The sequence below is a fragment of the Aristolochia californica genome, unplaced genomic scaffold (assembly GCF_029961685.1).
Source record: "Aristolochia californica isolate CCGP_79_NKW_82.1479 unplaced genomic scaffold, dmAriCali1.0.hap1 SCAF_7, whole genome shotgun sequence".
Lineage (NCBI taxonomy): Eukaryota > Viridiplantae > Streptophyta > Magnoliopsida > Piperales > Aristolochiaceae > Aristolochia > Aristolochia californica.
Window position 1 is genome coordinate 5,986,897 of NW_027182268.1, and position 59,472 is coordinate 6,046,368.

General features: G+C 38.6%; 7 protein-coding genes and 1 non-coding gene across 15 annotated transcripts; 5 read left to right on the forward strand and 3 right to left on the reverse strand.

Moving 5' to 3' along the window:
* Nucleotides 1–1,084: 1,084 nt before the first annotated feature.
* On the reverse strand, nucleotides 1,085–9,015 carry LOC137936509 (chaperone protein dnaJ A7A, chloroplastic-like). 2 transcript variants are annotated; one of them, XM_068781230.1, is made up of 8 exons: nucleotides 8,898–9,015; nucleotides 8,056–8,186; nucleotides 5,515–5,656; nucleotides 5,303–5,360; nucleotides 3,640–3,682; nucleotides 2,513–2,561; nucleotides 2,318–2,401; nucleotides 1,085–2,173 (listed from the first exon to the last, which is right to left on the reverse strand). In XM_068781230.1, exons 2-8 carry the CDS (start codon nucleotides 8,184–8,186, stop codon nucleotides 1,328–1,330), a joined length of 1,353 nt encoding a protein of 450 aa, XP_068637331.1. In that variant the 5' UTR covers nucleotides 8,898–9,015; the 3' UTR covers nucleotides 1,085–1,327. The 2 variants fall into 2 exon arrangements, with proteins under 2 accessions (XP_068637331.1, XP_068637332.1); XM_068781231.1 differs by lacking the exon at nucleotides 8,898–9,015 and adding an exon at nucleotides 8,338–8,367.
* A 512-nt stretch (nucleotides 9,016–9,527) lies between these two features.
* On the forward strand, nucleotides 9,528–12,336 carry LOC137936406 (lysine-specific histone demethylase 1 homolog 1-like). Its single transcript, XM_068781053.1, has one exon. The coding sequence runs from the start codon at nucleotides 9,563–9,565 to the stop codon at nucleotides 11,927–11,929; it is 2,367 nt and encodes a 788-aa protein (XP_068637154.1). The 5' UTR covers nucleotides 9,528–9,562; the 3' UTR covers nucleotides 11,930–12,336.
* A 1,570-nt stretch (nucleotides 12,337–13,906) lies between these two features.
* On the reverse strand, nucleotides 13,907–14,311 carry LOC137937175 (uncharacterized mitochondrial protein AtMg00810-like). Its single transcript, XM_068782272.1, has one exon. The coding sequence runs from the start codon at nucleotides 14,309–14,311 to the stop codon at nucleotides 13,907–13,909; it is 405 nt and encodes a 134-aa protein (XP_068638373.1).
* An 11,117-nt stretch (nucleotides 14,312–25,428) lies between these two features.
* On the forward strand, nucleotides 25,429–33,045 carry LOC137937779 (probable pectin methyltransferase QUA2). 5 transcript variants are annotated; one of them, XM_068782952.1, is made up of 12 exons: nucleotides 25,429–25,661; nucleotides 25,776–25,812; nucleotides 26,711–26,808; nucleotides 26,883–27,433; nucleotides 27,544–28,261; nucleotides 28,362–28,494; nucleotides 29,751–29,991; nucleotides 30,590–30,815; nucleotides 30,935–31,104; nucleotides 31,210–31,513; nucleotides 31,964–32,102; nucleotides 32,384–33,045. In XM_068782952.1, the coding sequence occupies exons 5-12, from the start codon at nucleotides 27,552–27,554 to the stop codon at nucleotides 32,540–32,542; spliced, it is 2,082 nt and encodes a 693-aa protein (XP_068639053.1). In that variant the 5' UTR covers nucleotides 25,429–25,661; nucleotides 25,776–25,812; nucleotides 26,711–26,808; nucleotides 26,883–27,433; nucleotides 27,544–27,551; the 3' UTR covers nucleotides 32,543–33,045. The 5 variants fall into 5 exon arrangements, with proteins under 5 accessions (XP_068639053.1, XP_068639054.1, XP_068639052.1 ...); XM_068782953.1 differs by lacking the exon at nucleotides 26,711–26,808 and having other exon boundaries at nucleotides 26,883–27,436; XM_068782951.1 differs by lacking the exon at nucleotides 26,711–26,808.
* Nucleotides 33,046–33,553: 508 nt separating this feature from the next.
* Nucleotides 33,554–33,640, forward strand: TRNAY-GUA (transfer RNA tyrosine (anticodon GUA)). Its single transcript is given in 2 exon segments — nucleotides 33,554–33,590; nucleotides 33,605–33,640. It is a non-coding gene; the product is annotated as a tRNA-Tyr (tRNA).
* A 1,302-nt stretch (nucleotides 33,641–34,942) lies between these two features.
* Nucleotides 34,943–38,644, reverse strand: LOC137937780 (uncharacterized). 2 transcript variants are annotated; one of them, XM_068782955.1, is made up of 5 exons: nucleotides 38,478–38,644; nucleotides 37,660–38,098; nucleotides 36,244–37,549; nucleotides 36,007–36,153; nucleotides 34,943–35,839 (listed from the first exon to the last, which is right to left on the reverse strand). In XM_068782955.1, exons 2-5 carry the CDS (start codon nucleotides 37,708–37,710, stop codon nucleotides 35,358–35,360), a joined length of 1,986 nt encoding a protein of 661 aa, XP_068639056.1. In that variant the 5' UTR covers nucleotides 37,711–38,098; nucleotides 38,478–38,644; the 3' UTR covers nucleotides 34,943–35,357. The 2 variants fall into 2 exon arrangements, with proteins under 2 accessions (XP_068639056.1, XP_068639057.1); XM_068782956.1 differs by having other exon boundaries at nucleotides 37,660–38,253.
* Nucleotides 38,645–41,180: 2,536 nt separating this feature from the next.
* Nucleotides 41,181–49,904, forward strand: LOC137937778 (uncharacterized). 2 transcript variants are annotated; one of them, XM_068782947.1, is made up of 4 exons: nucleotides 41,181–42,062; nucleotides 44,628–44,769; nucleotides 44,849–46,669; nucleotides 49,404–49,904. In XM_068782947.1, exons 1-4 carry the CDS (start codon nucleotides 41,257–41,259, stop codon nucleotides 49,764–49,766), a joined length of 3,132 nt encoding a protein of 1,043 aa, XP_068639048.1. In that variant the 5' UTR covers nucleotides 41,181–41,256; the 3' UTR covers nucleotides 49,767–49,904. The 2 variants fall into 2 exon arrangements, with proteins under 2 accessions (XP_068639048.1, XP_068639049.1); XM_068782948.1 differs by having other exon boundaries at nucleotides 44,852–46,669.
* A 920-nt stretch (nucleotides 49,905–50,824) lies between these two features.
* LOC137937786 (5'-adenylylsulfate reductase-like 3) lies at nucleotides 50,825–53,753 on the forward strand. Its single transcript, XM_068782966.1, has 4 exons — nucleotides 50,825–51,311; nucleotides 52,379–52,563; nucleotides 52,645–52,769; nucleotides 52,860–53,753. Exons 1-4 carry the CDS (start codon nucleotides 51,099–51,101, stop codon nucleotides 53,306–53,308), a joined length of 972 nt encoding a protein of 323 aa, XP_068639067.1. The 5' UTR covers nucleotides 50,825–51,098; the 3' UTR covers nucleotides 53,309–53,753.
* The last annotated feature ends 5,719 nt before the right edge of the window (nucleotides 53,754–59,472 follow it).

A 59,472-nucleotide genomic window follows, 5' to 3' on the forward strand; every position in this document is an offset into this window, starting at 1 on the left:
TCTTGAGCCCGCTTAGTCAAAAGATTTCTTATTTGAAAAGACCTTGTTGATCACCTTATCAAATCTACTCCAACACTAGATGAGGAAGATGATCGAGTATAAAAGGTGGCTCAAAAAATATATAAATTGGCTAATTAATAGCATGAAAGAAAGTGTGGTCAATAATGTTGTACATCTTGTTACGACCAAAATTATTTGGGATACATGTGCTAAGATATATTCAAGTATTGATAATTTTTAAAGACTTTTTGATATTTTTCAAACCATCTACACTACAAAATAAGAAGGCAATTTCAATGAATTTTGTGTCAAATTCAGAGGTTACTTACAAGAGTGAAAGTTGGCTCAGCTATACTCATGATGTGGTTATTCAAGAAAAACAATGAAAATAGTTAGTCGAAGCAATTTGCTTAGCCAATATGAAACTATATCTCTAGAAGTGGCAAAATCTCAAATCCTCGATTCCAAAGTTAAACCTTCATTTGATGATATATGCGTTGTCATCCATTGTGTTCCAAAGATAGAAGAATGAAGAACTCGAGATCAAAATCAAACAAAAACCTCTGTCATGTTCTCTCAAGGTAGAGGATCTTCTAATACTTCAAGAAAATGAGGAAGAAGTACCGGTAATTCTAACAAAGGACGATATGTTTGATTCCTCATATTCCCCTTCTTGGATCTATTGTGGTTTGTCTAATCATGAATGAGACAAGTATTCAAAACTTCATGATCGATCGATAAACAAGTTAGTGAACTAAAAGACGTCAATTCTCAAAAAAACAAAACCCTTGTTGATAAGGATTATGAAGTCTTTCAAATATTGAAAAATATGCTCATCATCACTCTTAGCACCTCTTAGGCACCATGGCCACCACAGGTAAGTCATCTACTCTTCTTCTTCTTCCGGGATTATTGATCCGAATTGAAAGGGCAACACAGCATAGGAACCCCATTACTGAAGTTGGCCAAGTAGAAAAATCATAGCTAAGATACAGAGTACGGCAACCAGTCCAGAAACAAGGTCGAAGATCAGGGCAAGTAGTGAGAGGAACATCATCAAGCTTACGCTTACATAGAAAACACATCACTGAAAACTCATCCATTCCTTTTCTTTTTTCTTGAATAACTGTGACATTCTTTCCTGAATAGCTATCCGGATAATCAAAAAAAAAATTGTGGCAAATATATTTTACTTTCGGCTCACTAACAAATCTAGTTTTCGAGCTATAAAATTTAACACCCCACCTAGGTGACTCCCGTTTCATGCATTTTACAAATACTCGTTGCCCACCGGACAGGGAAGAATAGACGCCAAAATCAGTGCCCACTACCTTCTGCTGTTGGCAGTCTTGTTCTTGCTTAAGCCGGCAAGCTCTTCGATAAGCTTGCGTTCTTCCGTACTTAATCTCTTTGGAATCTCGACCTGGACACGCACCAACTGGTCTCCCCTTGGATATCTCTTATCAAGAGACGGCACCCCTTTTTTTGCCATAACCAATGTGGTCCCTGGCTGTGTCCCTGCAGGGATTTTAAGATCCACAGTCCCATCTACAGTCGGAACCTTGATTGTTGTCCCTAGGATTGCATCCACATATGAAACCTTGCAAGTGTAGAGAATATTTGTCCCATCACGTTTCAAAACAGAATCTGGCAGGACATCGATAACAACAAACAGGTCCCCTGCCGGACCTCCTCTTCGACCTGCATTCCCTTCTGACCGAACCCTTAATTGGCTACGTGAGTCCACACCTGCAGGAACCTTCAGACTTATCCTCTTTGTTTTTGTAACACGCCCATCCCCTCCACATGTTTTGCAAGGGGTGGATGATTCACCAGTTCCAGCACAGGTGGAGCAGGTCATAACCTGTTGGAAGATGCCCAATGGGGTGCGAGTAGCTGACATGACTTCGCCTTGGCCTCCACAAGTGTTGCATTTGGTTGGCTGAGTCCCAGGCTTAGCACCTGAACCTCCACAGGTCCCACAACTCTCAAGCCTGGTTACTTCTATCTCTTTTTCTGCCCCAAACACTGCTTCTTTGAAATTTAAGACTAGATTGTACCGTTCATCATCACCTCGAACTGGTCGATTTGCAGCCCTTCTACCACCCATTCCGCTCATCCCACCCATTCCTTCAAAGAAGGTTTCAAAGAGATCAAAGGGATTGCTGAAATCCTGCAATTTACATTAAAATCTCCATATTATTAGCTAAACATTAAGAATTGATTAAGTTAAATCAAGAATAAGTTTTACGAAGTTTTTTTTTTTTAAGTTTCAGCTTTTCAGCAAAAATAGGTTTGACTTGGAGAAGAAACTCACCCCCATGCCTCCCATTCCAGCTCCTTTAAGACCAGCTTCTCCGTACTTATCATATAACGATCGCTTCTCATCATCTGACAAGACCTACAGAACAACACCTTTTCTTATCAGAGATCAGAGGTTACATAATATGAAATACTAGCTGAGCATGATGGTTCATATTACTGTAACAGAAAATAATGACATAGGACTAACCTCATATGCATTACTAATCTCCTTAAATTTTTCCTCCGCTCCAGGTTCTCTGAAATGACATATTAGAATTATGCAGATTCAATGAGCAAAAAGTTAAATAATTATGATGACATCGAGAGGAGCCAGTATAAAAAAATTTAGTAAGAAACAGTTAAAATTGAAGGCAAAACGAAAAAATGCAAATATTATAAGGAAATAGATAGACAATGACTCTTCATCAAAAAGGCCAGCAGGCAATTGCTCTTCATTTTGGCCTAACAGGATAAATGCTAAAAGAGAAGGGCAAGTTATGGATACTCTCTGTTGTTAATATCAGCATAGAGTAAGCAGAAGTTTCTTTTTCTCCCCATAGAAAATCTAATAAACAACAGCAACAGAAGTATGATCCATGCCAACACATGTTATTGGATATAAAGTGAAGAGTTCCTCATTCAAAGGTATCAAAAGAAAGGTAAATACATTCATCCCTGAGATAAGAGCCTCCATGTAGGATGCATAAGTTTGAATGATGTTTGTTTTTTAAATATAGTATGTAAAATAAGACATAGCAACAAAACCTAATTTTTTTTATGAGAAACCAAATTTGAAATTTTCAAAAAATCAAAAAAAAAAAAAAAACCTGAATCAGAACAATTTCAAAAGTTGAAAGAATTTGAATATGTATTAAGACCATTTTTCGAATATAAAATTTGTTCATGTACAATCCAAAACATAAAGTCTTTAAATTAGGTTTATATAAAGAACAAGTTTTTACATGTTTAATTAAGCATATAAACAAATGTCACTTGAAAACATGCTCTCTAAATGTTGTGAATTTATTTTCTGTGGATGCATAACTTCAAGCACACCTCAAAAAAGGCCTTCAAAAAAATCGGATTCACTGAGACTATTGACAAGAAAGCATAAAAAAGAAACAAGCAGGTAGCAAAAGAGCTATCATACCAGTTGAAACAAAAAAATATAAAATAATAACACACTCCCATAATACTTACTACGCATTGCCACTGAGACCAGAAAAAAGAAATGGACAGAGAAGAGAGAAGTTTTCATGCTAAAGCATTATCCAAGATCATCAGCAAAAAAAAGGCAAAGCATGTAACAGATAAAAATAACAAGATACAACTCACTTGTTGACATCTGGATGGTAATTCCTAGCAAGCTTCCGATATGCTGGAGATCACAGAAAAATATCAGTAAGTAATCAGGACAATGTATCTCCCATATAGGTAAATAGCAGTGTAGAGTGTGTGTGTGTGTGTGTGTGTGTGTGTGTAGTAGTGTAGAATGTGTGTGTGTGTGTATGTATAGCAGTATAGAGTGTGTGTGTGTGAGAGAGAGAGAGAGAGAGCTAATAATAGCAGATAAACACTGCATCTAAACTACTGCACACAATTTCCATTGGCCCATAAAGAATGTAAGAAAAATCCAATTAGTGTCTCAGATAACATTAAAATAAAAGTAATACACTAATCAACTAATCGCTGGGAACAAGATGTTAGACACCGAATGGATTGAATTGAGTCTTCATCAATATGCAAAAACAATCTATGTTGAAGTTCTGGTTTAAGTTTGTGTATAAGCTTACTACAGGTCCCCTAAATAGGTTCATCATTATCATCATCATGCACCACTAAGAGCCGTCCGGGTGATGCGACTCAGAGGACAGAAGAAAACAGAGAAAGGTCAAAAATACATGAATGGCAATGGTAAGGAAAATCTTGAAAAATAGTGATATGATAATGAAGGAGGACTCTTGTAGCTAAACCAATATAATTATGATGATGCTCTAACATAGATGATAACAACCGTAATTGGGAAGGTTTTGAGATAAGACATTGTCCAACCATGTTAGGGTCAGCCACAAATTGGAGGTAGAAACGCAATCCGACAACAGACAGAAGTGATGGAACATAATGAATGTAGATTTCAGTACCAACCCCAAATTAGTTAGGACAAAGCTCAAACAATGATGACAATGAGCATATCTGGGATAAGGGTGTCTCACCCATGTTGAGGATGAATATAAATTGAAGGTAGAGAGTTAGACTGAAGTAACTTAAACTTTTTATTTGCTTTGAAAGGCATAACAGTCTTTTCCAAAAAAATCACAGCAGTACCTTTAATTCTCAGGGACAACTATACTTCTTTTAAAATTGACAGCAATATTTGCCAGAAGAGATTGATCTAACATGGGGAAAAACAAAAAATGAACACAAGACACCTTGGATCCAAAATAAAAAGGAACAAGAGAAAGTACTCATTATCAATTCCTCACTTAAAATAAAAAAATAAATATTTTTTTTCCTTTGAATGACTTAATATTAAAAAAAATCAACGTAATAAGTGCTTCACATAATCCTAAAAAATACTGAATTCATCTTCTTATGGTCACAACTTGGTCCCAACAAATTCAACCATAAATTCATCCTAATCGAGGCCTTTTAGAGGACTCAAATTGGACTCAAATCTATAAAAAGTAAAAATAAAAATGACACCTGAATTATGTCTAAATTTTTTCAGCCTCTATTGACACAGATAAATATCCTTTCATGATTCATTTTAAAAAGGACCTGCAGGGTGTACCTGAACTAAGTTATAATATTTTTCTATAACATCAAAACCAAAATCCACTAACAAAATTTATTTTTTAAAAGAAAACACAAGAAAGCAGAACAACTGAAAATGACAGTTAAGAGTTGAGTAATAATATGACCAAAGAAAGGAGTTCTATCAAAAGAATTAAAGCACAGAATGTGTGACAACACGAAGGGGCAAGAAGCTAGTACATACCACTTTTTATGTCAGATTTACTAGCATTTTGTGACACTCCAAGGACAGAATAGTAGTCCTGTTGGTGATAAAACAAAACGAATTTTGAGAATAGCAGAGAAATATCATGACAATAAAATCATTTCTAGAAAATCAGCATAAAGACAATAATTAAAAGGTGTTACCCTTCAAAAGAAAAAAAAACTGTTAAAAATAAGAATGTCTGTGCTCACACTGTCAGCTCTGACAATGAGCCGTGATCCCCTGTGTCGATGAGAGTTCACAGATGATCCAGTATTAAATAGTGCACATATGGAATCTTGTGTAAGTAAGCTCGAATATGACGATGCCACAAACTTTTCTTTGCCTGAATTCCTGCATGTTCAATATCATGATACGATTATCACAATGACCATGAAATTCATACAGCAGCTAAACCTATAAACTTAAACAAACACAGTAGTAGTTTAATAGTCACAGAAACGCAAGAGAAAAAGCGAACAGAGAAACTGTAGACGGCACTTAGAAGCATTCACTACTAAAAAAAGCACTCCTAGAGAAACCACGGAACCAAGAATTTTGAACTTGTAACCTGGGATGAACAGTTAAGTATACGCAACAATAACTAAAACTACAATTAGCCTTGGTCTGAGGCTGGAGAACTTGATCAGAACAGCCCATTCACAAACACTTTGTCAGGGATCATGAGCAAGAGTTCATTATCTGGGATTAAAATTCTTTCTACCATTATTTGTTCCTCAGAGATACTTCCTCATTGATCTTCGTTAGGTCGAATTATTGGCAAATGCTATATTCCAGAATCAAGTTTTTTTTTATAGAATTATGTCTTACTATATGGATATAAATCGCCGTAGTATAAGAATGATTGAAAATATAGTTGTTGCTGCCAATTAACTAAAAAGTAGAACTTCTCATCTTTGGTTTCCTTACTTTACAAACAAGCAAAATGTAAATGCTACTATCTGCATTTCAACATTTCAAAAAATAAATATAAATGCTGTTATCTGCTGCAATATATATGCTTGCTGATAAGGCCAGGGGAAATTCATTCCCCTTAGTTTTAGGGTGTTAGCCTTCTTCTCTAGCTGAGTTCCTGTTCACTTGGTTTCATTCCACTCCAAAATAAATGAGAGCCTTTGTGGTCTCTCAGTATCCGTGCTCAAATTTTCAGGATCTAGGAGGAGATCAGTAAAAGAATCATGAAAAGGAATTGTGGCTCACGAATATTAAGGTGGTAGGGAGAGACTTAATCACCGGAGGGCAATAGGCATAACAACACTACATAACATGCATCAAGCAATACATATTGGATTTTTCGTGACATTACATTACAAACCTCTTAGCATCTGTCACACTGTAATGTTGATATTAATACATAATATTTGATACATCTATAACTCATACATTACAAGGGGGTGCCTCACAGATTACCTAATGTGAAAAATCCAAGACATATCCAGTTTTTTACAACCTGAAACATTTTTTGAATCCAAACCACCCTGGACTTTATGGACAACCTAAACCGTATTGCTTTATTTTCTAACAGCCAGCTTCCTATTTCCCCAAACTGAAATTGCCTAAACACGAGTACTTAAAGCTGAACTCTGATGATTACTCCCAACATAATCTAGGCCTCGGAAGCACAGGGTCAACAAAAAACTCTGAGAAGTCCACTTTTCTGCCCCTATGGATGGCTGACCGCTTTGGTGCTGGTAAATTGAGAAAATCTTCTCATGTAAGTCTTTTGAAAAAAGATGCAGCCCAGTTCATCTATTACTCTGAAACGAACTATCTGAGACATGCAGGTATGCCAAGTTAATTAAATAAGAGTTACAGATTAAGAATGAACAACCATGTGATCCAGCTCCAGGGCCTCATTACATAAGCAAGTGAGATTGTGCCCTTAATTAGGTAGAGCTAGTAGTTCATGCACTAACACTAAGTTCCCTTTCTTCCTGGAAAGACCTAGCAAGTACAAGCAGGAGAAAAGTGTCAATCACGAATTGTCAAGATCCAACCCTTAAAATCCATTTTTACTTGTCAAGGCTACTTTACCATGCAGCATGCATTGTTCAAATGCAACAAATATGCCGTGCTCCCAAACCCTTCAAAATTGTGTTGTAACCAACTTGGTTTTTTTAGGAGTGACTTCTATTAGAACGGAATTTACTGGTACCTCCTTTAGTACTGAACCCTACCCTAAACTGAAGACCTAGTCCACCTATGCAAGATCAAAGCCTTGAACTCATCCTTATCAAATCCACTCTATTGCACCACAATTGCTTTCACAGGGAACTTAGCAAGTTTCTCAAGCAGTAAGAAGCCCTGCTATGGACCTTCAAATCACAGTGTCTGTGTCATCTTGTTCATCCAAATGACAAAAAATAAATCATTTTTAACATTTTTGGGGCATATCAATAGGGGTTTCTGATAAGTTCCCTCATTATTCTTGTCTCTCCCATTTTTGTATTACAGTTTCTGTGGATATCAAAGCCACTCAATCACCATTTCTAATAATAAAATAAAAATTAAAAGAAAAACTATACCTTACCAGATGGCTTTCTCCAATTAAGTTGGCAGTCATCATGTACTTGCCAATATATTAACTTTCTTAATGATATTGCCAGCGTAAAATTCAAACACAAGTGGTACCAAATTCAAAAATGACAATGAAACGGAACCAATATTAGTGGCATTAAACTACAAGGGAGATATCAAGTCATGTTCCTTTAGGTTGTTCTAGAAATACTTACCCAAGTTGGGAAATAAGAAAATTATTTGTTTCATAACATCCTGCAGGTCGTGCTGATGAAGATCTTAACATCACATGAGGCCGAATTCCCCATTGAGCAACCCACGTACCTCCACAAGGTACAATTGCCATCTAATATATTCATGTGGAAAAAGGAAGTAGAAATAAGAGTAATGTAACAGCGTGTCAAGTGAAACAGGATACGTTTTGTATATATATAGAATATGCTCATCAGCACAAATCACAAGCTAAAATAATTAAAAAAAAAAATCCTCCATTTTACAAGATGATATCAAGAGCATTTTACTCCAACGAAGATAGAATTGACAGCTTCAATCGAAATGAGAAGCCTTTTGATATCCTGCAATTACAAACGCAAGAGATATTTACACTATTTTATGTTTTAAGCAACCATGTAGTTCTCCCAATAAATACAATTTTAGATGGAAATCAATTTTCCGGTTCACAGTTCAATGAAACCGTTGCGAGAACTCCCACCAATCAAAACCTATTCTCACCCATTGAGAGTATGGTTATCACACTGAAAGCAATAAGAGTAAATTCCATCCCAAGGTACTCGCATAAAAGAAACAACTACGCACACATCTTCGTACCACAGGAACCAAAAGCTCAAACGAGCTGAGGCATTCCAAATTTCCAACAAGACGTAGAACAATGATACAAAGAGACCATTTTTTGAAGCTACTCGTGGTAAAACCCCTATAAACCATGTGAAAAATATCAAGTATGGGAGAGTAAGAAGAGCACATCAGAAAATTTTTCAGGTAATTTGCAGTTTCGGTTTAATGACACATTCGAGTTTTAATGAAGGAGAAGACAGACCTTTACGTGGGTATTTGTCTTTTCCTATGTGTGTCTCCCTTTTGCAGTAGGAAGCTCGGTTGTTCAAGGAGTCGCGGGAAAGGACGCCCTCGGCGCCTTTCAGTCTCGGAGTCGAGATGAGGCTGCAACGAGAGAAGAGAGAGAGTCTAAGGGTGGTCTTACCGTAAGACTATATACTCCACCAGAAAAGCGGTTGTGTGAATCACACGAGTGTGGCATCTCCAGTAGTTTCTCAGCTCTCACGTGCTCAGTTTCCCTCCTACCAAGTCAATTCAATGGTTCGAGTCGACTCGCAAAGCGTCATGTCTTTATTGGATTGGACCGAGTCAAGCGTAGAAGTGGGTAGGTTTGGCCCACCCATCGCTGTAGATATTGCTCTGAACTAGGATATGGGATTAAGATTAAAAGGTCCAACCGATTTCGGCCCAACCCAGGTTTCATTTGGATGATTTACCTGTTGCGCATGGCCCCTAAAAACTGTTAAAATTACCAAAAGCCTGGTAGTTACATAAATATTTTAAATTTAAAATATTTTTCTAAAAATAAATACTAATAATTTTACTCTAATGGCAGACGAAAGGCGTAATAAACCCTACAGTGTCTATTACACATGGCAGCGAGCTCAGAAAAGCGGTACTCTTTCAAAACTTGAAATCACTCCTGCCATGGAGGCCACCCCCTCCACCTCCACTGCCGCCGTGGCGGAAACCCACCTCCTTCCTGATCCTTCTACCTCTGCGGAAAGCCACCTCCCAGACCCTTCTCTCCCGCTCGAAAGCCACCTCCTAGAAGATTCCCCGCAGACAACGGATGATGCTCCGACTCCGACCAGAAAACGCCGCCGCCGGAAAAAGCAGTTCCCGGAGATGGTTCCCTCAGCAACCACGATAACGGGTCTCCGGGTCCTCCGTCCGCAGCCAAAATCCGACATTTATGACGAGAAATTGATGGACGAGCTCATCCGGCTACAGGTCAACGATAATCTCTCGCCCACCAGATCTCGGCGGAGAAGCCTCGCGAAGGAGCTCGACGTCGAAGCCCTTATTTCTATCTCCGTCGGGTTCCCTGTTGATTCCCTCACGGAGGAAGAGATTGAAGCTAACGTGGTTCCTATCATCGGGGGGGCTGACCAGGCCAACTACATCGTCGTCCGAAACCATATTCTGGCCAGATGGAGGTCGAATGTGTCAGTGTGGTTGACCAAGGACCATGCCATGGAATCTATTCGCTCGGAGCACCGGCGATTGGTCACCGTGGCGTACGATTTTCTGCTCCTCCACGGGTACATCAATTTTGGCCTCGCGCCGGCAATAAAGGAGGTCAATTGGGACGGTCCCACTCGAGCGAACGTGGTAATCGTCGGAGCGGGTATTGCAGGGCTTTCCGCAGCCCGCCACCTTCGCTCGCTTGGTTTTAAGGTTGTAATCGTGGAGGGCAGGACGCGCCCCGGCGGTCGGGTTTTGACTCGTAAGATGGAGGGAGATGGGGTTGTTTCTGCTGCCGATCTTGGTGGGTCTGTTCTTACTGGCATCAATGGTAACCCATTGGGCGTATTGGCAAGGCAGCTGGGGTTTCCTCTCCACAAGGTACGTGATAAATGCCCTCTTTATCTTCCTAGTGGGAAAGCAGTCGACCTGGACATGGATAATCGCGTCGAGTATTCATTTAATAAGCTCTTAGACAAGGTCTGTAAGCTTAGGCAAGCCGTGTCCGACGAGGTGAAAGCAGTGGATATGTCGCTAGGGACTGCATTAGAAACTTTCAGGCAAGTTTACCGAGTTGCTGAGGACCCAGAAGAACGAATGCTGTTAAACTGGCATTTAGCAAATTTAGAATATGCTAATGCTTCATTACTGTCAGATGTATCGCTGGCATTTTGGGACCAGGATGATCCATATGAAATGGGCGGTGACCATTGTTTCATTCCTGGGGGAAATGGAAGATTTATTCGTGCCCTTGCAGAGAATCTTCCCATATTTTATGGGAGAACAGTGGAAACCATAAAGTATGGTGCGGATGGGGTTATGGTTACAGCAGGAGGACAGGTTTTCCGTGGCGATATGGCTTTGTGTACAGTCCCACTGGGCGTGCTCAAGAGGGGTTCCATCAAATTTGTCCCTGATCTTCCAAAGGCAAAACAGGAGGCAATTGAAAGATTAGGTTTTGGTTCACTAAATAAGGTTGCAATGTTATTCCCTTATGATTTCTGGGGTGGAGGGCTTGATACATTTGGCCATTTAACTGAGGATTCAAGTAAGCGAGGTGAGTTCTTCTTGTTTCATAGCTATACATCTGTGTCAGGAGGTCCTCTTTTGGTAGCTTTGGTAGCAGGAGAATCAGCTATTAAGTTTGAAATGGTGTCTCCTGTGGAGTCTGTGGAAAGGGTTTTGCAAATATTGAGAGGTATTTTTGGGCCAAGAGGGATTGAAGTTCCTCAACCAATACAGGTAGTTTGCACCCGCTGGGGAAAAGACAGGTTCACCTATGGTTCCTACTCTCATGTAACTGTAGGGTCCAGTGGGGATGACTATGATACTTTGGCAGGGTGCGTTGGAGATGGTAGGGTCTTTTTCGCTGGTGAGGCCACAAATCGACGGTATCCTGCAACTATGCATGGCGCTTTTCTAAGTGGCCTGAGGGAAGCAGCAAATATATCCAGAATGGCAAAAAAGAGGTCTTTGTTTTCATTAGCAGGGGAAGACATCAAAGATGAAAATTTAGATTTGCATAATCTTTTTGAGAAATCTGATTTGTCATTTGGAAGTTTCTCAGTTCTGTTTGATCCCAAATCTTCCCAACCGGATTCTGTTTCACTTCTGCGAGTTAAGCTTTGTGGGAAAACATTGGAATCAGGTCCACTCTATCTTTACGGGTTGATCTCAAGAAAGCAGGCGACGGACTTGGCTGATATTAAGGGTGATGAGGATGGACTGAGGATGTTGTACAATAAATTTAAGGTGAAGTTAGTTGGAAGGAAGTGTTTAGGAAGCGAAGGAGAAGCTGTTATAGCAAACTTGAATACTGCTAAATGATAACAGCTTGGCAATCATAAAAGAGTTCTATAGGAATTAAGTGTAAAATCAGAAGTAGAAACATAAAACTGCACCAACTCTATACTTTTAGCCACTTTTAAGAGTTCCTTGTTTGAAAGAACTCACAGAGAGAGATTTTACTTTTTACTGGTGGGTACTCGATATTCATTGAATTCCTGTATTAAAATGGCATTTATAATTTCACGAAGTACATCCCTGTTGGCAAGTTTAACAATTCTGGCTGGTATAGACCTGTAAATCTGTCATTTATGTAAACTATTGAGGTGGTTAACTGATAGCAGAACTTAAGTTGGCTTTGCAACCGGTGTAATGTGTAATCAGTGGCGAAATGAGCCCCGGCTTTTTATCTCATTTTAGTATTGAAATGTTAATGTAAATTTTATTTCATTTAACCCTGTCATATTACTATTGATCTGTTTGACAGTCAGTTCTTTTTGGCAAGCTTGCAGAATATTTGCTTCATGGTGTGATTGGTTTTAATAGTTGTGTTTTGGTTAATGTAGTTTCTGTAACATTATATGAGAGATTTCATCAATGTCAACCTTGTTACATTGTCTTTGACATTCATTCCAGCAGACACATGGAGATTGGAACTCCATGATGAATGGCGCTGGTTCTGTCCAATGCAGAGACATGGCTCAGAAAATCTCAGGGGTAGAAGCCCCACACATGGAGATTGGAACTCCAAGATGTATGGCGCTGGTTCTGTCCAATGCAGAGACATGGCTCAGAAAATCTCAGGGGTAGAAGCCCCAGTTGTGTGGCTAACCCATACAACAAGAAAGCACTCGTCTGTGTAGGTCTGTAGGCGTAGCTCCAAATGGAAGAAAGTGAATTGATGTGAGGAAAATGAAGTAGGCAGCAATTAATGAGATTCAGGTTTTCATTATGATTTCGATTTGTACCATCCATGTCTCTCCGGTATCTTCATCTTTTCCAAAAATTTTACCTTTTCAACCATAAGCATTGTTTCTTTTCACCAATTGAACAAACACGTCTGTGTTATTTCAATCGGTTTAGCTGTACTATACAAACCCTCATATTCACCATTCAATCATGACAAATCGGTTTTACTATTGCTCCAATAAGAAACTCCTTTCTTCTTTCTCTTTCCCTCTTTTCTTCTATAGCTAAGTTCTGTCTTTCCATTTCTTCTCTTCTCCTCTCACACTCTTCTTTGTTCGAGGTCCTAATCATGGGATCCTCAATTCAATACATATAAATTGTGGTAGAATGAGCAAGGTAAAGACAGATATCCCATGAAGTTGGATTTGATGAAAAGCTGATAAAAACAAAATACTAATGGACGTTGAATCAGAGGATAAATTTTTCGATAATGTATTGATAAACAAACAGTCTATATAAATAGACTAATACACAATTGAAAACAACTAAAAATAGACACAACAGGCACGATCTAACGTGCAAAACAAACTTACTTAACAAAGTAAACTGAAACTGACACTCTTAAAAACTAGGACAACTAGTCTTAATTTAGAAATTAATAATTTTCTCAACAATCATTCCCTTAAACTGATGTTCCTGACATAACATTCAGTTTAATAAGAGTCAAACTTTGAAGCGCCATCCCTCAAATTGAATCATTTGAAATGCAAACACCAAGTAGCTTCATGATATTTTGAAATGCATGAAACTTGAGAGGCTTGGTTAGAATATCAGCAATCTGTTTTTACTTCTGCAGTAAATAAGATTAATGACTCCGTCATTGGTGAGATTCCTCAAGAAATGATACTTCACATCTATATGTTTGCTACGACCATGTAAAACTGGATTTCTTGAAAGCCTTATTGCTGAACTGTTGTCACAATAAATGTGAGTAAGTCCATCCTCCTTAAAATACAGCTCTTTAAGGATTTTCTTTAGCCAAATAGTTTGACAAGTACAAGCTGTTGCAGCAACAAATTCAACTTAAGTGGATGATAATGTGACAATAAGTTACTTCTTTGATGACCATGAAACAGCTCTTGTCCCCATCATGAAAACATACCCAGATGTGCTTTTTCGATCATCTGAATCTCCTACATAATCACTATCTATAAAGCCAAACAGATTTGACTTTTCTCCATTCTTGTAGAATAGCCCAAACTCCTTAGTACCTTGCAAATAACGGATTTGTTTGTAAAGAGTGTCATCAACCTTTTTTCTTCTATTATCTTTGTTTAGCTTCATACCAAACTCAGATGGAGTATTTATAGGATTACAATCCTTGATTTGAAACCTGTCCAAGATTTCTCGCACAGACTTCTTTTGAGAAATAAAAATTCCAGTAGAAGACTGCACCACTTCTATGCCAAGAAAATAATGCATCAAGCCAAGATCAAACATCTCAAATTCAGCCATCATGGGTTTCCAGTTTAGATTAAATCATCTACATATAAATAAACAAGCAGCATCTTTCCTCAATCTTCAATTTTTATAAAAAGTGTATATTCATAAGGACATTTCTGAAATTCTTCCTTCAAAAAATAAGTTTCTATATGATTATACCAAGCCCGTGGAGTTTGTTTTAATCCATATAGAGTTTTCTTTAACTTATACACTTTATGTTCATTGCCAAGTTTTACATAACTAGAAGGTTGATCGATAAATACCTCTTCTTTCAAATCTCCAAGGAGGAATGCTAATTTCATATCCAATTGGAAGATAACCCATGATTTTTGAGTTGTCATAGCAATCACCAATCTGATTGTAACATGCCTTGCAACTGGAGCAAAGACTTTTTTATAATCAATACCAAACTCCTACTTGTTGCCCTTAGCTACCAAGTGTGTCTTGTGTTTGTCAACCTCACCATTCCCCTTAAGCTTTGTCTTGTAAACCCACTTTATACCAATTGTCTTTTGCCCTTTTGGAAGATCACATAACTCTCATGTATCATTTTTTTCAATGGTTGTAATTTCAACATTCATAGTATTTCTCCATTTTTATTCTTTGACGGCCACTTCAAAAATGGTAGGATCACAATCTGAGAACAGAGAAAAATGTGTAAGTGGGTCATCACCTTGGTCAACTCCAGTTACTTCATAATCAGTCATCCATGTTGGTCTTCTTCGAACACGTTGAGGTCTTTGTGATTCAGCTGCATGTGGGCTTTGATCAGTTGGAACATTTTGAGTGATTTTCTCTTCTTGTTCATTCTTCAAAATCTGCTGGAATACTTTCTTTAACACCATGTTGATTCCATGACTAGGTGTCTTTTTCATCAAATACAACATCACGGCTGATGACAATTTTCATGGTGCTAGGATTGAATAGTTTGTAGACTTTTGACTTATCACTAACACCAAGAAAAATGCATTTTTCTCCCTTGTTATCTAGCTTCCTCCTCTTCTCACTTGAAATATGGGCATAGGCAATACACCCAAAAATCCGGAAATAATCTACAACAGTTTCTTTCCGCTCCATGCTTCCTCTGGTAGCATATTTCGAACAACAAGTATGGGACTTTTGGTCAATATATGGATGTTCCAATTAACTGCTTCAGGCCAGAAATTTTTTAAAATGCCACTTGTAGTCAAAAAGTTTCGTACCATATTCATAATAGTGTGATTCTTCCTCTCGCATACACCATTTTGTTGGGGTGTATAAGCTGATATAAGTCGTCTCTTGATTCCATAGTTCTAAAAAAAAATTACAAATTCATGTGAGTTATATTCTCCACCACGATCCGTGCGAAGAACTTTTATTGGATTGCCAACTTCTTTCTCAACAAGCGCTTTATAGCTTTTAAAAGCTACAAAGGCTTTATATTTTTCTTGTAAAAAATAAACTCATATCTTACAACTATAATCATCAATAAAAGTAATGATATATCTTTTATCTCCATTAGAATATGGTGTTATTGGCCACAAATGTTAGAATGAACAAGCTCCAATGCTTTCTTCGCTCTCCAAGATTTTTCTTGTAGAAATTAATTACGGTGTTGTTTGCTAACAACACATTATTCACAAACTTTAGAATAAATTGTAATTTGAGGAAGCCCCGTCACCATGTTCTTTTGTTGTAGTATTTTCAATCCGTCAAAATTCAGATGCCCATAACAAAAGTGTCATAGCCATGCCTCATCTTTTAATTTTGCTGAGAAGCATGAATGCGTTGTGTTGTGGAGATAAAGTGGAAACATACGATTCGTCGTCATGTTAACTTGAGCAATTAAGCCCAACTTTGCATCTTGAATCTGACATACTCCATCTTTGATAAAAATTTCGTATCCTTTTTCTTGTAACTGACCCACACTAAGCAAGTTAGTCTTTAAATCTGGCACAAAAATAACATTAGCGATAGTGTGGGTGGAATTTCCTTTGGTTTGGATTTTTACCTTTCTTCTTCTCATAACAGAAATTATAGAGTTGTCACCAAACTTAACAGAGCTGCGAAATGATTCATCCAAGTCAGAAAATGTCTCCTTCTCTCCACACATGTGGTTAAATACCACATATTTTGTTGAGTTTCTTCCTTCATATAACACACCATCAAAAGAGACACCTCTTCTTCCTTTTTTACAAAGTTAGTTTGATCTTCACTTTGTTTATTCAAATCAGTTTGACATTTTGATTTATAATGGTCATTGGACTTGTCTGTTGACTTTGATCTATAAGTTGTTGAGTGGTGGCATCCACATCCTCAGCCTCTACCTTGAAATTAAATCTCTTGGTGATGATGATTTTGTTGTTGGTTCCCACAATCATTGTTATTTCTGCCTCTTCATCTTCTATCAACTCTACTGGGTGTAGAGTGATTTTCTCATAAAGCATTCAATGTTTGTTCTTTTTTGTCCTGCTGGTTAAGCTTTTACTCATAAACCAACAAGAACCTTGTAATTCATCAATTGACAGTAAATCAACATCATTAGCTTCTTTTATAACACAAACAACAAAATTAAATTTTGGTGTCAAGGATAGAAGAAACTTCTCAACAATGAGAACATCCTCTATCTTGTCACCATGGATCCACATCTTGTTAACGATTGCCATCAGGAGAATTATCCTCTCTTTTCCGTCGCCGAAAGTCGGAGCTAAGTGCTCCCATAGTCGCCGAAGGAGGAAGTCAAAAAAAATCATCGTGGACTTGTAGACCTCTATTTTTTCTGCAACTCCGTATTCCGACTGTCCCGTAACCAGAAGAACGCCACCGACAATCACCGAAGACCGCCGACAGCCTTACCACTTGCCCGTTATTGCTGTCGATCACCTTTGTTGTCGAGGGAAGCCGACTTGCAGAACTCTGTTCTCTTTCTGCAACGACGTTCTCTTTCTGCGACGACGGTCCTGTAGCCAAAACCACGTCGCCGACGAGTGCCCATGATCGCTAATGAGCGCCGACAACGGCACCACCACCCCGTTGTCGCTGCCGACCACCGTCATTGCCGACGGAAGCCGAAGCTCCGTTGTGGCTGCCGAAGAAGAAAGGTGTGTTTTTTTTTTAAACTTTGGAACTACTGTTCCTTTATTTTTCTGTCGACCCAGACTGGCGGGTCAATCGAACCAGACCAGCACCGAACTATAATTGGACCGGACCAACACTGGACCGGACCAGAACGCACCGAACCGGACCAGATCAAACCAGACTGAATCGGACCAAATTTCTAGATCGATGGCTACCACTACAGGCGCATCCACCGAACTTATCCCATCACCACAGATTATAGTCCACCAAGACAATTTTGCATTTCCAACTAGAATCATCCTCGATGAGACCAATTATTCATTGTGGTCCCAACTCATGGAGATGCGCATTGGCGCACGCAACAAAGTTGGATACCTCACCGGCGAAACAAAAAAACCAGCATCTGGCGATGTCAATCTTGGAGCATGGATTACTAAAAATCAAAGAATCAAAAGTTGGCTTATTGACTCCATGAGTCCATTACTAATGCAACGATTTATTTGCCTCTCCACTGCCAAGGAGATATGGGAAGCAATATCCAAAACGTTCTATGATGGATTAGATGAAACTTATATATTTGAGCTGAACCAGATATTTTTTTCTACCATACAAAATGGTAGACCGTTATCCACGTACTACAATGAACTGGTTGCTATTTTCCAGGAGATTGATCATAGAACTATATCTCAGGAAGGAATAGTTGAAGGGCTAATCTAGTTGCACTCTGCAATGGCTAGGCCTCGGGTTCATATTTTTCTCAGTGGGCTTGACTTCGAGTTTGATCAAGTTCGTGGAGAAATTTTGCGAAAAGACCTCAAACTTGATTTGGAGAGTACATATGCATATGTCAGACGCGAATATCAACAGAGACAAACAATGGGGAGTCCAGTCTCAGAGAACTCAGCGATGTTGGTCAACCAAAACTGACAAGGATCATCAAGTAGTCGGAACCCTCAATCCTCTGGAAAAGGTAACAACCGTGTATGTACTCACTGCGGAGAAAAAAGGACATTCACAACAATGGTGTTATGAGATTATTGGCTATCCGGAGTGGTAGGATTTCTAAAAAAAACCTCAAAAAAATATTGCTGGCAAAGCTATGGTGACATCCATGGATGATAATCCGGAGCTACCTATGGCAAATGTTGCCCATCTAGGTATTCTCAATAATGCATCAATATTCTCTGTACATTCTAAGAATAGACCTTGGATTATTGATACAGGTGCATCCGATCATATGACAAGAGATCCCAGTCAGTTACAATCTATCCTACCTTCTCCACAATCTGTTATTTCAATAGTCAATGGTAGTACCTCTCCTATTATTGAGGAAGTATCTGTTATATTATCCAATAATCTTACATTAGACACTGTCCTTGTGGTTCCCTCTCTTGAATATAATCTTTTGTCTGTTAGCCAAATTACTTCCACTCTTGCTTGTATTGTAACTTTTTGGCCCTCATTTTATGTATTTCAGGACATTCTAACCCGAAAGATTATTGGTTATGGTGATAAACAGGGAAACTCTACTATTTGGAGTTGACAAAGAACGGGGGATCGAAAATCAGTTAGACAAATCAAGCTAGCAGTGAAGATAATGCTCACACAACTGTATGGTTATGGCACTAATGATTAGGCCACCTTACCTTTGGTTATCTTAAGAAATTGCGACCTCAAATTTTTTCAGGTTTGAATGATGTGCATTTTCATTGTGACACATGTGAATTGGCTAAGAGCCATCGTATTGCTTATTTATCGAGTTTCAATAAAAGTTTTGAACCTTTTGAGGTTATTCATTCCGATGTTTGGGGTCCAGCCAAGGTTCCCTCTATTTCTAGAGTTCGTTACTTTGTGACATTTTTTTATGAATGCATTAAAATGACTTGGGTATCTGCTTATACAAAAGAGTGATATGTGTCTAGCATTTCAGAAATTTCACACAATGATACATACTCAATACCAAAAGCAGATTCGTGTTTTGCAATCTGACAATGATACTGAGTTTGTTAATGCTTCTCTAGAAAATTTTTTGACCACTCATGGAATTCATCATCAGACCTCTTGCACCTATACTCCCCAACATAAAGGATTGGCAGAAAGAAAGAATAGACAACTTTTGGAAGTAGTATGTGCCTCTCTCTTTGGCATGAACATGTCTCGATTTTATTGGGACGAAGTTGTCCAATCTACTGCCTACCTCATCAATCGAACACCTTCTAGAGTACTAGATTTTCAAACTCCTCTACGCAAGCTGCAATCCATGATTTTAATTCCCCATCTTCCGAATCTTGAACCCCAAATTTTTGGATGTACCGCATATGTTCATATCCCAAAAATCTTGCGTAATAAACTTGATCCATGTGCCAAGCGATGTGTATTTGTTGGCTACTCTGAATTACAAAAAGGATATCGGTGTTATGATCCACACACCAACAAGCTCCATGTGACTGTAGATGTTTCATTCCATGAATTAGTACCTTATTATTCATGGGGAGTTTCTTGGACATCTCTTCAGGGGGAGAGTTCAAGTGAAGAGAATGTTCCACAAGAAAATAGTGGAGGTGCAGAGTTTATTGAGTTAGAAGCGGTGAATGAATTTTTCAAGTGTCATGATGTGCAACAAGACTGTGATTCAGTAATTTCTCCTGAATAACCCCCAGAGTTGCCCCCGTCTGCACCAACAACTGAAAAATCAACCCGAAATGTTCCTCCTTAGGTAAATACGAATCTTGTGTTTGATGAGTCTAATGAAACATGTCTTTCTACAGAAAATATACCCCCTAGATATCCACAAAGATTGAATAGGGGAGTTCCAAAAAAACAATATGAACCTGATCTTGAAGTCAAGACCAAATACTCAATCAATAACTATGTGTCCTCCCATAGGTTGACTAAATCGTATGCATTTACTGTTGATCAATTATCCAGGGTTTCTATTCCTAGTAATGTGCAGGATGCATTAGCTGATCCAAAATGAAAAAAGGCGATGAACGAAAAGATGGAAGTTCTACAAAAAAATGTCACTTGGGAACTTGTTACCTAACCTAAAGGAGTAAAAACAATTGGATGTCAATGGGTGTTCACATTGAAACTCAAACTGGATGGAAGTATTGACAGATATAAAGCTCGGCTAGTTGCAAAGGGATATATGCAAAGGTATGGGATAGGCTATCAGGATACTTTTGCACTAGTAGCTAAGATCAATACAATTCACATTCTTATATCTATAGCAGCAAATCGAGACTGACCTCTGCAACAATTTGACATTAAAAATGTCTTCCTCAATAGAAACTTAGAAGAAGAAGTATACATGGAGCTACCACCCGGCGTGAAAAGTGGTTCTTTGTGTCAAGTTGAAGTCTGTAAATTGAAGAAGTCATTTGTATAGGCTGAAATAGTCACCTAGAGCATAGTTTGGGAGATTCTCGGCTACAATGAAGGAGTTTGGTTATAAACAAAAAAACTCAGATCATACTTTGTTTATAAAATACAAAGAAAGAAAGGTAACAGATTTAATTGTATATGTTGATGATATGGTCGTGATAGGAGATGACCCAGGTGAAATGCAAGCTTTACAAGAGTATTTAGCCACTAAATTCGAAATGAAGGATCTCGGACAACTTAAATATTTTTTTGGAATTAAGGTTGCAAGATCGAAACATGGAGTCTTCCTTTCAAAAAGAAAATATGTGTTGGATCTTCTAGCCGAAACCGAAATGCTTGACTGTAAACCAATAGAGACGCCCATGGAAATGCATCATAAACTCGAAATTCTTCCAGATCAAATCCCAACAGACAAAGGGCGTTATCAGCGATTAGTTGGAAGATTAATCTACCTATCACACACAAGGCCCGATGTAGCATATGCAGTAAGCATTGTGAGTCAGTTCATGCATGCACCAAGTGAAGAACATATGGAAGTTGTTTATCGGATCTTGAGATACTTAAAGAGTGCTCCAGGAAAAGGTTTGTTATTCTCAAAAAATGGTATCTCTAATATTGAAGGATATACAGATTCTGATTGGGCAGGTAATCAGACAACCAGAAGATCCACGTCGGGTTACTTTACTTTTGTGGAGGGAATCTGGTCACTTGAAAAAGCAAAAAACAGAAGGTCAAGATCAAGTGGTGAAGCTGGATTTTGAGGCATGACTCATGGTGTATGCGAGTTGTTATGGATAAAGAATATACTGAGGGACTTAGGGATTGAATACGCTAAACCGATGAATTTCCACTGTAATAACAAGGCAGTCATCGCAATTGCACAGTATCCGGTTCAACATGATCGCACTAAACATATTGAAGTTGATCATCATTTCATCAAGGAGAACCTCGATGCAAAGATCATACAATTCCCCTTCATTCAATCGGAGAGTCAGCTGGCTGATATGCTCACGAAAGCAGTATCAGGGAAGGCATTTCATGGTATAATTGACAAGTTGGGCATGACCAATATCTATGCACCAATTTGAGAGGGGGGGGTTTGCAAGCCTGTAATGAGCTGTTTGTAAATTGATTAACGAGATTGTAGGAAACGGATTGTTTCCTTGATCCTGTAATTTTATTCCTTGATTTAAGGATCATGTAATGTATTATAAATTGCCTCCTAAACGGAGACAAATACATCATCGAAAAATCATTCTTTGAATCTCTGTTTTTGTTTTCAGTTTCTCTGTTTCACATGGTATCAGAGCAGGTTGGTCATGAGTTCGAATCCCGCTCCCCCCGAATTTGTCTCTTGTATGTTGGGACCCGAATGTACACGGGTTGTCCCCGTGCAGGAGAGTGTTATCGACCGGGCCGGTCCTTGTATAAGGTCTTGTTGTGCCTCTCACTAATGCCTCGAGGTTTTAGCGCAACTGGTTTCAACATCATCGTTCTTGAAAAATAGTCTGTAATTGATTCTCCTGACTTCATTCGAAGTATTTCGAACTCCGAACGAAGTGCTTGAAGCTGCTGCCTCTTAGCCCTTGTTGTACCTTAGTATTTCTTCTTCATGGAATCCCAAATATACTTGGTTGTGTCTTTGCAAAGAATGGTTTCCAAGATTGAGCGATCAATAGCTTGAAATAGATAATTCTTTTCTTTAAGATCCAAAAAAGATAAAAACTAGATAAAAACAAAATGCTAATGGACGTTGAAGCAGAGGATAAACCTTTCGATGATGGATTATTAAACAAACAGTCTATATAAATAGACTAATACACAATTGAAAACAACTAAAAATAGACACGATAGGCACGATCCAACGTGCAAAACAAATTTACTTAACAAAGTACAGAAACTGACACTCCTAAAGACTAGGACAACTAGTTTTAATTTAGAAATTAATAATTTCCTCAACATGATTTGTCTCTTGGAGTCTATAGATTTCTGAAAGTACCATGCAGATAACAACTGGTTAGTGAACTCCACGGTCTATCTCTCTCTCATGTTTAAACCAAGCTGTCATGGATTCAGTAATGGTGCAATATATTGTATAACATGGAACATCTCATTAACATGGTAAGTTCATTTGAAGTTCATAGACTTATAAATCCATAAAACATGCCATTATGTCATTTTGATCTTTCAAAATCCAATCCTACCGACACTATCGTGCATCACCCAACTGAGATACATTTTTCCTTTTCTGTTAACTGGCACCTTTGGACAGAGAAGAAGAGCCACAGATGATCCCATCAAATCCAAGAGCTTGAGGGTAACACCATTGTTTGGCTTTCCATGATTCTACCTTGGCAGCAAGCCGAGATTGTCAGTGGAATGAGCAAAAAGAGTTCGTGGATAAGGATGCCAAAACGAAGAGACAAACCAGCCAACATCAAATGAAAATAACAGTCCCAGACTAAACCGATGGAAACTGTAAGATGGATTCATTCGTTTTTCATTCTTTTTAACTCTTTTAAGTATAGCAAACTTCAGCATTTCTCACCAGTAAGGTTTCTTAGAAACTCATAATGAAGAAACAGTATGTTTCTTTACAGTAAGTTGCAGTAATTTTTTTACCAGGACAATCGTTTGAAGAAAAAAAAAAGTTTATTTGGATACTTCTTTCATAACAAGTCGGTGGGTGGTTAAGAAATTCAATAGAGATGGCCCCGCCAGATTGATTCAGCACTCTTGATTCATGATCCTTATCTGAATTCATTGTGTGGCTGTTAGAGTTAGAAAGCTGAAACTCATGCCAAATAATAGGAAGCTGCAGCAGGCAGTAGAAGAAGGAAACAATCATAAAGACGAAGATGGCTGTATTCTTTATTTCTTTCTATTTTCATCTGCTTTGCCAGCTTAAGCTATAAAATTTGTCTTGAACTCACTCCACCAAAACCATCTATGGTTCTCTCTCCCATTTCAAGCATTTGTCTGTGTCTGTAGTCTGCACATAATTGGCAAAAAACTTGACTGGAATCCCTTTCAATGCACCCAAAATTTTTCACCATCAACATCTACTCTCCTAATATAGATTTATGTTGTTAATTAAAAATTAATTATTTTATGACTTCTTATTTAATGAATTTTCGAATACCCGACATGATACTCGGTATTGGCAGCTTCACCGTGATCGTCGAAGTAAATTTCTTAAGCAACAATTATGAATTACTGATCAAGGATTAAATATACAGAACAGGCGGTGAAGAAAAAAATATATCTTTCAAAAATGAATTAGAGAAAAACGCATCCGAGGACTTATAATTTAATTTCAGCTAAAGCAGGTACCCACAGCCCACATCAACTCTTTTTTATTTAATTTCCCCGAGTAGGGAGGGCCCACCCACATGCAACTCAAGCCGTCAACGTCTTTCCCGCGGGCTTCCACCACAATCAAAGGCGGCATGCAATGCGAGACCACAACCTCCGACGTCACCTACAGTGGCGTTTATGTAATAAAATTACACTACGAGGGAATTTAGATTCTGTGTGTGGTGGGGACCAGATCGCCAGGACCGTAGACAACTATGGCAGCAGTTGGAGTGCAACGTGCATGTAAGGCCAAGCTGCTCTGAACGGAGGCGCCGAAACTCATGACTCGGGTGGGACCACTGAAGTGAGTTCCGCAGTCCGCGCACAGCTGGATTGGTTTTTATTTATCAAGATTTTTTAATAATAAAATACATCTTCTTGATAATTACCCAAAACAGAATCATACGTTACAATAATGCCTGGCTCTAGGGACCCAATGCACATGTTACGCCCACCTTGTCTCCATCCCCCAACATGTCTTTATCCCGACCCATGTTCACCCTAAATTATGAGTCGGGTCGAGTTGGGTTTGTTTCTCAATAAAACCCGACCCATGTTCACCCTAAATTATCTTAATCGATCAGTAATTTAAACAATTAAGTCGTCAGACTAGCTTGAAAATTGACAACATCTACCGACAATTTAAGTCGCTAACGACCTACTGTAGGATCCGCTATAATGTGGGACCCAATCAAAGATTACGGTACACTCTCTCGTGTATATGGTACGCTCGTCTTATTTGGAAAAGGCTGTACCCGCTACACGGGACACCCGTGTCCTGTTACAGCCGTGTTGTACTTTCTCATTTGCCAAAAAAACATCTATCAAGGGTATAATCGTCAATTCATGTTTCGAAATTCGGACGCAGCCGCTAAGAATTCTCTCTTTCGTGATCCGCTCTCGTTCCTGCGGTCTCTCAGACGGTGAATTAAAAACTGCCAAAGCACGTTCACAAAGGCTGGTCGTTCACCTGGTCCACCCAACCACGGAATGGGACTGCGCAGCTAGTGATATTCCGTTCTTGCCCTTGGTTGACACGCCTTGGTTGTCGGGTCGTCTCAGTAATGACTCACAGCGCCGATACGTAAGTCGCAGGGAATGGAACCCAGGATGGTCCACCGACACAAACTCCACGTGGATGTGGGCCCGCACCGTCTAAATTAGACTCCCATTGCTGTTTTTACTGCGTTAATTAGAAAGTGACTATAGTTAAAGACTTGAGAAAGTGAGGAGCTACTCATTTTATATTTAACGATTTGGCGCCAGTCGCTCGTATAAATAGGGTAAAGCGGACAGCTCTTTTTTGTCTTCTGCTGCTGCGGTTCTGTTATTCGAAATCCTTTTCATACAGAAAGGTTTGTTGATCGGCGGATTCCATAGAGGAGAAATAAAGTAGTCTGTTTCGCGCTTTTGTTGATCTGGAGAGGACGAGGAAGCGTTTAATGTAGCCCTTGATCGATATTATTACTGTTGCTGTGAAATTTTACAAATCTGTTTCTGGTTGGTTGTGCGATAGGGATCAACAGCGCGATCTGGTGGCGTTCGTGTAACGTTTTTCGATGAGGTATTTGTTTGGATCTGTTTGCCAGAGTTTTATGCTTTTTTTTTTTTTTTCTTTGGTAGATCCAGAAGTTATTTTTGTTTTTCAGGTTCTGATGTGATTTCACTGGGAATGTAGGTTGGAGAATTTGAATGTGCGAAGCGGAGGATCTTAGGTAATTTCAACTATTGTTAGTGTTAGAAAAATTTCTTTTATCATGTTTCTTGCGGCGAGTTTCACTGTTGAGATCTGTTCGTTGTGCTCGACGTCTTCTGTTCTGTTTGTCGATTGCTGTGAATTTGGCGCTGTTATTCTCTGGTGTCTTCGGCTTCTTATATTAATCGTAGATTGATGAACTGTAGTATACAAATTCGGAAGGTTAAGTGATTTCTCTGGTGTTTCGTGGGAAAATTGGCGTGAGTTTGATGGAGTGTTCGTGATTAGATTTTGTTATTTACTTGAGACGGACATTTGGTTAGTAAAGTTTGAGAAACTTGACGAGGCTTATGCTTTGTTGGTGGGCGCAATTGAATCGGCTGTCGACTTGAAAGGTTATTCCAAAGAACAAAGAACTTGCGTTTGCTACTCGGATTCCAAAAATAATGATCCCTCAATTTCATAGTATTTTGAGCTGCTCTCCCTGAGATATGTATAAGGTCGAGGGGAAGTCTAAGTTCTGAACTCTTAATTCAAGGATACAGTTAGAGAAGTGTAATCGTATTACAGATCATATTCATGACTTTCGAAAGTTTAAGATTTAAGCTCCAGTCTCCTAAATATTCAGAGAATTGGTTCCAGCTTATGTCTAGCGTTTGAAAAAATATTTTACTCGTGAGGATTCTGATCTTGTGATCTAGTCAAAGATAAGTGTAACTTTAGCCGCCGTTTTATGAGGTTTCCTTATTTTATTGTTGTTAGCATTTGTCAACGTCTGCTGTGAATGCATTCATTTGTTTTTAAAAAAAACTTACAGTTAGTCTCTATTTTTTAAGTATCTTGGTTTTATATTAATTCTTGTGCGCGTTCGGTTTAAATGCATCGTCATTCGTCACTCGCTTCAACGGGAATAACAGGACGAGCCCAAAGCTCTTTCCGCGATACCGCGGAATTTTATCTTTTCCCGAAAGTTCTGTTAAAATAAGTCGGGTTTGTTAGCCAACAACATGAATAGGTATTTATGTAGCATTTACTCTCCTTTTCTTTTGGTCGTCCAATTCTATTTTTTATATAACTTTTATCATGTAGAGGTAGCATTGAACGCGTATCTCCAGCGTCGTGAGAAAGCAAGCGAGAGGGTAATAGAAAGGGGTACTCGGCGGTGTCATTGGTCTCGTGACCGCATTATTTCTTTCGGCAGATGGTCAAGAAATCCGGAGCTTAAGACGCCGAGATTGGGTTCTTTTCTTGTTCTTCTTAACTTGGCTGCGGTGTATGGGTCTTGGAAGGGAATAAGCCCTCCAGCGGCCTCCGTTAATGCTCTACTGGAGTGGCACTGTTTCCTCTGTAGTTGATTGTGCCTTCAGTTTGTGGATGGCCTCTCCTCTTGGTTCTCATTATTCGTCGTCCTAGTACGAACTTCCCCTCCTCTTCTGCAACGGCGGCGTGGTGGGTCTCCAATAAAGCACGTAAATGGTTTATCTGCTTGGTTAATTCTATTCAGGAGTCGGGCCTCGTCACCCCTTTTCTCTCAGCTCGTTTCTGCGCCTTCCGGGAGCCGGGAAGCATATGCTGGTTTTATTTTCGCGCTGTTAGCGGGTCTATAGATCTGGTGTGAACCATTTACGGGCGGACCGTAGGTTGTACTATCTTTTGCTACTGATATGGGAACTAAACTGTCCGCGTTCTGGGTTTTAGTTCGTGTTTGCATCTTTTGTTTAATTTCTTTATTTTCCTTCTGCATTTTCAGGTGGGAGAATGTCGCGACCGCTTCATCGGGGTATATCTGGAGTACGAACGACTGATAACAGTCGCGATTCTTGGGATTCTCAGATGAAAGATAGAATAGAGAAGGAAGACGGGACGAAGATGCGTTATTCACAGGATCAGACGTCTCCCATCACCTTCCTTGCTAACCTAGTCCTCCCGAACAATTCGTTACCCAAATCTATCTCGTCCGAGAATGGTTTTGCATCCGATTCACCTAGTGTAGGTCCTTCTAGAGCTCGGCAGAACTTCACTCTTTTGCTTCTAAGGTTCGGTTTAATCGTTATTGTGATATTAGCTCTTTCATGGTGTCTCTGGTGGACAATCACAATCTCCAACTCCTCAAGAGGAAACATCTTTAGGGGTTATAGGAGGCTGCAGGAGCAACTTATAACTGACCTGGCTGACATTGGAGTGCTATCACTTGGTCTTGCCAAGTTCAAGGACACGGAATTATGTCCGCCGGAATATGAGAACTATGTTCACTGCTTCAATATTTCTGAAAGACGGGATCTTGATTCTCCTGAGAGTAATGACTATGAGCGTCTGTGCCTCGGTAGGTCCATGCCAGGCTGCCTAATTGTTCCACCAAAAAATTACAGAGTTCCTCTCAGATGGCCAACTGGACGAGATGTAATTTGGATTGCAAATGTGAAAATTACAGGCCAAGAAGTTCTTACCTCCGGTAGCTTGACTAAGAGGTAACTAACTTCTTTTTCTTGTTTCTGCTTTTGCATAAGGAGGAGAAGAAAGACTCCGACCTTTCTGTTTGGATGATCTCTCTACCTGATTTGACCGCAGGATGATGATGCTGGAGGAGGATCAAGTATCTTTCCGTTCGGACTCTCTTATGGTCGATGGAGTTGAAGACTATGCACATCAAATTGCGGAAATGATTGGATTGAGAAGTGAATCTAATTTTAACCAGGCGGGAGTGAGTAAATTGCATTCCCTTTATCACATTATCACTTCTCTGCATACTGAATCTCAAAAGCAAATAGGTTCACACACAAAATCATGACATTTACTGGAAAACTATTTTAAACTTGCCCTGTTTTTCATTTAAAGCGTATGCTAACATCCTGACTCATTCCGGAAGCTGCTGCTCCCTTCATTAATTGAAGGTCCAAATGTCTGAAACCTGTTCAGGGAGTTCATCCTCCCAGCATGGCAGCCATCATCCAGTGGAATCCCAAGCTTTTTAAATCAATTTTTTTTATAATTCGGTTTTTGTGTATGTTGAATGTTATTATTTTCCAAAGCATTCACTTCAATCGGGGTTGTTCTTTCTTGCTGTTGAGTCTTGAGCTCTCTTTGGCCTTCTAAAGTAAAGTTGTCCTTTGCCAATTGTTTTAGGTTGTTGGCTCTGAAGAATGACTAAAGGGCATGGAGATTATTAGTTCTCTTCCATTTAATATGTACACTGTTTGTTCAAAGTGGAAATGAACTAGTTGAATTTCCCAGAATGAATTCCTTGCTCAATGAGAGAGAACTTTAAACATTTCTTTATCTCAGCCGAAATTAATTTTATGTAACTTTCATATTGTACACCAGTAGTTGAATGGGTTTTGGCTCCATTGATGTAGTGCATAGTAGCGCTATTCAAAAACATCTCATTACATATAAAGTGAAGAGTCTACTTTTGTTGTGAAGATCTTTCTGCACCTTTAAATTTAAGTATTTGTTTTTGCAAAAAAAGGAAGGTTACTTTAAACAATGATTGGATGGGGTAAAACATGGTCATCAAGCAAAATGTCAAGGGTAGTGCAGATTTTGTGACCATGTGCTTAGACTTCCTTTTCTGTGTTGTGTGTGTATTTGTATGCTTATTCATCCTGACTGTCAATGAGGCTAACCGGATAGCTTCCATTGAAACTCCCACCTTATACCAATCAAGAGACAGTTTGTTTAATGCTGGACAAGCTGGAATATTGACAAAACAGACATCAAACATTCTAACCAAAACAAGGGTGGGGTGTCTGTCAAACATATGGTCGTGCACTTCCTCTACCGTTCCCTTTGTATTCTTTTTCTTTTTTAATAAAATATCTCATAATTTGAGAAAAAAGCTTGTACAAATATGACTTCCCTTGTTACTAAATCGCTTGCTCTTAGCTATGTCCAAAATCTAGTTCTAGCAATATTTTCTTCGAATTTAAAGAAATCTTTGTTTCAATTTCCATATTGCAGGTTAGAACTGTCTTGGACATTGGATGTGGTTATGGTAGTTTTGGAGCTCATCTTTTCTCAAAGAATTTGTTGACCATGTGCATAGCAAATTATGAGGTCTCTGGAAGTCAAGTTCAACTGACTCTTGAAAGAGGCCTTCCTGCTATGATTAATTCTTTTATGTCTAGACGGTTGCCATATCCATCTCTTTCATTTGATATGTTGCATTGTGCACACTGTGGTATCGACTGGGAGCAAAAAGGTAACTAATTCTTTTGCATGTTTAATTTTATAATCTAAAACAGAGGAAGCAAAGGAAGAACACATCTCACTAACCTTAGTGAGCAGATCTAGATGAGGAGCTGCTGAGGACTGCTATGAGGACCTACTTAGCATGTTTCACCTTACATTTATCCAAACGAAAGTGTGAATGTTTTTTCCTTAGGCTGCAAATTTATGTTCCATACATCAAGTAAAACATATCTTACTATCAGATATTCGTAGTCAATATGAATTACAATGAGCTCCTTGTTTTTCTTCTCTCGATGGCATCTTTTGTGGCATTTATTATTAGATAATTTAGATTTTTATTCATGGATTCCCTTTTAAATCGCAGTTGTCCTCTTTAATAACCTCTCCAACCTATTCATGAAAATTAAACTGCAATCCCTATCCTTGATTGGGTAATTCATTAACAAATCACCATTGCCTCCATTGTGGTTGTAATGCCTTCTATACAGGATACAAGCATGCCTTGAACCTCATGATGTCTTACCATCTGTATACATATGCCTGTCATTCACATGATAAATCTAAAATATCTGCAGGTTATTTACTTTGTGATACTCTTGTTGGTACAGATGGAATTTATTTAGTTGAAGTAGATAGAGTTTTGAGGCCTGGTGGATACTTTGTCTGGACTTCTCCTATCACAAACATACAGAGGTTAGTCCGCAACAAGGAAAATCAGAAGAAGTGGTCATTCATTCGTGATTTTGCATCAAACCTCTGCTGGGATATGTTGTCACAAGAAGATGAAACTGTCGTATGGAAAAAAACTAGTAGAAGGAACTGTTATGCATCTAGGTGAGGCTGCTGAATCCTCCTCCAACTATGATCATATGAGTTCCCTTCATTGTTTCTTGAACAGACGCTGAATATTGCACACCTGATTTACCTTATTGTAAATGCATATGCTTCTGCAGGAAATCTGGAGTAGGTATATGCAGCAAGGGTCATGATGTTGAATCTCCTTACTATCAGCCTCTTGAACTCTGCATTGGAGGAACTCACAGCCCTAGATGGATCCCTATTGAAGAACGGAAAATCTGGCCTTCTCGGGCTTGGTTAAACTCCACTGAACTCAATATATTGGGTACCATCTTCAATCTACCTCTCACACAGTTATTTTTTTAATTACTTATTTATTTCTGCATGAAATTGTTTAGTATTCTATTAACTACTTGGTTCACTTAATTAGGTGTACATCCAGAAGAGTTTGATGAGGATGCTCACAACTGGAACAGTATGATTGTTAACTACTGGTCTCTTCTCTCACCTCTGATTTTCTCGGATCACCCAAAGAGGCCTGGTGATGAGGACCCATCTCCACCTTTTAACATGTTCAGAAATGTGATGGATATGAATTCTCGGTTCGGTGGTTTTAATGCTGCTTTATTAAATGCTGGAAAGTCTGTATGGGTCATGAATGTGGTCCCTACTTTGGGTCCAAACAACCTCCCCCTAATACTTGACAGAGGATTTGTTGGTGCGCTACATGACTGGTATTTAACTCCTTCATGAACATGATAACGTGCTGCTGGCTTACTCCACTTTATTTTAATTATCCTTATTATAGCCATAAGCTTTTTTTGAAGGTTCTTTGTAGCATTTTATGGGTTGTTTCACTTTTTCCTTGGAAATAGATCTATAATGTTCAACTCCATTAGCATTATTCTTTTTTTAATGTTAAATTAGAATTTTGTTCTTTCCGTTAAATTTTTGCATGAAAGAGGGAAAGAGAAGCATATACCCAATAAACGAGTTCTGATTTTAAAGTTGTTTAGAGTCCCCTTCTCAGAGGAATTACTTGAGTCATGTTAATTCCTCTGAGGTTTGCTCTTTATGACTATTGGAGGACTAATCGTTTCACATCATTTTTCCCCCCATGTCTGGATTTCAGATCTTTAGGAAAGCTAATTTCGTAGCTGATATTTGTCAAATTCCTTGTTCAGGTGTGAAGCTTTTCCAACATATCCAAGAACTTATGATTTGCTGCATGCCGAGGGGCTCCTTTCTCTTCAGTTCAGTCAGTACCACAAGTGCTCGATGTTTGATTTGTTTTTGGAGATGGATAGAATACTTCGTCCAGAGGTAGTTCCTGTCTGATGCTCTATCAGGGTTCTCTTTTAGTTATCACACCTGCTTTCAACACGGCATAGCACTCTTCCTTTACTAGGCTAAAAACAGAGGGATCGTGTGCCTACTCCTAACATAGTAGGGACAAAGCTTTAATGATGATAATGATGAATGATGAAAGATGAAAGCTCATTAAGAAAACACAATAATAGTGATGATGATTAATAATTTTATTCTTTTTTAGTGTACAGCCTACAACCAATTTAATGTATATATACTGATATGAAACTTTTCAGGGCTGGGTAGTTCTTCGGGACACAGCTTCTCTCATTGAAACAGCCCGTGCTGTTGCAGCTCAGCTGAGATGGGATGTACGAGTTGTTGAGATTGAAAGTAACAGTGATGAGAGACTTCTTATCTGCCAGAAGCCTTTCACCAAGAAACTGCAAATATAAACACGATTTTGCCATAGTATGACAAGGTATATAATATTCGTTAACTCTGTGAATTGTATTTCTGAAAAAAGTTTCACCAAGAGAAGAAGGGGGGTTTTTTGAACGGAGAAAAGCACTCAAAAGAAAGCCGAAAAGGAGAGAAGAGATTTCTGGTTGGATTATACGACAAATTCCTGTGGACCCGCAAGGTGTCCTCAGGCGCCACTGTAATTATGCGAAGTGGAGGAAGAGGAGTATAGGGATTTTAATGTTAGTTTTCCACGTCATGTCACTACAGGGATGGATACAAGCAGGGAAAAGATTGTTGAGAAGGTCATTGAATAAAAAGAAGTCATGCGGTAGTAAATAGTAATACTGGAGGGTATTCTTTTGTCGTTCTTCTGTTTCTATAATGTTCCATTTATATCATCATTTATTTATTAAATTGTGATCTATTCAAGCGAAACCGTGCTGATCTCCCGCTTGAATCAATAATATAATTGTCTCTCTTACACATCATTAAAGACTGTTGTAAGGATAGCAAAAATGTTGTTTGATACTTTCACATGCAATCTTGTTGTTTTTTGTCTCTTCATTTTCATGCTCTTGAGTTCTTGCGAAATAGATAACTACGCCTGTATATTTATTTACTTGACGTCTCGTGACTTGAAAATTTATCTATCTCAATATTAGATTATTTAATCAACATTGTCTCAATCAATCAAATATAATTCGTGTTTGTTTACCAAAGAGAAAGGGGAAAAAACACATGTTTTGTCTCCTTCAAACCTCAAGCACCCAGGGGCTCAAATATGTCAAGCGAGTGAAGTTAAGAAATTGGAATAGAAACAAAAGAAAAGGGCAAGAGGACAGTTCAAATAACATCAATGAATGACAGGTAATTTATGTAAAACATTTCACTTTTACAAATATAAAAAGAGTTTTTCTTCTACAATAAGGTTTTATAGTAAAGATTAAAAGATTTGACCTATACAAGTTTAATATGTTTGGTAGCACAGACTATCAGCAAATCCGACCTTAGCTCAGTTGGTAGAGCGGAGGACTGTAGTGATAAGCAGCTTAATCCTTAGGTCGCTGGTTCGAATCCGGCAGGTCGGACTTTTTTTTTATTTTTTTTTATTATTAATATTTTTCTCTTCTTGTCTCATTGTCAGTTTCACATGCGCTTATGGTGGGCAGTGGCTGGACCTCTTATGAGATGGCAATTGGCAGGTCCTCCCTGAACTCCTTGCCCAGGAAAATCTTTCAATAGGATGGGGACTCCATGCTAACGAAGCAACCCCATCTCACTTACAGTGTGCACTAATAGGGTTATATATGTAATCCAGTAATTTCACCCATTTACTGTTTTACTATTTATTAAACCGCACTAATACATATTCCATACCAATTTACTTGTTTACCGATTTAAATAAAGATATTATTATAATTTTCTTATATATTTATATAGGGGGGGGTACTTGTTATGTAGGGTTTACCGGCATACGGACGGAACGTTTTGGTACGGGTTCACGGATTTGATGGAAAGCCTCCTCTGAGAGGAGAAGGCCATCATCGATTCGATGGAAGAGGCTAGGGTTACCACTGTGCGTAAGTTAGTGATGACGTCAGCGAAGAAAAAAAATCCCTCTGGCGAAAATCCATCACTGCCGGGAACTCTTTGGCATTCCATAGGATTTCCGGGACCGTGTGAGAAACTACCCGCAGTATTTGAATGCTGTTAGTGACCCGAACGGGAGACCTGTACTGGAGTTGGTGAAATTGGATCCCACATTGGCTGTAAGCGCCTTCGAAATGGAATTTGTACAGAGATGAATTGGACTGTATTTCTCAGAAATTGGTAGACGGGGTTTTGATACTAACGATCCCTGCAAGTGCTTGTCAATGAGAAGTCATATAAATATGCTACAGGAGAGCTGGAGTGGTGACGGATACTGCTGAGTTTCGTTTTATTAGACTTCTCTTCTCACTCCGGCAAGGCTGCAAATAGTTGCTCCAATTGAATCAAACGTAAGAGCCGGGACCTGAGAGGATGCTTGTAGTTCCTGTGAGTTACAAATCATTTATTTAAGGAAACCATTTCTTCGCTATTCCTGCTGCAAACTGCCTTCGAAACTTCTGCCTGTATGATCTCCGTGCCTCTAATTTTTCATCAATATTCGTTCTTCCAAATTCGGAATTGACATCTTAAACTTAACTATCTAATTTAATTCAAAATTGTTTTATTACTCGGTGTTTTGTGTCGATTCGAGACATGCTTATATCATCTTTGTATTGGGTAATTTGATTTTTGGTCGAGATCCAATGGCAGAATATTTCTTGCTCTTGAGGTCTCCGTCTCTTCTGTAAGAATGAACTGGAACATATTCCTCTCTATCTTGCACTTGTGGAAAACACCAGTAAATGAATATATAATCCTTCGCCATGCCATGCCATGAATATACATGGATGCAGTTCTCCGGCCTGAAAGAACAAAAACCACAACAACCATGATCGAAATATATGCTGGCAAGAATTTTTTGTCTTTCTCACCTACACTCCTCACATTACAATTAACAGGCCAAGCCATTACAAACAAGACGGAATAAAACGTTCACTCCGGACGCACTTCAGACACTGGTCCATTGAAACGCAGAAAACAGTTGAGCTGATAAACAATTCCATTGACCTCTGCAACACCCACTAAATAGTTCTGTTCAGCTCAGAAAAAAACCACTTCAAATTCTGAGTTCCTGTGCATTCTTTGTTGTTTCCTGCATGTCTTATTTCCTGTGAAACCGTTCATAGAAAATAGCATCCCTCATCCAAGAGCTGCTCATCTCCGGGTGGAAGGTGAACCATGGTGATTGCTTCGTGACCTGTGGCGAGCTCTATGACCACCTCTTTCGCTGCTCCTTCCCTTGGGAGACAATTGGCTCACTCGTTTTACAGGCTTTCTTCGAGCATTCCAGCCACTGTTTCCAAGTGCAGCTTTGGCTACATTGTTCACAACTGCCTCTCGGGCTCTCTGTGGCTTAATAAGCTGTTTGTTCAGATACGCCAGTTGTGGTAGAAGACTTGACATCGTCTTCCTCAGTTGTTCATCGCCCAAGTTGGTTTGGATAGGATTTCCCAACAGGTTGAGAGCCAGGAGGGAGTTATAATTTGCAACGAGCTGGCCTAGAGCTTTCGTTGTGGTTATCTTGTTGAAGCTCAGGTCTATGACTGTCAGCTTCAAGAGCCTGTGGAGCCCCTCAACATCACTGATCTTATTGCCAGCAAGATAGAGCTCTTTGATCATTGTACAGTTTGATAGTCCTGATAGAAGTAACAAGAATGGGTGTCGCATTAGTTTGAAGTTTATAGCACACAGTAGGATTTTGTTTCAATCTCAAGTGCATTAAGATGCTGGAGCTGTGAAAAAAAATAGAGACAAGCACATGTATCTTGTGCAACATATCGATTGCAGGGAGCTGGCAGCTTACCATGACCTATGCGGGAAATACGGTTATAACTGAGATCAAGAACTCGTAATCTTGTCAATTCTCTGAGACCCTCAATGGCTGCAATCTTGTTTCTAGATATGTTGAGGGTGTGAAGGCTCTTCGGAAGACATCCAGGTGTGATATAAACTGCAATTTAGACAGCAATGACAAATTAGTAGATTTGATGATTATATAATTACTGAACACAACTAGACAATTCTAAACAACAAGCTATACCTATGAAGTTGCCTGATAAATTAACAGTCCGGAGACTCGAGAATGATGAAATGTTGGGAATGACATTCATCCCCATTCCAGATATGTGAGCGACTGTGGATAAAGGGTTCAGAGATTGGATGACACTATTGGCCTCTAACATATCTTCTGCAGCATTCCGATTAGAGCGTGTAGTAGGGTTTGTGTGACTTGGGTTTTTCTCAGGTGAAGGTGGGTAAAAAATATTCTCTTCTGTCTCTCCTTCTCTGCTGTCATCATGATCATTTGGTGGGAGAGCAGATTGAGTTTCAAGAGTGTTTACCCACTCATCAACTCTTGCTAGAGGGGATGACTCTGAATAGAAGGCTACCCACTGATTCCTTGGCCAATAACCTGAAAGGCTTCCCTGAAACTTATCCCAGTTGTTGCGTTTTGATTCACCAAATGAAGAACGCGGTGATTCCAACTCGTGGGATCCTGAGGCTTTACTTTTCTTTGCTGGAAGAGCCATACCTACTTCCACTGTATCCGACGAATATCCATCTCTCTGATTTGAAGACTTTCTAAGAGATACTTGCCTTTGATTCTTTACTGGTCTGTGCAGGTTCCTGTGGCTCCAGAGAAAGAGCTTCCACCATAACTTCCGGCTTCTTGAAGGAAGAACTTGGCTTGAAGATCGCTTCTTTAACATCACCCTATCTGCACTGCACGAGGTCATAACTGATACCGGGCTACCCAGAATTCCTTGATCGAAATTGCCCCTTGCCAAATTTTCCAAGTCTTCAAAAGACTGAGATTTGGAAGGTGGCAATCCATCTGCAATTTTCTTCGGAATCCGCCGAGTTTCAACATTGGAGCAGGAGCGTTTCAGCTTTGGCGATCCCCAAGCAGATGCCTTACTAATACCAGGATCACTGACATGCCCACTTTGCGTCATTTCAGTCCCTTCTCCTTCTTGCTCCAACTGGGCGGCGGTATTAGTGAAATCTGGTACATGGGATTGAGGAGTCCTTTCAACTGAAAGGCGAGTCTCCTCACTCTGGGCCTGTAGATCAAGGCCAGAGAAATTCCTTTTCATAGAGGAATTCTCACATTCATGTTCGTCCTCACCTTCGTAAGCTGCCTCCAATGGTTCAGGGACCGCTGAGTTTTCCTCTCTCAGAACCTTAACCTTGTAGGTGGATTTTCCATGAATTTCAACTGGCACCGAGACCTCGAAGGACGACCCCTTCGGGCCGCCCACCGAAGAGGAGTTTCTTGCATTTTCCAACTTCACTTTCAGAATTCTATTTCCTTTCTTCGCGTCAAATCTTTTATGACCTTCCTTCTGAACAAGGCAAAAAAAAATGATGAACCTTGCCCCTAAAACAAGATTGAGTAGAATATAAAGCAAGAAATCTATAAAAAATTCCAAAGATATATAGGTCTGAAACTCACCTTGGGCTTCTTCTTCCCCAGCAGAGCAGGGAAGCAGGTGAACCTCGCCATTTCAAAACCGTGTAGAAATTTGAAGCCTTCCCCCAAATACAGTACTCCCTTATCAACAGTTCTGGTTCCCAAACCTAGTGACCAATCTTTCACATCGCTTAAGACCCGAAACAAACAGATTCGTCTACGGAAAAGCGAGCATGCGATAGAGAAGATTTAGATGGTCTTAGCCATTATCAATCGGGCAGCCTTTAAACATGCGACATAGACGCCAAACCAGAGAAGGGGACGAGCTGGTGAGCTTCCAGGAAGACGGAGAATAAAAACGGTGCTGGATCCACACCTTCCTCCAGGTGCGAGAGGATGCCTTGGCTACAGAGTCTGCCAGAGTGAAGTAAATATCTTCTTCTCACTGAAAACACCGAAGAATCCGTTTTCGTACACCAACCTACGACCACCATTGTCAACACATGAAAGAGATGAGCTCCAAGATATCTCAAGCCACACAAAGAAGCCTTACAGATCCAGAAACATAATGCGTGAATCACAATCTTGAGTTTTGACGAACAAAACTCATCTCGTCATCTATTACTGCAGAAATCCCTGCAATAACCGATCAACTAGCTATCAGATGTTTCACAACACACCCAGAAGCTTCGAATAACCCACCAACCGAGGTATATTTCCACATTCATAAATTTAATCCTCCCCAGCTAGAAACACAAGAAACCCGGGACATTGGTCTATATTTTCCGCAAAACGAGAAAAGAATGGAACCGACATATAAAGAAATAAAATAAAAAAATGAAACATTATCATATGGGTACCTCGAGGAGCATCAGAGAGGCATTCCTTTCGATCGTGATTCACAGTAGAACCAGATTTATCGGCAGAAAATCAGAAGCAAGAAAAGCTTGAAGGTGCATCACTTCTTGCCGGCATTTTGTATCGGGAAAAAGGAAAGAAGCTGTGATAGCAGAGAAAAGAAAAGAGAAGAGAGAGAGAGAGGGAGGAGATGAAACGGAGAGACAGCAGAGAAGAGCCTACAAATAGGAAAAGAGTCAGTGAACAGGGAGACGCGCTTGGTACACGCGTTTGTGAACGGTGTCACGAGTCATAGCGTTAATTACCATAATGTTTTAATGATTAAAGAAATTTTTAAAATCAGAAGCATGCTACTGTCAGAGGGTAACTGGTAATTGGGTCACATAATTACCATATCTAATTTAATTAATAAATATATTAATATATTTTAATTATATATTAAATAATTTATTCATGTAAGTAATAATGGTAGTTTTGCCTAATTTGAGGTTTAAAGATTATATCGTAATTAAGTGTATTGTAAGGGTTTAAGAACTCTCTTATTTTTTATGTTTTTATCATGTTGATGTATTAACACTTGAAACTATTTTTCAATGCACATAAAATTATCAACATTAACACCAAGTGCGAAGATAAAGTTCGTGTAGATGACTAAAATGAAGTTTATGTTGGGAATGAACATGAACTTTAATTTCAGTTTTGTTGACTGATCCTATAAACCTCTCCAACTTAACCATTTCTATTTTCTCAATAATTTAAATTAAAAAATAGAAACCCCCGATAAATTATAATATTTATTTATCTAAAATTATTTTTGAGTGGACAAGATTGATTTATAAAAGACATATTAAAAATAAATAAATAAAAATAATTAAAAAATAAATTTCATAATTCATATAGCCGGAGAATGTACGACCACGTCTTCTTTTCTTCTCCTCAAAAACTTCTTGTGCTGTCACTTTCACGACCCATGCCTCTTTTACCCGCGTCAGTGGGCCCCTGTAAAATTTCCCATCACCAGACCCTTAGAGGCCCACATAGAGTACTTACCAGTCAAGTGGGCAAAGACGGCGGAACCATTATACCGCGTGTCGTCCGGAAGAACCAGAAAAAGGCGGCTTTCACGTTGTCGAAGAAGTACGGCGAGGAGTACGATATCCATCTGTGACGTCGGCGATGACGGCGTCCACGTTAGTAGCGGTCAGCACCGATGTTCCCCTGTTGTTACTCGTTAGTCCTTATCGGTAGGGTATTGTCGTTTCCCGGAAAAGATTTTCCGTTTCCGTGAGGCGTTTTTCGACTAAGACGCTTGCCGGTAGCTTATCCATTTCAGGTAGGAATCCAAGCAAAGAGGTCTGTTTTCTCGTTAGGGTTTCGATGATGATCAATCCACTAAAAATTATTGAATCAACCCAAACTAAGTTAGTCAAAAGAGAGATGATTCTCTGTTTGTCATTTTGCGTTGTTGCGGCGACAGGAATAACTCCTCTTTTGCTCAATAATGTAGGTAAGTGGTTGAGCTTTCTGAATGGAAGATCGCTCGCCTGAAACAAATTGATTTGAACCATTCATTCAGAATCAAATCTCATCAAAGTATAAGAAACGGGAACCGACAATGAGAAGATGAGTGTCAGTTCAGGGAACCCCACAGTTTGTTGGATGTTATCTTCATGTAGTCGGAGTTTAATGGTTTTAACAAGTTTTCTGGTAGAACGCTGCGGAAAATAGATTAAAAAGCAGAAGTAGTTGACGGGTTTATGTTTACAATTCTGCGAATGAAACTGCTGAATGTGCGGAGAAGGTTCCTTCTTCTCTCTCTTCCAGTGAAAAATATAGAAAATCGTTATGTCTTCTTGGATTATTCGAGAAAGATGACTCCACTAAAGATGATGGCCTTCCGTGCGAAGAAGGGTCGTCCCTGAACAAGATCAGTTTCTTTTATCGATTGATTCAGAAAGGGACCCAAAAATTGGGATCATCTCCGAGACCGTAGCTACATAGGACTTCTTCTTCTGTTTTAGGAATCTCAAAAACTATTCTAGAGAAAGAAGTCCTCCTCGATAGGAAGTCACGCGTTTAGACATTCTCTTATTAGGTAAAAAGTAAAGAGAATGGAAGTGTGGAGATTTGTCGACTGATCAAGGGAGCCACATAGTAGAAATAGAACATAAGGAATAGTCTTAGTTTGAAAATTAAAAAAATAATTAAATAATATTTAAATAATCCAAAAATATTATTCAAAAACTTTGAAACATTTCTAATACAAATATAAAATAATAATAACATTATTGATAACATATTAATATGAGTTTAATTTGAAAATTAATTAAAATAAAATAAAAATTTCTAGTTAGAGGGGGCTCAGGGATTGATCTCTCAATGTTGTCCGGCCCATTAAGAAATAAGTGGCCATTTACCGATTTTATGTAATGGTTATGTGGCTCTGTTTATTGATGGGTTTTTGAGTTTGGGCTTTCATTGTAATTACATGTTTCTACGTCTTAATTAATAAATTGGGACAGGTCTGACTACGGACCGAGCCTGACCTGCCCACCACGAATCTGAGTTGGCCTAGCCGACTCAGCGGCTGCTCCGGGAATCATGTTTGGACGCGCAAGATGATCGAGGCGCAAGATCGGCAGTGGGTTGTCTCGCTTTAGACAAATCGTAATTCGTAACGGCTTCTATTCCTTACGAAGCTTGGAAACACTCCGTCTCCTTCTGCGTCTTCTCCCGAACTCGGGTAATCCCCTTCCCGGGCGTGCCCTCGCACTCGCCGGAATGGCGATCACCACCGTCGATTCTCCTGGCGGACTTTCCGCCGAAGCTATCCCCGTCGTCGATCTCCGGTTTCTCTCCCAGTCGGAACTCAACGTACTCTCCCTCTGCTCATGCGACGCCTTTGATCCACGCCGCACTGACGATCTCGTCATACCCAAAATCGATCGCTCTGTCTTCAACGAGAGCGCTGGAAGCCGCAAGCAGACCTACTCGCGTCTCCGCCTCGCCCCTCGTCCGTCCGACTCCTCTCCCGTCGCCCGACGTCGCCGTCGCCTCCTTCCCGAGCCTGCCGCCTTCATTCCCTCCGATCCTGCCCAAGATACTGAAAAGAACGAAAACAAGCGTATCGTGCAGTTCCTTCGGGGCCTCTTCGACCGCCAGAATCCTGGGTCCGCCGCTACCCACACCGAGCAGCCTTTAAAAGCGAACGTAAGTATAGGTGCTAGTTCTAGTACGGCAATGGTTGTCTATGAAGGGGCGCAAAATATTACTGCTAGTAATGCTGTTGAACCGGGAAATGTCGACATTTATAACAGAAGGGGCCTAGCGGTTGATTTGGCGGCTTTGGAGAACAATAAGGATCTGTTTGGGGATGAGTTGCGACGTAGAACTAGCGGGCTGGCGACGGAAGCGGACCTGCTTGAATTCTTGAAGAGTTTGAACGGCTCGTGGGGAAGTAGGAGGAAGAAGAGAAAGATTGTCGACGCGGAGGAGTTTGGCGACGATTTGCCGAGAGGGTGGAAAGTTTTGCTGGGGATTAAAAGGAAGGAAGGTCGCGTCTGGTTATATTGCCGTCGATTTGTAAGGTATTGAGTTCCTCTTTCTCTCTCGATTTGCTACTTGCTCGACTTAGTTCCTTTTGGATTGATACATGTGAAAAAAATAAGATTTTCTATCTTCATAGTCATTTCCCTGAAAGAGAGGAATAAAACTGCAATTACATTTTGTACCTACGTGGAGATTAGTTCTTGCTTTCCTCGAACGAAGAATTTTTGGTCATAGTTTGTTTAAGGATCAATTTATGTGCTTAATTGGGGGCAGCATTTATTTATTGACTTTCATCGGTCACTGTTAAGAACTTGATGGTAGATTCTTATTGTCTTTTACTGCTTTAAAGGTGAAGCACTCTCCCGTCCAACACTTTCTATCATCAGACTCAACATGATTATGAGAAACAGGACTGTATTTCTCTTATTTAAATCAGTGACCAACAAATAAGAGAAGAGAAATTCAAAGAAACAGAATATCAAGATATTTTTTCACTTACCAGTGCTTAATTGCGAAAATATCATTTTTCTTTTCTTGATTTTATGCCAATTTTTTTTTTTATGAATAAAATATACAACAAAAATAAGAAACTCTTAGTCCTAGAGGCAGTGAGGGGGATAACAGTACAAGCGGAAAAGCCATTGCCTGCAACAACTTGAAGGTGACATACACCTTCCTTGGTTAAAAAATTGTTAACAGTTTTAGGAAACTCTTATCCCCACTTTGCAGTGTTAATGGATGGTTCTTAAATTTGTGGTGCTTTCATTGTTCTTTGAAAGTTTAGGAATTATTCCTAGAAAAACAAATAGCTCTGAAGTGATTGCATTTTGTACCTAAGCCTGACATAGTTGAGATAAGGCTTGAATGATGATGATCATTTACATTCCGTGATTCTCAAGCATATTATATTGTTCGTTGACCTCCATAAATTAGCAGCAGGTCAAATCTAAAATCTAGCAAAATTCACCTATCCATCAACTATGCCCTTCCTTGTCTGGTCCCAGTTTGTTAGTGCAACCTCCTGTGATTCCTTGATGTGAGATTGTAAAAGTCTCTTGGCTTTTGGCATCTAGGAAGAAAAATGAAAAAAATTATTTGAAGTTAGCAATTGGCTATAAAATCCCTAGGGCTGTTATCTGAAGAAATTGGAGGTTTATAATTACTTCTTCATTTATGCTTATTATAAACCTGCCGAGTGGTCCCTACCTAATGATTGGCTTAAGCTAAACTCTATTTGGTTGCTTTAGAGGAAACCCCATACCTGATGGAGGTGCTGATGTCATTAGAGATTCTACGGCTAATATTTGCCTTGTGTTGTTTAACTCCTTTTGGAGGTTGTATTGAGGGCCTTGCTACAGGTCTCAGAAATTCTTGCTGACCACTTCTAGCTATAGCTCATTCCTTGGCTAGGGTTGGGGCATAGTCCCCTGCTAGAGTGATTTTGTGTATTTGCTTTGCTACCTTTTTTAATTTTTGTGTTCTGTTCTGTCTCATCTGTACTGATTATCTCCTCCTCTTCTACCTTCTATCCTCCAGTAACATTTTCTTAATGAATTCCCTTGTCTCAGAGCTATAAAAAAAATTTATATTGCATGCTTGCAGTACTTGAAGCTTTTTGTGGTGAGGGCTACTATCTCCCTATTTGATAGGAAGTGCCAAATTTACATGCTTGCATGGCATGGTGGTAGCTGCAACAAAAACTTTAGCCATGCACTGATGGAAGTGAATCATGTTACCAATCAGTTCAGATTACTTATATGCCAATTCCTCCTTGTATTCTTTTAGATTAAGTCTGGAAAACCCAGTTGGTCATAGTCTCATCTCATTTATACAGCTGAGATCATACATCGGCTTGCTTGTGCTGGTCTTGGTCTTTGTCTAAACTACAATTGCTAACCGGCCTTAAGGGAAGATGCTAATTTGAAGTGAACATTGCAAAGTTAGGGAATGCTCCAATTTTAAGCATTTGGTTTTGGAGATAAGTTAGATGGTAAAGGATGACTCAAGTTAATGATGGTCGTGGTTGTTTTACCAATAATTCAATGTGAATCCAATGTGTGGCGATTGCATGTCTTATGGTTTGAGTAGGTCAGTAAAACTGAATTTCCTTTTAAAAGATTTTGAAGGAGTCTGAAATATAATTTGAGACAATGATATTGGAATCTTATTCTTCCCAATTGAACCTGAGGAATCATGAAATGTTAATGTTGGCATATTTATGTGGTAAGTTAAGGAGTCTGCAGTTTTGACATTAAAATGATGGCCTGGATCAAATTAAGGTGTTGAATGTGGTTCCCAGAGTAGTTTATGTCATAGTAACTGAAGTGTTTATGCTGCGACAAGTTGGATGTTTAATTCAGTGCTTGGCTGGTGCAACTATTTCTTAGAGTTGCTATGAGTCTCACTAACTAACATTTAATGCTTTCTTAACATATGAGTTTCTGATGTGAATTGGTTTATTCATAAATTTCATAAAATTTTAATTAGGTATTTGGGAAACTTTTATTGGAGCATTCATTCTGATTACAGCTTCTTCATAATGGTAACAATGTACTTAATCATTGTCTGTTTCTTTTGTGATTTCACTTAATTGTTGTCAATAGCCCGAATGGACAACAGTTTGCCTCCTGCAAAGATGTGGCTTTGCATTTGCGTCCTTACATCAAACCACAAGGTGACAAACAAGCCATTTCCTGTCATGTTGATGAAAGCTCTGGTTTTGCTCCCAATGTAGCTGCTGATAGTGTAAGTGTATCCATAGTTGTCAAGTTCATCAGATCCATTTTATATTGGTGCTCTGATAATTATTTCTATGGATATATAGCAGGCACCCATAGACCCTGCACAGGATGGTATCACAAGAGAAGTCCCCATTTGTTATGCAGCTGTGCCCATTTCTTCAATTGCTACCAACCCTGGCCAGCAAGTTGTCCTATTTAGGGTAGAGAATCCAGCTAAAGCTCAGCTCCGGAACCTTCTCGAATGCCGGAAATGCAACTTGACCTTTGGTGAGAAGGATTCATATGTACAGCATTTGTTATTAGTGCACCAGAGGAATGCAAAAAGGACAAGGCTTGGTAAATCCGTTGGTGATGGGGTTATTATGAATGGTGGGAAGTATGAGTGCCAATTCTGTCATAAGATATTTGAGGAGAGACGCCGATACAATGGTCATGTAGGGATTCATGTGAGGAACTATGGGAAGAGTCTTGAAGAGATACCTGATGAGATAATCGTGCAAACTAGCATTGACCCATCTGTCTTGGCTGTAATGCCTCCAATGGTTGTCCCTCAGATGGTCCCTGGAATAGGAGAATCTGTAAATGTTTTAAGCGAGAACAATTCTCTGTCTGTACCAGGTGCTTTTACTACCAATCCTGTCAATTTTGTTACCAATCACAGTGAACAAGATACTTGTGATAAAAACAATGTTAATGGAAGTGCAAAGTTTGCATCATTTGAAACTTCCCCTGAAGCGTTGCCAAACAAATGCGCTGAAACTGGCAATAATGCCATGGACATGGACCCAGATCCATCTTCAATTGAGGCAGCTTCTTTTCCTAAGTCTAAAGAGGAAAATGGTCATGCTGTGAGTGACAGCAAACCGAACTGTGAAGAGAAGTTCAGTAATGCTGTCAAGACCAGCACTAATACGATGGATGAAGACCTCAAACCGAACTTGAATGCAAATGAGGACAGCAATCATGAGATGACTGGAAGCAACTACGGAGACAATGCTGAGCTAGTGACAAATGCCATGGATGTGGACCCTAATCCATTTCTGACAGATGCAATTACCATACCAGCTAAAGAGGAAAATTCTCTTGAGCTTGTAGGAGATAAATCAAGAAATATTGGTGGGGTGAGTGATAGTACAAGGACAGAAGACCCCAACCCCTTGAATGGTGATACTGCTTCACCATTTAATACAGAAACAAATGTACATGAATCATTTTATGAAAGCAATGGTATTGATGAATACAACATTCTGGACAAACACCAAGGTGGTGTCACTGACACACAAGGGTGCGAACACTTTACCAAGCAGTCGGTGTTTGATGAAACCAATAAATCTGGACATGTGCCTAACAAGGCAGATAAATGTGGGATGATTCTGGGGGAAGCAGAAAAAGCTGGGAATGTGCTTGACAGAGCAGAGAAATTGGAGAATGTGGTGGAGGGAGCAGAAAAATCTGTGTATGTGCTTGATGCAACAGAAAAATCTGTGAGTGTGCTTGATGAAATGGAAAAAACTAACAATGTCTTTCATGAAGCAGGGAAGTCTGAAAATGTATTCGATGGAGTAGGAAAGTCTGGGAATGTGGTGGGAGACACTTTAGAAAGCTGTTTGAATTGTTTTCCTGATACTGAGCAACTAGGTAGTGTTGAGACTCAAAATTATGTGAATCCTTCTGGTGACAATTTAGAGAAACCCTTTCTGGGTGAAACAGCAGTAGATGGTATTGAGATTGGACTTGGTTTGGGAAGCAGCTTTACTGGATTGGAGAAAGCAAAAGTTACTGTTGCAGAAGTAATTGGGGGTGTTGATGCCAAAAATTTAATGAAGGATGAAGTGGCTGATGATGCAACTCTGCTGGTGCGACCTGCTGATTGCTTTCGAACAGTTGATCTGCTACAGAACAAGGTAAGGCTCCAGTAGGCAATCCACTGTTGTAACATTGGACTCATAATTTTGTTTTTTGTTTTTTCCTTCGATTTCCTCACAAAGGTATCTGCTGCTTCCAGTATGAGACAGTTCTTTTGAAAAACTCTGTAAGAAACACTACTGAAGTTTAAAATCCAAAAATTTCTCTTCTCAAAAAAAAAATTAAAAAAAAAGGGGAAACTTTCATAGGACAAATGTATGAAACTTTTATGAAATGTTTTGGAAATGAAAGAGAACCCAGTTATAAGATTTTGGTGAATTAAAATAGAAATATATATGTTAGAAAATACACCCAGGGGTATTTTGGTTATTTACCACTTCAGTGGTTAATTTTCATGTACATAGGATGTGTAGTTAGGGAGATATAAGGAGAATAAGGTTTATTAAGTGTATAGGGGCATTTTTGTAATTTGTAATTCAAAACACCTATTTAAGAAGTCTAGGAATTCGTGCACAGTACCCAACGAAGCCTTTTAGGCTCTTCAGATATTTCTTTTACTCCTTTCTCTTTTCTCTCTATTTTCTCCTCTTCCTTCACCCAAATCTTGATTTTTACATGGTATCAGAACAGTAGGTCATCGCTGGGAGACACATAAAGTATGTAGACTTAAGAAAGTGATCTATGGGCTAAAGCAAAGTCCACGTGTTTGGTTTGAAAAATTCAGCTAGGTTGTGGTATCTATTATGGGGTTCTAGATGAGTCATTGTGATCACTCTTTGTTTTATAATGAAGAGGTCCTCTGGAACTGTTGTGCTTTTGGTGTAAATGACATTATATTATCTCGGAGTGATATTTTTGGTATAGAGGATACCAAGTCTTATTTTTCTGCACATTTTCAAATTAAAGACTTGGGACCGTTGAAATACTTTTTGGGCATTAAAGTGGCTAAAAGTAAAGAAGGCGTTGTGATGATATAACGTAAGTATGTCACAAATATGCTTCAAGAGTATGGTTTGTTGGGAGCCAAGCCAACTGATACCCCAATGGAAGTGGGACACGATCTCCATGATGAGCAGAGTGATGAATTAAATGACAAAACACAGTATTGGAGGTTAGTAGGAAAGTTAATTTATGCAACAGTTACTAGACCTAAACATTTCTTTTGCAGTAAGTGTAGTGAGCCAGTTTATGGAATGTTCTCGAAAAGTACACTTAGAAGTTGTACAAAGAATTTTGACGTAGTTGAAATGAGTACCAAGAAAAAAGTTTTTTCTTTAGACCTAACAATCATATGAAGATAGTGGTTTTCTCTGATACAGACTATGCAGGGTCCAAACAGGACAAAAAATCAACCTCTGGATACTGTGTCTTCATAGGAGGAAATTTGGTTTGTTGGCGAAGTAAAAAACAGAATGTTGTAGCCTGGTTTAGTGCAAAAGTTGAATACAGGGCGATGGTTCACACAGTAAGCGAGTTGATGTGGGTTAGGTTAATCTCACGAGAGTTGGTTTTCAACCAGGATGAGTCGATGAGCATGTTTTTTTTATAATCAGGTTGCGATCATTATTGCAATTAACCCAGTTTTCCATGAGAGGACTAAATATATAGAAGTGGATTACCACTTCGTTCGAAATGTGATAATGAAAAAAGAGGTAGTAACTCCGTTTGTTCGGTCTAGAGATCAGTTGGGAGATGTCTTCACCAAGGCCCTTGGTAAGTAAAAATTTATATTATTATGCAACAAGTTGGGACTCCTGGATATATACGCTCCAACTTGAAGGGAAGTGTTAGAAAATACACTCAGGGAGGGGTATTTTGGTTATTTACCATTTCAGTGGATAATTTTCTTTATATAATCTTGTTCTGCATGTTAAATTATATTAGTGGTTAAATTTTTATTTACATAGGATGTGTAGTTAGGGAGATATAAGAAGATTAAGATTTATTAAGTGTATATGGGCACTTTTGTAATTTGTAACCCAAAACACCTATTTAAGAAGTCTGGGAATTTGTGCACGGTTCCCAACAAAACCTTTTAGGCGCTTTAGAATTTCTTTAACTCTTTTCTCCTTTTTCTCTCAATTGTCTCCTTTTCCTTCACCCAAATCTTGATTTTTACGATATAATTTTGGTCTTTGGCTCAGTAGCCACATAGTATGATTTATTAGTGTAAGGTCTTACTGTCAAGTCTCACCAGGTATAATAAGGGTATTGTGATTGTATGTTTCTGTATTTGTAATCAACATTCAGAAAGAAAAAAACCAAAGAACAAAAACCATATACTTTGCTGCTGAAGAAAGGTTCTGTATACTATAAGAAATGATTGATGGAAATCTTTTGTAAAAGATTCTGATCAATAATAACCTATGAGAGAATCGCAAGCAAACACATGATTAAACAACCTATTCAAACCAAATAGTTTGAATATTTTATTACTTTTTACTTCAAAAAAGTATAAAAAATATATAGATTTATTTGAAAATTAGGATAAGTTACTGATGAAGTTTCCTGTAAATGTTGGCAAATTTTTTTTGTAAGTTCCTACTTGTTTCTAGTAAAATATTAGAAGTTAGTTTAAGTTCCCAAAATGGGTTTCAGGAAATGTTTTTTCTACCTTAGAAGAATTGCCAGTAACTGTAGTTGTGCTTGTCTTTGAATTCTGCTAGTTTCTTTGTCACACTACTGAAAAAATCGGAGAAGATAACACATCCAATATGATTTCAATTTTCCTGGTAGAAGATGAATTCTATTTTGACCTCTATCACGTTTCAGGGTGAGGATGAATTCGGTGGTGTTGGGCAAAGGCTGGATAGCATGCCCTTTGAAGAACTAAGGTTGGAAGACATAGGGCCTTCAAAATTTGGTTTTGAGGTTGGTCAAGATTCAAACTCTCTTCCTGGACCGGAGTTGGGACAAGAGCTTGATTCGTCTGTACAATTTGAATGGGAAGCAGATATGGGAAAGATGGTGGAACCACAACAGCTTACAAGCATTTGCGTTTGGTGTAGAGTAGAATTCAAACATGAAGGTGTCAACGTTGAGAATCAATCTGATTCAGTCGGCTTCATGTGTCCGACCTGCAAGGCAAAGATTTCTGGGCAGCTGACCATTTTGGATGGTGGCTCACCGATGTGATCTAAGGTATCTGCTTGAAGTGATTCTTTGTCAACATGTAGCTAGATGCTAATGAGATGTTTCATCACCTTGTATACTCTGCATTTCTTTCGAACACAAGTTATCATAATGAATGGCTGGAGCCTGTGTTAATGGTGTTTGAGGGTTCAATTCAATATCAACTTTTAAGTTCTACGGTGATTTATAAGGACCCACATTAAAAATTATTATTTGATGGCTCAAAGTAAAAGTTCGTTCGTATGAATTTGCATCTAGGGATGACGATCGAATCGGGTCGGGTTTGGTTTGACGGGTGAACTGGACCTAACTTGACCTAAAAACCCCGGGTTCAGGTTTTGTGGATGAGGCAAGGATATGAAATAGGGTAGGGAAGGGGTGTGTATTGGTTGAGTTTAGGGTTTAGGGTTTAGGGTTTAGGTTTCAAGGTTTTTTTTTTTCAAGTTTTTGGCTTAGGGTTTCGATTTTAAGAAACCTGTCCCGACTTAACTCATGCCCACCCCTAATTACATCACATTATAGAGTAATAATAATTCTCTCACCCAAATTCGAGACTTATCTCTGGAGCGTATAAATTCGGTCTAGCTTCGAAGCATAACCCGCTAAAATAGTTTAAACCTATGGTGCTAAAGTCTTTGATAACTTTATAACCAATGTTAGTCTTTGTGACAACTCATGTGATTCATTATTATATTATTTTTTATAATCGTACTCATATTAGTTATGAGGGATTTATTTTACAAAAAAAAGAATTTTTAATTTTTATAATTTATTAAAAATGAAAATCTTCTTAATATAGCTGATCCAATATTTTAGAAATTTTATTTTAAAATTTAAAATTTCTAAAAAATGTCCTTTATCTTCTCTAGGGACAGTGGCCTCACCAGCATTAAAGAGAAAAACAAGCCATGGCTATGGTTTTAGGTTTGGGGCTCACACCTTCTGGCTACGGTCCACCATGGCATGTTAGAGAGCCGCGCTTTACCAGGGCGCGTCTCCGCGGGGGGGAGTGCTAGCGTGCGCCTCAGCAAACTTCCACGCAGTTTCTGCCATTCTTCTACGCCCCCAGTGGGAAGAGAATCCCATCGCTTTCTCTGCCTTCCACATGAGCTTCCCCTTCTCTCTTTCTCCCCAAACAAGGAAAACAGGTAAAAACTGAAATGAAGTGAAACTAAATCCGCCATGACCGCCGAAGGCTCCAACGATCGAAAGCGCGGGGCTTTCTCCTCTCTTGTTCTCCGTTTCTCTTCCTTCCTCTTTCCCCCGCTGTCCCCCTACCCTTCGAATTAGGGTTTCGTTTCTCTCCTTTTTTTTCTTTGACTTTTTTTCTGTGGCATGTTTTGCGGTCGTATGGCGACGGGAATCTGGGGGGCGGCTATTCTGGTCTTGCTGGCGATGAGCGGGACGTCTATGGCGGAATTTGGGAGTCTTCCGTCGCCTGCGAAAGTCTGCCCTGTGCTTTCTGTTTCCGATTTGGTGCTGCGATCTTGGGATTTATGTTTGATTTGGGATTCTTCTTCTCAAGGCGAATCAAATGGTGTTGTGGAGGTGAGTGTATTGGTGGTGTTGACTCCTTTTCGTTTTCCTTTTCTTATTTTTGAATTTATTTATCTGCATGTTTTGGTATTCCATGGAATGGATTGAGGGGTTTGGTTTTGCTATATCTTACTGGCATTTTCTGAGCTTTTTTTTCTTTTTAATTTTTGAATTCATTTGGGTTATCAGGAAAAAAAAAAAAAAAAGACGTCGGTTTGGTTGGTTTGAACTTTTCCTACTTTTTTTGCAAACCGTCCTTTTGGATAGATTGTATTAAGAGGTTCTTCAGTCTCCAGCTGCAAAACTGCCCTTCATGTTGGTTACATTTTGTTCTTTTGGTGGATGCCGCCGTCCCTCTCCCTTACTAATCATATGTTAGTGAAGGATTAAAATGAGTTCTGTTGACGTGATTTCCTTAAGCTGTACCACTGCTTATGGAACGAAGGTGCCAATCTCTGCTCCCTTTAGTGGGACGAAGGATGAGTGGTAGTCTGGGCAGACGAAAAGAGAAAATAAATAGCATTTTCTTGGAGACAATACTGAAAATTGGAGGAATGAAAATTTGAAGCTGATGGAAGAGTATGTTTTGAATGCAAGTGTGGGAATGTCTGATCTCTTATTTTTTGGCAGCCGGATTCAAATGTTATGGAGGTTATCTGTGTCTCTACAAGAAAATTATATCTTGAAGGATATATGAGTTCCTTTTGTTGACATTATACTACAACAAATCACTATTCTCCTAGTTGACCAGCATTGAGGCTGCAATATCTAGCAGACACATATATGGTGTCTTGTTTGACATTGATATCTTTACACATAAATAATGATATTTTGGATTGATGTCACATGGGGCAAGAAGATTCTTGCTTCTTTTGGAAAGGGAAAAAATATTTTATTGTAGTAATGTTTATCCAGGATCAAGTATCTAATTCAAATGGCATCAGGGATTTCTAAATTTGCAAACACGTATACGAATACATGTATATTCATGTGATTTCAAAGTGGCATTGTTTCTTCTAACTCTTGCTAGTTGTGGGTTAAATAACCTTTTTTTTGTGTGTGTGTATGTGTGTGTGAAGGGGGATGAAGCTGCTCTGCTGAGAACATTGAATCTGGTTAACAAGGACTACCGTTATGTGTCCGTGCTCTTTTATGCGTCATGGTGCCCTTTCTCTAAAATTTGTAGACCCAACTTTACTGTCTTATCTCTCTTGTTTCCTGGAATATACCATTTTGCAGTGGAAGAATCATCTCTCAGGCCAAGGTGTGATAATTCTTTTTTTCCCCATTATATCCCTAGTTTCTTGCAGGTTCTCATCCTAAAGTGGTCTTGTTTAAATTACAGCATCCTGTCAAAGTATGGAGTTCATGGTTTTCCTACACTTTTTCTCTTAAATTCTACAACAAGGGTGAGGTATCGTGGTTCTCGTACGCTAGATTCACTCATTGTCTTCTACAAAGATGTCACTGGTAGTATTCTCTTTGTACTATGTTCATTCTTTCAGTTTGTGCTTAAAGATCAGTTCGATAAATTCTGATTATTGACAATGTATTGAGTAGGTATGAAACCTGCATGGCTGGATATGAAAACCTTCAAGAAAGTTTGGGACCACTTGAACACCACCAAACTTGAAGAGACTGAGCAGCAGGAGTTTTGCCCATTCTCATGGGCAAGATCTCCTGAAAAGTTGCTCCGACAAGAAACTTATCTCATACTGGCCACTGTCTTTGTGCTCCTTAGGACTCTCCACTTTCTTTTCCCCACTCTTCTCTCCTGTGTCAATCTTGCCTGGAGGAGGCACATGCAGAACACGAGTTTGATGAAATTGTGGGACCATCCGCAGGCATACATTGGGCAAGCAATGCAGGTCTTCAGCCAATTGAAGCCCTGCAAAACAAGCAACTTGCAAGGAGCCCTGAATGCTAAGGCATGGGCATCCAAGTCCTTGGCCTCAGTTTCAATAGGGGAAGCAGGTCCAAGCAGGACATGTTCAGGGAGTGATAGATGATCGAATCTTGAAGGCCCCATTTGCAAGAAGATAAGTTTTATTAATCCAAACATCTGGGAAGGTACCCTAGTTTGTAAAGTTAAGGGATCAATTTATCTTTGGCAGGAGGTAGGTTATCGTCCCATTTCGTATGAGCATGCATTCCTGGGGCTAATCCATTTTGAGTGGAAGGTCAACAAGGTGTTTGGGCTGTTAAACCACTTCTAGCTTTCATAATGTTGTTTATATGGATATGCTATTCCAGTTTTTTAACCCATTCAGTTGAACAGTAGATAGAAGAAACTACTTTTCTTGCCATATATTTTTGCATGGATTTTGTTCTTGTAAAGTGTAGGTAGATTGTATTTGGTTGCAAAATCAGGGCCTATAACGATACACCCAGATACTTTTTTTTGTATTTTCTTTTGCAAGTTGAACTAATAAAATTCACCATTCTGGTCACGGATGTTATTGAGGTGTACAGGATGCAGATCACTTCACTCGAAGGTTCAATTCTATTTCTCTCAAGTCTTCACTGAATTTTCATATAAGGGCAAATGGATGTGGAGGAAAGGATTCTCTCCCCAGCTCACACAAGGAAAAAAAAAGTGCTCTCCACTGTTAGAACATTTACCGTTTACAAAATTACAAGCTTGACAACTAATATCTGTTTAAATATTTATTATTACAAGAAAAACAAGATTCAACATCTTTGGGATCATCTAACTAGGGAGCCTGCATCAATTGTTGGAACTATCAATCATCTTCGGCCGGTGTGACCTGTTTACTAGCAGTCTGCAGAAAGAACAAAATAAAGCTTTCATATTCATCAAACAAGGATAGCATCGGTGAGACAGGTCTGACTGACACGATGAAGCACGATGATATTACTAAGACAGGCCTGACTGCCTAAATAAACCTTTTGACATGGTAGGTTACTGGTACATCACTGACTAAATTGAAATTATGAGCAAAGGCTATTCCTTTGCTGATTACATTTACTTAGACAGAGATCCTTTTGTAGCTTTCAGCATTCACTAAGTGCAAGAAACTCGTTTCTTTAACCTTTTTTCTTCTAAGATTTGGAGACATTCTGCCTCCAATTTTATTTTTTCTTCACTGGAAAAGTTCTCTCTTTCCTGAGATTTTTCCCAGTTTCCTTTTTGGATATTCCCGGTTAATCAATAAGATACTCCCTGAAAAACACCTGTGACAAAAAATGCTGGACATGATGTGCATTGATAAGTAGCACAGGTAATATACCTACAGATATTTTCCCCCCAGCAACTTGTATAATGGCTATCACAGTAAATGTTAGACCAGTTTCTTGTGTATTCTCTTTATCCTCAATGAATTTTCTATTAACATCATTGGGTAAGAGACTTGTGATAACATATATCCTCTGTTGTACCTGAAACAAAACAATTCGTGCAATTAGAGCAAAACCTAGACCAAGCAAATGACCACTTAAAAACACTCGAGCAACAGAGCAAACAAACAGAAAAATAGTCTATGCTCAATCTGCTGAGAAGCATGTTTCACTGTCAGTCTTCATTTATGATGTAAGAAGGGAGTGATCTTTTTGTGGTAATTCTTAGTTACCAATTGAACTAGTTCCTCCCAGAGTTTTTATGGCTTTTCAAAAGAATATACCGGATTACTTCTGCAACAAGCTTGTCTTTTTCCAGCCCAGGAAGTCAAGGCCAAGGCTATGAGAGATTGTTTAGAACTTCAGTTTCAATTATGGACTCAGGAAAATTCAGTCCCACAAAATGATGAGACAAACATACTACACCTCTTCAGATATATTAAGTTGAGAGAACTCCTCACCAGAATATGCCATCCTTTACCAAAAAGCATACATTAGAAGTAAATTTTCCGATGATTCCGTCACAATAGTGAATAATTTATAGTCCTTCCACACTAGCTTGAAGCAAAAAATATAATATAGACATACAGAAATCACTGCACCTGCAAAACCAATCTGAACCAGGGATCATGGCAGTCAAATACAAGAGATGCATGCACATAAGAAATAGACAAGAGACATTCAAAGCACAACATCATGAAAATCAGCAATAGCCCAACTCTGCAGACTGGATTTATTGATTACATTTGAAGCCTTAAAGAAAATCAAGAACGACTACTACCATTTTGTTCTGAAAAAAGAAAGGCAATTCCTTTCTATACATTGACGCTCAGGTTTCTTCATTTTTTAGATTAGACAACATTTTCAGCTACTCAAGATTCAAATGCTTACAGGAAGGTATTGAAACACAAGAAGACCACATACACAAGTAACTTACGAGATAAATGGGATTCTCTAAAGAGGACAAACCAGAAAAACCCATGTCTTTAATTCTCACAAGAATGGGAATAGCGATAAATACAATGATTTCTGAAAAATGGAGCTCTTCGCAAAACATAACGAAAATAAGATTGAAAAACTGAACAACCGAAGGGCTTCGGCACGACCCAAACAGAATTAATGTTCACCAAAATTAGCCTCCTAGAGAGGCAGTACAAGAGAACTACATTACCAATCTTACCACTGTTTACGATAGCACAATCCACAGTATAGTGTCAACCGAAAAGAAAGACCTAAAGAGACAGAAACAAAAAGCAAGCACGGAACTTCTCTCGAGTAGTAGGGTTGGGGTAGATAGACACCTTACCTAGTACGGTTCTTCGTTTCGTTCCGTCACTTCAGTCAATCGATGGAGGCTTTTCAGCAGCGAAGATGGCACGGTCTCACTGGTTACTGCTGTTCGAGCCTTCCAGGGGGAGTTTCTTCGGTTCGCGTTGGAAAAAGAAATGCTGTTTCGTACATGTTTAACGACAAACCGCTTAAGAGTCCGAATAGACGACCCGCATCCATGAAGCTTGCATTCCAAATTATGAAGCTAAGTCAATCTTAATTGTAGGAGTACTTAATTTTTAATTTTTTATATTAAATATTAATTTAAATAAATAAAAATAATTATCTCATACATTTATATTGATGTTCATATGAGATTTTTTCTTTTTTTCTTTTTTTATTAAATTTAATAATTAAATTGAGCTAATGATGTTGTTTTAATTATAATGAAGCAATGAAATTCTAGTAAATATGACTTAGCTTTATAATAAAGATGAAATTCTTGTTTTAATAGGTCCAAGGTCATTCTCCTTAATTATCCATGTTTTGACTGTTTTTTAACAATCCCATTCACATGTGGGCTCTCTTTGCCACCTTGCATGTGGATATTTTGGGTGAATGTCCACGTATAAGACTTGCTCTAATACCATAAGAAATTTGGGTCCAGGGCTCATCCCAAATTGTGTCGCTTAGGTTGGGTTTGGTGCTCGAGTTAGACTCAAAGCAAGTCAAGAGCTGGTCCCAAAACCATGGGGGTAAGAGAGGTGTCACCCCTTTTTAAAATAAAATCTAATAAAATAAAGAGTTTTAAAAGATATAAATCATAATTTTTTTTATTATGACCTACTATGCATATTACTTGAATTGTTTCTTATATTCTAATTTTAATATCTTATTTGAAAATTTAGTATTTGACATGTTGCATTTGGAAATATTACATGTAAGAACTCTATGTTTGAAAATCACCTATATTTTTTAATACAACAAAACTATGAACACTACCTCTAAAATTCTAATAAAAAGTTGTAAGTGAAAGGTACAAAAATTGCTCTTAAATGGGTCATGACAAACTCATTCAAGCCATGATCATGTACTAAGTCAGAAAGCTCAAATCTGATCTCTGGTTTGATCACAAGTAGGTTTTTAGGGCATTCAAGTGGAGTTGGAAGCTGTAGATGGGCAAGGGCAAACCACCAGGACATCAAGTAAGGCAAATGCATAGGGTTGTTCGCTCTAAAATTGTAGAAATTTTGAGATGCACTTGTTTCTTTGCACCGAGAGAGAATCACATTACCTGCAGTCAATATGAAAATGAACGGGATTATTCCTCACGGAAATGATGTAAAAGCTTCTTTTGCCGATTCAGAATCTTTATCTGAACTTGGAAATTGGATTGTGGCCGTGTCTTTATAGAAAGAAGGTTCTTCCGGATTCCTCCTGTGCTCCGATTTTAGTGACTTGTTCGTGCATCCAGAGAGATAAAAAAATATGATTCTTCTTCATAGTGGGAATAGAATAAACCACCTTGTCTTAGGACTGAACTCCCCAGCAAGGTTTTTGAGGAACTGAACCAGGAACTCTCACCCAGTTTTCAGAAGAAAACCGGGAGCTTTGTTCGGCAAGGAGGAAGATGATCTGACCACAGCCCAACCCTTGCTAGTAAAACCTCCCAGTTTTGAAAATGGCATGAATGTTAGAAATTTGAGCACTAAACCCTTTTACTCAGCTAGTTATTTTTGGAATAGAATGGGTTTAAACTTGACATGCACGAGCTAATTTAAGTCCAAACTTATCAGTTTGTGGTCTATCAAGATCTGGACGTAAGAGGATATATTAACGTCGGTAAAAGGGATCGTATTTAAAAATATCTTAAGGTTTTATTAGTTCTTAAGGTTGAACAACGTCCCTTGAAGCCAAGAGATCATCTCCGAGAACAGCTAGCAATGAATCTTCATCGTCACCAACTTTCTGGGATTCCCAGTTCTGGAACAGTCAGAAGAACTTTCGGTGACGTCTTACACACTGCATTGAATGATTCTGTAGTTCTCACCAATTTCTTCAAAAACGATAATAAACTGGTGCGATTTCAAGACCGGTAGCGTTGCAAGCACGAAGACAATTATTGTTTTAGAAGTTGCCAACTTGCCATCCCTTATCTTTGATACCAAGCAGAAGATTTTGGATATCTCCAGTTGGAAAAACTCTGATTACTATCATCCTTTCGTTTCCTGTGCTTTGTTCGAACCGATCAACTGGGTTAATTGACATCCTCTGGGGCGGAAAGTATCCTATATTTGGTACGAGGATGCAACCGTCCAAGCTGGAAAGTGAAGAAAATTGACCCAGTGATGGGCATACTTCAATAACTAAACTAAAAGTGCCAGTTTCTTTATCCGATAAATGACGTCACTTTGAACTTATTTTGAAAAAAACCCCACTTTGACCAGTCTGTACAGTCAAAGGTGACATGTAATTTTTAACTGATTACTTGTTGCCATATCATCAACACTATGAACTTATTTTTAAAAATACTCAACTTTGACCGGTCCGTTGTATATGTGTACAATTAAGGTGACATGTAATATTTAACTTACTTGTTGCCATATCATCAACACTACGTGAGTAGATAGATACATCGACTGCCACATTACCATTCTGACCCGTCAACAGCCAAATAAGATGCCACATCATTAAATGACAAAAAATTTGAATAATTTTTTTTATTTTAAAAATCAAATTTATGAATACACTTTTTATTACCTTATATTTAAAATAATAAATTATAAAAAAATATAATAAATAATTTTAAAAATTAACTCTTACCTATTTAACACCATTTATTATCTATTAAAATATTTATTAATTAAAAATATATGAAAATTCTATATTAGTGTTTAAAAATAAAATTTATCGTTACACTTTTATTATTTAATATTTTAAAAATAAAAAAGTATACTACTTAATTAAAAATATTACTAACATATTATTGACTTCAAATTTTTATAAATAGAAAAAATCTTGCTCATACCCATTTATTATCAATTTAAAATATTTATAAATTGAAAATATTATATAAAAAAGTTATTTTAGAGTTTAAAAATATATATTTATTTGTACACTTGTTATAACCTTATTTATAAAATAATAAATTATTAAAAAATACTAATTAATTAAAAATCTTATAACACCTTTTATTATAGATTTAAAATATTTATTAACTAAAAAAATATTAAAATTTTATTTTAGAGTTTAAAAAATAAAAAAATCGGTACACTTTTTATTATGTTATATTTAAAATGATAAGTTATTAAAAAATATTACTCTTACCTATTTAATACTTTTATTATCAATTTAAAATATTTATTAATTAAAAAATGTTTTATTAATTGAAAAAAATATTTTAGAGTTTAAAAATCAAATTTATCAATACACATTTTATTACCTTATACTTACAATAATAAGTAGGGATGGATGTAAAAGGAATTTATATATTAATAAATGATTTCTGCCTCTTCCTTCCTTTCGACAAGGACTTTGTAGTCAAATA

What these genes read in the sequence shown, in the direction of transcription:
- LOC137936509 (XM_068781230.1), bottom strand. Translation starts at nt 8,186, where the DNA reads ATGGCAATTGTACCTTGTGGAGGTACGTGGGTTGCTCAATGGGGAATT. An exon ending in TACCATCCAGATGTCAACAA is followed by an intron (nt 2,562 to 3,639) that starts GTGAGTTGTATC and finishes ATGTCATTTCAG; the next exon opens with AGAACCTGGAGCGGAGGAAA. An exon ending in AGATTAGTAATGCATATGAG is followed by an intron (nt 2,402 to 2,512) that starts GTTAGTCCTATG and finishes GTTGTTCTGTAG; the next exon opens with GTCTTGTCAGATGATGAGAA.
- LOC137936406 (XM_068781053.1), top strand. Translation starts at nt 9,563, where the DNA reads ATGGAGGCCACCCCCTCCACCTCCACTGCCGCCGTGGCGGAAACCCAC.
- LOC137937175 (XM_068782272.1), bottom strand. Translation starts at nt 14,311, where the DNA reads ATGGCTGAATTTGAGATGTTTGATCTTGGCTTGATGCATTATTTTCTT.
- LOC137937779 (XM_068782952.1), top strand. Translation starts at nt 27,552, where the DNA reads ATGTCGCGACCGCTTCATCGGGGTATATCTGGAGTACGAACGACTGAT. An exon ending in TATCGACTGGGAGCAAAAAG is followed by an intron (nt 29,992 to 30,589) that starts GTAACTAATTCT and finishes TTGTTGGTACAG; the next exon opens with ATGGAATTTATTTAGTTGAA. An exon ending in ATAGAATACTTCGTCCAGAG is followed by an intron (nt 32,103 to 32,383) that starts GTAGTTCCTGTC and finishes GAAACTTTTCAG; the next exon opens with GGCTGGGTAGTTCTTCGGGA.
- LOC137937780 (XM_068782955.1), bottom strand. Translation starts at nt 37,710, where the DNA reads ATGGCGAGGTTCACCTGCTTCCCTGCTCTGCTGGGGAAGAAGAAGCCC. An exon ending in TGGGGAAGAAGAAGCCCAAG is followed by an intron (nt 37,550 to 37,659) that starts GTGAGTTTCAGA and finishes TGCCTTGTTCAG; the next exon opens with AAGGAAGGTCATAAAAGATT. An exon ending in TTTATCAGGCAACTTCATAG is followed by an intron (nt 36,154 to 36,243) that starts GTATAGCTTGTT and finishes TCTAAATTGCAG; the next exon opens with TTTATATCACACCTGGATGT.
- LOC137937778 (XM_068782947.1), top strand. Translation starts at nt 41,257, where the DNA reads ATGGCGATCACCACCGTCGATTCTCCTGGCGGACTTTCCGCCGAAGCT. An exon ending in CCAATGTAGCTGCTGATAGT is followed by an intron (nt 44,770 to 44,848) that starts GTAAGTGTATCC and finishes ATGGATATATAG; the next exon opens with CAGGCACCCATAGACCCTGC. An exon ending in TTGATCTGCTACAGAACAAG is followed by an intron (nt 46,670 to 49,403) that starts GTAAGGCTCCAG and finishes ATCACGTTTCAG; the next exon opens with GGTGAGGATGAATTCGGTGG.
- LOC137937786 (XM_068782966.1), top strand. Translation starts at nt 51,099, where the DNA reads ATGTTTTGCGGTCGTATGGCGACGGGAATCTGGGGGGCGGCTATTCTG. An exon ending in AATCAAATGGTGTTGTGGAG is followed by an intron (nt 51,312 to 52,378) that starts GTGAGTGTATTG and finishes GTGTGTGTGAAG; the next exon opens with GGGGATGAAGCTGCTCTGCT. An exon ending in GAATCATCTCTCAGGCCAAG is followed by an intron (nt 52,564 to 52,644) that starts GTGTGATAATTC and finishes TTTAAATTACAG; the next exon opens with CATCCTGTCAAAGTATGGAG.